Here is a 72089-nt window from a genome sequence, read left to right on the forward strand (position 1 = left end):
CACTCTGTTTGTTAAGTCTGCAAAGGGATATTTAGACCTATTTGAGGCCTTCGTTGGAAACGGGATTTCTTCATATAAAGCTAGACAGATGAATTCTCAGTAACTTCTTTGTGTTGTGTGTATTCAACTCACAGAGTTGAACCTTTCTTTAGACAGAGGAGATTTGAAACACTCTTTTTGTGCATTTTACAAATGGAGATTTCATGCGATTTGAGGCCAATTGTAGTAAAGGAGATATCTTCGTTTAAAAACTAGACAGAATCATTCTCAGAAACTACTCTGTTGTGTGTGCATTCAACCCCCAGAGTTTCACCTTTCTTTTCATAGAGCAGTTTGGAAACACTCTGTTTGTTAAGTTTGGAAGAGGATATTTGGATCACTTTGAGGCCTTCTTTGGAAACGGGATTTCTCAGTGTACTGCTAGACAGATAAATTCCCAGTAACTTCTTTGTGTTGTGTGTATTCAACTCACAGAGTTGAAACATCTTTTAGACACAGCAGTTTGGAAACACTCTTTTTGTGGAATTTGCAAGTGGAGATTTAAAGCGATTTGAGGCCAATCTTAGAAATCGAAATATCTTTGTATTCAAACTAGACAGAATCATTCTTAGAAACTACTTTGTGATGTGTGCATTCAACTCACAGAGTTTAACCTTTCTTTTCATAGAGCAGTTTGGAAACACTCTGTTTGTTAAGTCTGCAAAGGGATATTAGGCCTACATGAGGCCTTCGTAGGAAACGGGATTTCTTCATATAAAGCTAGACAGATGAATTCTCAGTAACTTCTTTGTGTTGTGTGTATTCAACTCACGGAGTTGAACCTTTCTTTAGACAGAGCAGATTTGAAACACTCTTTTTGTGCATTTTACAAGTGGAGATTTCAAGCGATTTGAGGCCATTTGTATTAAAGGAGATATCTTCGTTTAAGAACTAGACAGAATCATTCTCAGAAACTACTCTGTGGTGTGTGCATTCAACTCACAGAGTTTCACCTTTCTTTTCATAGAGCAGTTTGGAAACACTCTGTTTGTTCAGTTTGGATGAGTATATTTGGATCACTTTGAGGCCTTCGTTGGAAACGGGATTTCTCAGTATACTGCTAGACAGATAAATTCCCAGTAACTTCTTTGTGTTGTGTGTATTCAACTCACAGAGTTGAAACATCTTTTAGACACAGCAGTTTGGAAACACTCTTTTTGTGGAATTTGCAAGGGGAGATTTCAAGTGTTTTGAGGCCAATCTTAGAAACTGAAATATCTTTGTATAAAAACTAGACAGAATCATTCTCAGAAACTACTTTGTGATGTGTGCGTTCAACTCACAGAGTTTAACCTTTCTTTTCATAGAGCAGTTTGGAAACACTCTGTTAGTTAAGTCTGCAAAGGGATATTTAGACCTGTTTGAGGCCTTCGTTGGAAACGGGATTTCTTCATATAAATCTAGACAGATGAATTCTCAGTAACTTCTTTGTGTTGTGTGTATTCAACTCACAGAGTTGAACCTTTCTTTAGACAGAGCAGATATGAAGCACTCTTTTTGTGGATTTTACAAGTGGAGATTTCAAGCGATTAGAGGCCAATTGTAGTAAAGGAAATATCTTCGTTTAAAAACTAGACGGAATCATTCTCAGAAACTACTTTGTGATGTGTGTGTTCAACTCACAGAGTTTAACCTTTCTTTTCATAGAGCAGTTTGGAAACACTCTGTTTGTTACGTCTGCAAGGGGATATATAGACATGTTTGAGGCCTTCGTTGGAAACGGGATTTCTTCATATAAAGCTAGACAGATGAATTCTCAGTAACTTCTTTGTGTTGTGTGCATTCAACTCACAGAGCTGAAACATCTTTTAGACACAGCAGTTTGGAAACACTCTTTTTGTCGAATTTGCAAGTGGAGATTTCAAGTGATTTGAGGCCAATCTTTGAAACTGAAATATCTTTGTATAAAAACTAGACAGAAGCATTCTCAGAAACTACTTTGTGATGTGTGCGTTCAACTCACAGAGTTTAAACTTTCTTTTCATAGAGCAGTTTGGAAAAACTCTGTTTGTTAAGTCTGCAAAGGGATATTTAGACCTATTTGAGGCCTTCGTTGGAAAGGGGATTTCTTCATATAAATCTAGACAGATGAATTCTCAGTAACTTCTCTGTGTTGTGTGTATTCAACTCACAGAGTTGAACATTTCTTTAGACAGAGCAGATTTGAAACACTCTTTTTGTGGATTTTACAAGTGGAGATTTCAAGCGATTAGAGGCCAATTGTAGTAAAGGATATATCTTCGTATAAAAACTAGACAGAATCATTCTCAGAAACTACTCTGTGTTGTGTGCATTCAACTCACAGAGTTTCACCTTTCTTTTCCTAGAGCAGTTTGGAAACACTCTGTTTGTTCAGTTTGGAAGAGGATAATTGGATCACTTTGAGGCCTTCGTTGGAAACGGGATTTCTCTGTATACTGCTAGACAGATAAATTCCCAGTAACTTCTTTGTGTTGTGTGTATTCAACTCACAGAGTTGAACATTTCTTTAGACAGAGCAGATTTGAAACACTCTTTTTGTGGATTTTACAAGTGGAGATTTCAAGCGATTAGAGGCCAATTGTAGTAAAGGAAACATCTTCGTTTAAAAACTAGACGGAATCATTCTCAGAAACTACTTTGTGTTGTGTGTGTTCAACTCACAGAGTTTCACCTTTCTTTTCATAGAGCAGTTTGGAAACACTCTGTTTGTTATGTTTGGAAGAGGATATTTGGATCACTTTGAGGCCTTCTTTGGAAACGGGATTTCTCTGTATACTGCTAGACAGATAAATTCCCAGTAACTTCTTTGTGTTGTGTGTATTCAACTGAAAGAGTTGAAACATCTTTTAGACACAGCAGTTTGGAAACACTCTTTTTGTGGAATTTGCAAGTGGAGATTTCAAGCGATTTGAGGCCAATCTTAGAAATCGAAATATATTTGAATAAAAACTAGACAGAATCATTCTCAGAAACTACTTTGTGATGTGTGCGTTCAACTCACAGAGTTTAACCTTTCTTTTCATAGAGCAGTTTGGAAACACTCTGTTTGTTAAGTCTACAAAGGGATATTAAGACCTATTTGAGGCCTTCGTTGGAAACGGGATTTCTTCATATAAAGCTAGACAGATGAATTCTCAGTAACTTCTTTGTGTTGTGTGTATTCAACTCACAGAGTTGAACCTTTCTTTAGACAGAGCAGATTTGAAACACTCTTTTTGTGCATTTTACAAGTGGAGATTTCAAGCGATTTGAGGCCAATTGTAGTAAAGGAGATATCTTCGTTTAAAAACTAGACAGAATCATTCTCAGAAACTACTCTGTGGTGTGTGCATTCAACTCACAGAGTTTCACCTTTCTTTTCCTAGAACAGTTTGGAAACACTCTGTTTGTTCAGTTTGGAAGAGGATAATTGGATCACTTTGAGGCCTTCGTTGGAAACGGGATTTCTCTGTATACTGCTAGACAGATAAATTCCCAGTAACTTCTTTGTGTTGTGTGTATTCAACTCACAGAGTTGAAACATCTTTTAGACACAGCAGTTTGGAAACACTCTTTTTGTGGATTTTACAAGTGGAGATTTCAGGGTATTTGTGGCCAATTGTAGTAAAGGAGATATCTTCGTTTAAAAACTAGACAGAATCATTCTCAGAAACTACTCTGTGTTGTGTGCATGCAACTCACAGAGTTTCACCTTTCTTTTCATAGTGCAGTTTGGAAACACTCTGTTTGTTATGTTTGGAAGAGGATTTTTGGATCACTTTGAGGCCTTCTTTGGAAACGGGATTTCTCAGTGTACTGCTAGACAGATAAATTCCCAGTAACTTCTTTGTGTTGTGTGTATTCAACTGAAAGAGTTGAAACATATTTTAGACACAACAGTTTGGAAACACTCTTTTTGTGTAATTTGCAAGTGGAGATTTAAAGTGATTTGAGGCCAATCTTAGAAATCGAAATATCTTTGTATAAAAACTAGACAGAATCATTCTCAGAAACTACTTTGTGATGTGTCCGTTCAACTCACAGAGTTTAACCATTCTTTTCAAAGAGCAGTTTGGAAACACTCTGTTTGTTAAGTCTGCAAAGGGATATTTAGACCTATTTGAGGCCTTCGTTGGAAACGGGATTTCTTCATATAAAGCTAGACAGATGAATTCTCAGTAACTTCTTTGTGTTGTGTCTATTCAACTCACAGAGTTGAACCTTTCTTTAGACAGAGCAGATTTGAAACACTCTTTTTGTGCATTTTACAAATGGAGATTTCATGCGATTTGAGGCCAATTGTAGTAAAGGAGATATCTTCGTTTAAAAACTAGACAGAATCATTCTCAGAAACTACTCTGTTGTGTGTGCATTCAACCCCCAGAGTTTCACCTTTCTTTTCATAGAGCAGTTTGGAAACAGTCTGTTTGTTAAGTTTGGAAGAGTATATTTGGATCACTTTCAGGCCTTCGTTAGAAACGGGATTTCTTCATATAAAGCTAGAAAGATGAATTCTTAGTAACTTCTTTGTGTTGTGTGTATTCAACTCACAGATTTGAACCTTCCTTTAGACAGAGCAGTTTGGAAACACTCTTTTTGTGGAATTTGCAAGTGGAGATTTCAATCGATTTGAGGCCAATCTTAGAAATCGAAATATATTTGTATAAAAACTAGACAGAATCATTCTCAGATACTACTTTGTGATGTGTGCGTTCAACTCACAGAGTTTAACCTTTCTTTTCATATAGCAGTTTGGAAACACTCTTTTTGTTAACTCTGCAAAGGGATATTTAGACCTGTTTGAGGCCTTCGTTGGAAACGGGATTTCTTCATATAAAGCTACACAGATGAATTCTCAGTAACTTCTTTGTGTTGTGTGTATCTTCAACTCACAGAGTTGAACCTTCCTTTAGAAAGAGCAGATTTGAAACACTCTTTTTGTGTATTTTACAAGTGGAGATTTCAAGCGATTTGAGGCCAATTGTAGTAAAGGAGATATCTTCGTTTAAAAACTAGACAGAATCATTCTCAGAAACTACTTTGTGATGTGTGCTTTCAACTCACAGAGTTTCACCTTTCTTTTCATAGTGCAGTTTGGAAACACTCTGTTTGTTATGTTTGGAAGAGGATATTTGGATCACTTTGAGGCCTTCTTTGGAAACGGGATTTCTCAGTGTACTGCTAGACAGATAAATTCCCAGTAACTTCTTTGTGTTGTGTGTATTCAACTCACAGAGTTGAAACATCTTTTAGACACAGCAGTTTGGAAACACTCTTTTTGTGGAATTTGCAAGTGGAGATTTAAAGCGATTTGAGGCCAATCTTAGAAATCGAAATATCTTTGTATTCAAACTAGACAGAATCATTCTTAGAAACTACTTTGTGATGTGTGCATTCAACTCACAGTGTTTAACCTTTCTTTTCATAGAGCAGTTTGGAAACACTCTGTTTGTTAAGTCTGCAAAGGGATATTAGGCCTACTTGAGGCCTTCGTAGGAAACGGGATTTCTTCATATAAAGCTAGACAGATGAATTCTCAGTAACTTCTTTGTGTTGTGTGCATTCAACTCACAGAGCTGAAACATCTTTTAGACACAGCAGTTTGGAAACACTCTTTTTGTCGAATTTGCAAGTGGAGATTTCAAGTGATTTGAGGCCAATCTTTGAAACTGAAATATCTTTGTATAAAAACTAGACAGAATCATTCTCAGAAACTACTTTGTGATGTGTGCGTTCAACTCACAGAGTTTAACATTTCTTTTCATAGAGCAGTTTGGAAAAACTCTGTTTGTTAAGTCTGCAAAGGGATATTTAGACCTATTTGAGGCCTTCGTTGGAAAGGGGATTTCTTCATATAAATCTAGACAGATGAATTCTCAGTAACTTCTCTGTGTTGTGTGTATTCAACTCACAGAGTTGAACATTTCTTTAGACAGAGCAGATTTGAAACACTCTTTTTGTGGATTTTACAAGTGGAGATTTCAAGCGATTAGAGGCCAATTGTAGTAAAGGAGATATCTTCGTATAAAAACTAGACAGAATCATTCTCAGAAACTACTCTGTGTTGTGTGCATGCAACTCACAGAGTTTCACCTTTCTTTTCATAGTGCAGTTTGGAAACACTCTGTTTGTTATGTTTGGAAGAGGATTTTTGGATCACTTTGAGGCCTTCTTTGGAAACGGGATTTCTCAGTGTACTGCTAGACAGATAAATTCCCAGTAACTTCTTTGTGTTGTGTGTATTCAACTGAAAGAGTTGAAACATATTTTAGACACAACAGTTTGGAAACACTCTTTTTGTGGAATTTGCAAGTGGAGATTTAAAGTGATGTGAGGCCAATCTTAGAAATCGAAATATCTTTGTATAAAAACTAGACAGAATCATTCTCAGAAACTACTTTGTGATGTGTCCGTTCAACTCACAGAGTTTAACCATTCTTTTCATAGAGCAGTTTGGAAACACTCTGTTTGTTAAGTCTGCAAAGGGATATTTAGACCTATTTGAGGCCTTCGTTGGAAACGGGATTTCTTCATATAAAGCTAGACAGATGAATTCTCAGTAACTTCTTTGTGTTGTGTGTATTCAACTCACAGAGTTGAACCTTTCTTTAGACAGAGGAGATTTGAAACACTCTTTTTGTGCATTTTACAAATGGAGATTTCATGCGATTTGAGGCCAATTGTAGTAAAGGAGATATCTTCGTTTAAAAACTAGACAGAATCATTCTCAGAAACTACTCTGTTGTGTGTGCATTCAACCCCCAGAGTTTCACCTTTCTTTTCATAGAGCAGTTTGGAAACACTCTGTTTGTTAAGTTTGGAAGAGTATATTTGGATCACTTTGAGGCCTTCGTTAGAAACGGGATTTCTTCATATAAAGCTAGACAGATGAATTCTTAGTAACTTCTTTGTGTTGTGTGTATTCAACTCACAGATTTGAACCTTCCTTTAGACAGAGCAGTTTGGAAACACTCTTTTTGTGGAATTTGCAAGTGGAGATTTCAAGCGATTTGAGGCCAATTGTAGTAAAGGAGATATCTTCGTTTAAAAACTAGACAGAATCATTCTCAGAAACTACTTTGTGATGTGTGCTTTCAACTCACAGAGTTTCACCTTTCTTTTCATAGTGCAGTTTGGAAACACTCTGTTTGTTATGTTTGGAAGAGGATATTTGGATCACTTTGAGGCCTTCTTTGGAAACGGGATTTCTCAGTGTACTGCTAGACAGATAAATTCCCAGTAACTTCTTTGTGTTGTGTGTATTCAACTCACAGAGTTGAAACATCTTTTAGACACGGCAGTTTGGAAACACTCTTTTTGTGGAATTTGCAAGTGGAGATTTAAAGCGATTTGAGGCCAATCTTAGAAATCGAAATATCTTTGTATTCAAACTAGACAGAATCATTCTTAGAAACTACTTTGTGATGTGTGCATTCAACTCACAGAGTTTAACCTTTCTTTTCATAGAGCAGTTTGGAAACACTCTGTTTGTTAAGTCTGCAAAGGGATATTAGGCCTACATGAGGCCTTCGTAGGAAACGGGATTTCTTCATATAAAGCTAGACAGATGAATTCTCAGTAACTTCTTTGTGTTGTGTGTATTCAACTCACGGAGTTGAACCTTTCTTTAGACAGAGCAGATTTGAAACACTCTTTTTGTGCATTTTACAAGTGGAGATTTCAAGCGATTTGAGGCCATTTGTATTAAAGGAGATATCTTCGTTTAAGAACTAGACAGAATCATTCTCAGAAACTACTCTGTTGTGTGTGCATTCAACTCACAGAGTTTCACCTTTCTTTTCATAGAGCAGTTTGGAAACACTCTGTTTGTTCAGTTTGGATGAGTATATTTGGATCACTTTGAGGCCTTCGTTGGAAACGGGATTTCTCAGTATACTGCTAGACAGATAAATTCCCAGTAACTTCTTTGCGTTGTGTGTATTCAACTCACAGAGTTGAAACATCTTTTAGACACAGCAGTTTGGAAACACTCTTTTTGTGTATTTTACAAGTGGAGATTACAAGCGATTTGAGGCCAATTGTAGTAAAGGAGATATCTTCGTTTAAAAACTAGACAGAATCATTCTCAGAAACTACTCTGTGGTGTGTGCATTCAACTCACAGAGTTTCACCTTGCTTTTCATAGAGCAGTTTGGAAACACTCTGTTTGTTCAGTTTGGATGAGGATATTTGGATCACTTTGAGGCCTTCGTTGGAAACGGGATCTCTCAGTATACTGCTAGACAGATAAATTCCCAGTAACTTCTTTGTGTTGTGTGCATTCAACTCACGGAGCTGAAACATCTTTTAGACACAGCAGTTTGGAAACACTCTTTTTGTCGAATTTGCAAGTGGAGATTTCAAGTGATTTGAGGCCAATCTTTGAAACTGAAATATCTTTGTATAAAAACTAGACAGAATCATTCTCAGAAACTACTTTGTGATGTGTGCGTTCAACTCACAGAGTTTAACCTTTCTTTTCATAGAGCAGTTTGGAAAAACTCTGTTTGTTAAGTCTGCAAAGGGATATTTAGACCTATTTGAGGCCTTCGTTGGAAACGGGATTTCTTCATATAAAGCTAGCCAGATGAATTCTCAGTAACTTCTTTGTGTTGTGTGTATTCAACTCACAGAGTTGAACATTTCTTTAGACAGAGCAGATTTGAAACACTCTTTTTGTGGATTTTACAAGTGGAGATTTCAAGCGATTAGAGGCCAATTGTAGTAAAGGAAACATCTTCGTTTAAAAACTAGACGGAATCATTCTCAGAAACTACTTTGTGTTGTGTGTGTTCAACTCACAGAGTTTCACCTTTCTTTTCATAGAGCAGTTTGGAAACACTCTGTTTGTTATGTTTGGAAGAGGATATTTGGATCACTTTGAGGCCTTCTTTGGAAACGGGATTTCTCTGTATACTGCTAGACAGATAAATTCCCAGTAACTTCTTTGTGTTGTGTGTATTCAACTGAAAGAGTTGAAACATCTTTTAGACACAGCAGTTTGGAAACACTCTTTTTGTGGAATTTGCAAGTGGAGATTTCAAGCGATTTGAGGCCAATCTTAGAAATCGAAATATATTTGAATAAAAACTAGACAGAATCATTCTCAGAAACTACTTTGTGATGTGTGCGTTCAACTCACAGAGTTTAACCTTTCTTTTCATAGAGCAGTTTGGAAACACTCTGTTTGTTAAGTCTGCAAAGGGATATTAAGACCTATTTGAGGCCTTCGTTGGAAACGGGATTTCTTCATATAAAGCTAGACAGATGAATTCTCAGTAACTTCTTTGTGTTGTGTGTATTCAACTCACAGAGTTGAACCTTTCTTTAGACAGAGCAGATTTGAAACACTCTTTTTGTGCATTTTACAAGTGGAGATTTCAAGCGATTTGAGGCCAATTGTAGTAAAGGAGATATCTTCGTTTAAAAACTAGACAGAATCATTCTCAGAAACTACTCTGTGGTGTGTGCATTCAACTCACAGAGTTTCACCTTTCTTTTCCTAGAACAGTTTGGAAACACTCTGTTTGTTCAGTTTGGAAGAGGATAATTGGATCACTTTGAGGCCTTCGTTGGAAACGGGATTTCTCTGTATACTGCTAGACAGATAAATTCCCAGTAACTTCTTTGTGTTGTGTGTATTCAACTCACAGAGTTGAAACATCTTTTAGACACAGCAGTTTGGAAACACTCTTTTTGTGGATTTTACAAGTGGAGATTTCAGGGTATTTGTGGCCAATTGTAGTAAAGGAGATATCTTCGTTTAAAAACTAGACAGAATCATTCTCAGAAACTACTCTGTGTTGTGTGCATGCAACTCACAGAGTTTCACCTTTCTTTTCATAGTGCAGTTTGGAAACACTCTGTTTGTTATGTTTGGAAGAGGATTTTTGGATCACTTTGAGGCCTTCTTTGGAAACGGGATTTCTCAGTGTACTGCTAGACAGATAAATTCCCAGTAACTTGTTTGTGTTGTGTGTATTCAACTGAAAGAGTTGAAACATCTTTTAGACACAGCAGTTTGGAAACACTCTTTTTGTGGGATTTGCATGTGGAGAATTCAAGCGATTTGAGGCCAATCTTAGAAATCGTAATATCTTTGTATAAAAACTAGACAGAATCATTCTCAGAAACTACTTTGTGATGTGTGCGTTCAACTCACAGAGTTTCACCTTTCTTTTCATAGAGCAGTTTGGAAACACTCTGTTTGTTAAGTCTGCAAGTGGATATATAGACATGTTTGAGGCCTTAATTGGAAATGGGATTTCTTCATATAAAGCTAGACAGATGAATTCTCAGTAACTTCTTTGTCTTGTGTGTATTCAAATCACAGAGTTGAAACTTTCTTTAGAGAGAGCAGATTTACAACACTCTTTTTGTGTATTTTACAAGTGGAGATTTCAGGGTATTTGTGGCCAATTGTAGTAAAGGAGATATCTTCGTTTAAAAACTAGACAGAATCATTCTCAGAAACTACTTTGTGTTGTGTGCATTCAACTCACAGAGTTTCACCTTTGTTTTCATAGGGCAGTTTGGAAACACTCTATTTGTTATGTTTGGAAGAGGATATTTGTATCACTTTGAGGCCTTCTTTGGAAACGGGATTTGTCAGTGTACTGCTAGACAGATAAATTACCAGTAACTTCTTTGTGTTGTGTTATTCAACTCACAGAGTTGAAACATCTTTTAGACACAGCAGTTGGGAAACACTCTTTTTGTGGAATTTGCAAGTGGAGATTTCAAGCGATTTGAGGCCAATCTTAGAAATTGAAATATCTTTGTATAAAAACTAGACAGAATCATTCTCAGAAACTACTGTGTGATGTGTGCATTCAACTCACAGAGTTTAACCTTTCTTTTCATAGAGCAGTTTGGAAACACTCTGTTTGTTAAGTCTGCAAAGGGATATTTAGACCTATTTGAGGCCTTCGTTGGATACGGGATTTCTTCATATAAATCTAGACAGATTAATTATCAGTAACTTCTTTGTGTTGTGTGTATTCAACTCACAGAGTTGAACCTTTCTTTAGACAGAGCTGATTTGAAACACTGTTTTTGTGGATTTTACAAGTGGAGATTTCAAACGATTAGAGGCCAACTGTAGTAAAGGAGATATCTTCGTTTAAAAACTAGACAGAATCATTCTCAGAAACTACTTTGTGATGTGTGTGTTCAACTCACAGAGTTTCACCTTTCTTTTCATAGAGCAGTTTGGAAACACTCTGTTTGTTAAGTCTGCAAGTGGATATATAGACATGTTTGAGGCCTTCGTTGGAAATGGGATTTCTTCATATAAAGCTAGACAGATGAATTCTCAGTAACTTCTTTGTCTTGTGTGTATTCAAATCAGAGAGTTGAAACTTTCTTTAGAGAGAGCAGATTTACAACACTCTTTTTGTGTATTTTACAAGTGGAGATTTCAGGCTATTTGTCGCCAATTGTAGTAAAGGAGATATCTTCGTTTAAAAACTAGACAGAATCATTCTCAGAAACTACTTTGTTTTGTGTGCATTCAACTCACAGAGTTTCACCTTTGTTTTCATAGGGCAGTTTGGAAACACTCTATTTGTTATGTTTGGAAGAGGATATTTGTATCACTTTGAGGCCTTCTTTGGAAACGGGATTTGTCAGTGTACTGCTAGACAGATAAATTACCAGTAACTTCTTTGTGTTGTGTTATTCAACTCACAGAGTTGAAACATCTTTTAGACACAGCAGTTGGGAAACACTCTTTTTGTGGAATTTGCAAGTGGAGATTTCAAGCGATTTGAGGCCAATCTTAGAAATTGAAATATCTTTCTATAAAAACTAGACAGAATCATTCTCAGAAACTACTGTGTGATGTGTGCATTCAACTCACAGAGTTTAACCTTTCTTTTCATAGAGCAGTTTGGAAACACTCTGTTTGTTAAGTCTGCAAAGGGATATTTAGACCTATTTGAGGCCTTCGTTGGATACGGGATTTCTTCATATAAATCTAGACAGATTAATTATCAGTAACTTCTTTGTGTTGTGTGTATTCAACTCACAGAGTTGAACCTTTCTTTAGACAGAGCTGATTTGAAACACTGTTTTTGTGGATTTTACAAGTGGAGATTTCAAACGATTAGAGGCCATCTGTAGTAAAGGAAATATCTTCGTTTAAAAACTAGACAGAATCATTCTCAGAAACTACTTTGTGATGTGTGTGTTCAACTCACAGAGTTTCACCTTTCTTTTCATAGAGCAGTTTGGAAACACTCTGTTTGTTAAGTCTGCAAGTGGATATATAGACATGTTTGAGGTCTTCGTTGGAAATGGGATTTCTTCATACAAAGCTAGACAGATGAATTCTCAGTAACTTCTTTGTCTTGTGTGTATTCAAATCACAGAGTTGAAACTTTCTTTAGAGAGAGCAGATTTACAACACTCTTTTTGTGTATTTTACAAGTGGAGATTTCAGGCTATTTGTCGCCAATTGTAGTAAAGGAGATATCTTCGTTTAAAAACTAGACAGAATCATTCTCAGAAACTACTTTGTTTTGTGTGCATTCAACTCACAGAGTTTCACCTTTGTTTTCATAGGGCAGTTTGGAAACACTCTATTTGTTATGTTTGGAAGAGGATATTTGTATCACTTTGAGGCCTTCTTTGGAAACGGGATTTGTCAGTGTACTGCTAGACAGATAAATTACCAGTAACTTCTTTGTGTTGTGTTATTCAACTCACAGAGTTGAAACATCTTTTAGACACAGCAGTTTGGAAACACTCTTTTTGTGGAATTTGCAAGTGGAGATTTCAAGCGATTTGAGGACAATCTTAGAAACTGAAATATCTTTCTATGAAAACTAGACAGAATCATTCTCAGAAACTACTGTGTGATGTGTGCATTCAACTCACAGAGTTTAACCTTTCTTTTCATAGAGCAGTTTGGAAACACTCTGTTTGTTATGTCTGCAAAGGGATATTTAGACCTATTTGAGGCCTTCGTTGGATACGGGATTTCTTCATATAAATCTAGACAGATTAATTATCAGTAACTTCTTTGTGTTGTGTGTATTCAACTCACAGAGTTGAACCTTTCTTTAGACAGAGCTGATTTGAAACACTGTTTTTGTGGATTTTACAAGTGGAGATTTCAAACGATTAGAGGCCAACTGTAGTAAAGGAAATATCTTCGTTTAAAAACTAGACAGAATCATTCTCAGAAACTACTTTGTGATGTGTGTGTTCAACTCACAGAGTTTAACCTTTCTTTTCATAGAGCAGTTTGGAAATATTCTGTTTGTTAAGTCTGCAAGGGGATACATAGACCTCTTTGAGGCCTTCGTTGGAAACAGGATTTCTTCATATAAAGATAGACAGATGAATTCTTAGTAACTTCTTTGTGTTGTGTGTATTCAACTCACAGAATTTAACCTTCCTTTAGACAAAGTAGTTTGGAAACACTCTTTTTGTGGAATTTGCAAGTGGAGATTTCAAGCGATTTGGGGCCAATCTTTGAAATCGAAATATCTTTGTATAAAAACTAGACAGAATCATTCTCAGAAACTACTTTGTGATGTGTGCGTTCAACTCACAGAGTTTAACCTTTCTTTTCATAGAGCAGTTTGGAAACACTCTGTTTGTTAAGTCTGCAAAGGGATATTTAGACCTATTTGAGGCCTTCGTTGGAAACGGGATTTCTTCATATAAAGCTAGACAGATGAATTCTCAGTAACTTCTTTGTGTTGTGTGTATTCAACTCACAGAGTTGAACCTTTCTTTAGACAGAGCAGATTTGAAACACTCTTTTTGTGCATTTTACATGTGGAGATTTCAAGCGATTTGAGGCCAATTGTAGTAAAGGAGATATCTTCGTTTAAAAACTAGACAGAATCATTCTCAGAAACTACTCTGTGGTGTGTGCATTCAACTCACAGAGTTTAACCTTTCTTTTCATAGAGCAGTTTGGAAACACTCTGTTTGTTCAGTTTGGAAGAGGATATTTGGGTCACTTTGAGGCCTTCGTTGGAAACGGGATTTCTCAGTATACAGCTAGATAGATAAATTCCCAGTAACTTCTTTTTGTTGTGTGTATTCAACTCACAGAGTTGAAACATCTTTTAGACACAGCAGTTTGGAAACACTCTTTTTGTGGGATTTGCATGTGGAGAATTCAAGCGATTTGAGGCCAATCTTAGAAATCGTAATATCTTTGTATAAAAACTAGACAGAATCATTCTCAGAAACTACTATGTGATGTGTGCGTTCAACTCACAGAGTTTAACCTTTCTTTTCATAGAGCAGTTTGGAAACACTCTGTTTGTTAAGTCTGCAATGGGATATGTAGACATATTTGAGGCCTCCTTTGGAAACGGGATTTCTTCATATAAAGCTAGACAGATGAATTCTCAGTAACTTCTTTGTGTTGTGTGTATTCAACTCACAGAGTTGAACCTTTCTTTAGACAGAACAGATTTGAAGCACTCTTTTTGTGTATTTTGCAATTGGAGATTTCAAGCTATTTGAGGCCAATTGTAGTAAATAGATATCTTCGTTTAAAAACTAGACAGAATCATTCTCAGAAACTACTCTGTGGTGTGTGCATTCAACTCACAGAGGTTCACCTTTCTTTTCATAGAGCAGTTTCGAAACACTCTGTTTGTTCAGTTTGGAAGAGGATATTTGGATCACTTTGAGGCCTTCATTGGAAACGGGATTTCTCAGTATACTGCTAGACAGATAAATTCCCAGTAACTTCTTTGTGTTGTGTGTATTCAACTCACAGAGCTGAAACATCTTTTAGACACAGCAGTTTGGAAACACTCTTTTTGTGGAATTTGCAAGTGGAGATTTCAAGTGATTTGAGGCCAATCTTAGAAACTGAAATATCTTTGTATAAAAACTAGACAGAATCATTCACAGAAACTACTTTGTGATGTGTGCGTTCAACTCACAGAGTTTAACCTTTCTGTTCATAGAGCAGTTTGGAAACACTCTGTTTGTTAAGTCTGCAAAGGGATATTTAGACCTATTTGAGGCCTTCGTTGGAAACGGGATTTCTTCATATAAAGCTAGATAGATGAATTCTCAGTAACTTCTTTGTGTTGTGTGTATTCAACTCACAGAGTTGAACCTTTCTTTACACAGAGCAGATTTGAAACACTCTTTTTGTGGATTTTACAAGTGGAGATTTCAAGCGAAATTAGGCCAATTGTAGTAAAGGAAATATCTTCGTTTAAAAACTAGACGGAATCATTCTCAGAAACTACTTTGTGATGTGTGTGTTCAACTCACAGAGTTTAACCTTTCCTTTCATAGAGCAGTTTGGAAACACTCTCTTTGTTAAGTCTGCAAGGGGACATATAGACGTGTTTGAGGACTTCTTTGGAAATGGGGTTTCTTCATATAAAACTAGACAGATGAATTCTCAGTAATTTCTTTGTGTTGAGTGTATTCAAATCACAGAGTGGAAACTTTCTTTAGAGAGAGCAGATTTACAACACTCTTTTTGTGTATTTTACAAGTGGAGATTTCAGGCTATTTGTCGCCAATTGTAGTAAAGGAGATATCTTCGTTTAAAAACTAGACAGAATCATTCTCAGAAACTACTTTGTGTTGTGTGCATTCAACTCACAGAGTTTCACCTTTGTTTTCATAGGGCAGTTTGGAAACACTCTATTTGTTATGTTTGGAAGAGGATATTTGTATCACTTTGAGGCCTTCTTTGGAAACGGGATTTGTCAGTGTACTGCTAGACAGATAAATTACCAGTAACTTCTTTGTGTTGTGTTATTCAACTCACAGAGTTGAAACATCTTTTAGACACAGCAGTTGGGAAACACTCTTTTTGTGGAATTTGCAAGTGGAGATTTCAAGCGATTTGAGGCCAATCTTAGAAATTGAAATATCTTTGTATAAAAACTAGACAGAATCATTCTCAGAAACTACTGTGTGATGTGTGCATTCAACTCACAGAGTTTAACCTTTCTTTTCATAGAGCAGTTTGGAAACACTCTGTTTGTTAAGTCTGCAAAGGGATATTTAGACCTATTTGAGGCCTTCGTTGGATACGGGATTTCTTCATATAAATCTAGACAGATTAATTATCAGTAACTTCTTTGTGTTGTGTGTATTCAACTCACAGAGTTGAACCTTTCTTTAGACAGAGCTGATTTGAAACACTGTTTTTGTGGATTTTACAAGTGGAGATTTCAAACGATTAGAGGCCAACTATAGTAAAGGAAATATCTTCGTTTAAAAACTAGACAGAATCATTCTCAGAAACTACTTTGTGATGTGTGTGTTCAACTCACAGAGTTTCACCTTTCTTTTCATAGAGCAGTTTGGAAACACTCTGTTTGTTAAGTCTGCAAGTGGATATATAGACATGTTTGAGGCCTTCGTTGGAAATGGGATTTCTTCATATAAAGCTAGACAGATGAATTCTCAGTAACTTCTTTGTCTTGTGTGTATTCAAATCAGAGAGTTGAAACTTTCTTTAGAGAGAGCAGATTTACAACACTCTTTTTGTGTATTTTACAAGTGGAGATTTCAGGCTATTTGTCGCCAATTGTAGTAAAGGAGATATCTTCGTTTAAAAACTAGACAGAATCATTCTCAGAAACTACTTTGTTTTGTGTGCATTCAACTCACAGAGTTTCACCTTTGTTTTCATAGGGCAGTTTGGAAACACTCTATTTGTTATGTTTGGAAGAGGATATTTGTATCACTTTGAGGCCTTCTTTGGAAACGGGATTTGTCAGTGTACTGCTAGACAGATAAATTACCAGTAACTTCTTTGTGTTGTGTTATTCAACTCACAGAGTTGAAACATCTTTTAGACACAGCAGTTGGGAAACACTCTTTTTGTGGAATTTGCAAGTGGAGATTTCAAGCGATTTGAGGCCAATCTTAGAAATTGAAATATCTTTCTATAAAAACTAGACAGAATCATTCTCAGAAACTACTGTGTGATGTGTGCATTCAACTCACAGAGTTTAACCTTTCTTTTCATAGAGCAGTTTGGAAACACTCTGTTTGTTAAGTCTGCAAAGGGATATTTAGACCTATTTGAGGCCTTCGTTGGATACGGGATTTCTTCATATAAATCTAGACAGATTAATTATCAGTAACTTCTTTGTGTTGTGTGTATTCAACTCACAGAGTTGAACCTTTCTTTAGACAGAGCTGATTTGAAACACTGTTTTTGTGGATTTTACAAGTGGAGATTTCAAACGATTAGAGGCCAACTGTAGTAAAGGAAATATCTTCGTTTAAAAACTAGACAGAATCATTCTCAGAAACTACTTTGTGATGTGTGTGTTCAACTCACAGAGTTTCACCTTTCTTTTCATAGAGCAGTTTGGAAACACTCAGTTTGTTAAGTCTGCAAGTGGATATATAGACATGTTTGAGGCCTTCGTTGGAAATGGGATTTCTTCATACAAAGCTAGACAGATGAATTCTCAGTAACTTCTTTGTCTTGTGTGTATTCAAATCACAGAGTTGAAACTTTCTTTAGAGAGAGCAGATTTACAACACTCTTTTTGTGTATTTTACAAGTGGAGATTTCAGGCTATTTGTCGCCAATTGTAGTAAAGGAGATATCTTCGTTTAAAAACTAGACAGAATCATTCTCAGAAACTACTTTGTTTTGTGTGCATTCAACTCACAGAGTTTCACCTTTGTTTTCATAGGGCAGTTTGGAAACACTCTATTTGTTATGTTTGGAAGAGGATATTTGTATCACTTTGAGGCCTTCTTTGGAAACGGGATTTGTCAGTGTACTGCTAGACAGATAAATTACCAGTAACTTCTTTGTGTTGTGTTATTCAACTCACAGAGTTGAAACATCTTTTAGACACAGCAGTTTGGAAACACTCTTTTTGTGGAATTTGCAAGTGGAGATTTCAAGCGATTTGAGGCCAATCTTAGAAATTGAAATATCTTTCTATAAAAACTAGACAGAATCATTCTCAGAAACTACTGTGTGATGTGTGCATTCAACTCACAGATTTTAACCTTTCTTTTCATAGAGCAGTTTTGAAACACTCTGTTTGTTAAGTCTGCAAAGGGATATTTAGACCTATTTGAGGCCTTCGTTGGATACGGGATTTCTTCATATAAATCTAGACAGATTAATTATCAGTAACTTCTTTGTGTTGTGTGTATTCAACTCACAGAGTTGAACCTTTCTTTAGACAGAGCTGATTTGAAACACTGTTTTTGTGGATTTTACAAGTGGAGATTTCAAACGATTAGAGGCCAACTGTAGTAAAGGAAATATCTTCGTTTAAAAACTAGACAGAATCATTCTCAGAAACTACTTTGTGATGTGTGTGTTCAACTCACAGAGTTTAACCTTTCTTTTCATAGAGCAGTTTGGAAATATTCTGTTTGTTAAGTCTGCAAGGGGATACATAGACCTCTTTGAGGCCTTCGTTGGAAACAGGATTTCTTCATATAAAGATAGACAGATGAATTCTTAGTAACTTCTTTGTGTTGTGTGTATTCAACTCACAGAATTTAACCTTCCTTTAGACAAAGTAGTTTGGAAACACTCTTTTTGTGGAATTTGCAAGTGGAGATTTCAAGCGATTTGGGGCCAATCTTTGAAATCGAAATATCTTTGTATAAAAACTAGACAGAATCATTCTCAGAAACTACTTTGTGATGTGTGCGTTCAACTCACAGAGTTTAACCTTTCTTTTCATAGAGCAGTTTGGAAACACTCTGTTTGTTAAGTCTGCAAAGGGATATTTAGACCTATTTGAGGCCTTCGTTGGAAACGGGATTTCTTCATATAAAGCTAGACAGATGAATTCTCAGTAACTTCTTTGTGTTGTGTGTATTCAATTCACAGAGTTGAACCTTTCTTTAGACAGAGCAGATTTGAAACACTCTTTTTGTGCATTTTACAAGTGGAGATTTCAAGCGATTTGGGGCCAATTGTAGTAAAGGAGATATCTTCGTTTAAAAACTAGACAGAATCATTCTCAGAAACTACTCTGTGGTGTGTGCATTCAACTCACAGAGTTTAACCTTTCTTTTCATAGAGCAGTTTGGAAACACTCTGTTTGTTCAGTTTGGAAGAGGATATTTGGGTCACTTTGAGGCCTTCGTTGGAAACGGGATTTCTCAGTATACAGCTAGATAGATAAATTCCCAGTAACTTCTTTTTGTTGTGTGTATTCAACTCACAGAGTTGAAACATCTTTTAGACACAGCAGTTTGGAAACACTCTTTTTGTGGGATTTGCATGTGGAGAATTCAAGCGATTTGAGGCCAATCTTAGAAATCGAAATATCTTTGTATAAAAACTAGACAGAATCATTCTCAGAAACTACTATGTGATGTGTGCGTTCAACTCACAGAGTTTAACCTTTCTTTTCATAGAGCAGTTTGGAAACACTCTGTTTGTTAAGTCTGCAATGGGATATGTAGACATATTTGAGGCCTCCTTTGGAAACGGGATTTCTTCATATAAAGCTAGACAGATGAATTCTCAGTAACTTCTTTGTGTTGTGTGTATTCAACTCACAAAGTTGAACCTTTCTTTAGACAGAACAGATTTGAAGCACTCTTTTTGTGTATTTTGCAAGTGGAGATTTCAAGCGATTTGAGGCCAATTGTAGTAAATAGATATCTTCGTTTAAAAACTAGACAGAATCATTCTCAGAAACTACTCTGTGGTGTGTGCATTCAACTCACAGAGGTTCACCTTTCTTTTCATAGAGCAGTTTCGAAACACTCTGTTTGTTCAGTTTGGAAGAGGATATTTGGATCACTTTGAGGCCTTCATTGGAAACGGGATTTCTCAGTATACTGCTAGACAGATAAATTCCCAGTAACTTCTTTGTGTTGTGTGTATTCAACTCACAGAGCTGAAACATCTTTTAGACACAGCAGTTTGGAAACACTCTTTTTGTGGAATTTGCAAGTGGAGATTTCAAGTGATTTGAGGCCAATCTTAGAAACTGAAATATCTTTGTATAAAAACTAGACAGAATCATTCACAGAAACTACTTTGTGAGGTGTGCGTTCAACTCACAGAGTTTAACCTTTCTGTTCATAGAGCAGTTTGGAAACACTCTGTTTGTTAAGTCTGCAAAGGGATATTTAGACCTATTTGAGGCCTTCGTTGGAAACGGGATTTCTTCATATAAAGCTAGATAGATGAATTCTCAGTAACTTCTTTGTGTTGTGTGTATTCAACTCACAGAGTTGAACCTTTCTTTACACAGAGCAGATTTGAAACACTCTTTTTGTGGATTTTACAAGTGGAGATTTCAAGCGAAATTAGGCCAATTGTAGTAAAGGAAATATCTTCGTTTAAAAACTAGACGGAATCATTCTCAGAAACTACTTTGTGATGTGTGTGTTCAACTCACAGAGTTTAACCTTTCTTTTCATAGAGCAGTTTGGAAACACTCTCTTTGTTAAGTCTGCAAGGGGACATATAGACGTGTTTGAGGACTTCTTTGGAAATGGGGTTTCTTCATATAAAACTAGACAGATGAATTCTCAGTAACTTCTTTGTGTTGAGTGTATTCAAATCACAGAGTTGAACCTTTCTTTAGACAGAGCAGATTTGAAACACTCCATTTGTGTATTTTACAAGTGGAGATTTGAAGCGATTTGAGGCCAATTGTAGTAAAGGAGATATCTTGGTTTAAAAACTAGACAGAATCATTCTCAGAAACTACTCTGTGTTGTGTGCATTCAACTCACAGAGTTTCACCTTTCTTTTCATAGAGCAGTTTGGAAACACTCTGTTTGTTAAGTTTGGAAGACGATATTTGGATCACTTTGTGGCCTTCGTTGGAAACGGGATTTCTTCATATAAAGCTAGACAGATGAATTCTTAGTAACTTCTTTGTGTTGTGTGTGTTCAACTCACAGAGTTGAACCTTCCTTTAGACAGAGCAGTTTGGAAACACTATTCTTGTGGAATTTGTAAGTGGAGATTTCAAGCGATTTGAGGCCAATTGTAGTAAAGGAGATATCTTCGTATAAAAACTAGACAGAATCATTCTCAGAAACTACTCTGTGTTGTGTGCATTCAACTCACAGAGTTTCACCTTTCTTTTCCTAGAGCAGTTTGGAAACACTCTGTTTGTTCAGTTTGGAAGAGGATAATTGGATCACTTTGAGGCCTTCGTTCGAAACGGGATTTCTCTGTATACAGCTAGACAGATAAGTTCCTAGTAACTTCTTTGTGTTGTGTGTATTCAACTCACAGAGTTGAAACATCTTTTAGACACAGCAGTTTGGAAACACTCTTTTTGTGGATTTTACAAGTGGAGATTTCAGGCTATTTGTGGCCAATTGTAGTAAAGGAGATATCTTCGTTTAAAAACTAGACAGAATCATTCTCAGAAACTACTCTGTGTTGTGTGCATGCAACTCACAGAGTTTCACCTTTCTTTTCATAGTGCAGTTTGTAAACACTCTGTTTGTTATGTTTGGAAGAGGATTTTTGGATCACTTTGAGGCCTTCTTTGGAAACGGGATTTCTCAGTGTACTGCTAGACAGATAAATTCCCAGTAACTTCTTTGTGTTGTGTGTATTCAACTGAAAGAGTTGAAACATATTTTAGACACAACAGTTTGGAAACACTCTTTTTGTGGAATTTGCAAGTGGAGATTTAAAGTGATTTGAGGCCAATCTTAGAAATCGAAATATCTTTGTATAAAAACTAGACAGAATCATTCTCAGAAACTACTTTGTGATGTGTCCGTTCAACTCACAGAGTTTAACCATTCTTTTCATAGAGCAGTTTGGAAACATTCTGTTTGTTAAGTCTGCAAAGGGATATTTAGACCTATTTGAGGCCTTCGTTGGAAACGGGATTTCTTCATATAAAGCTAGAGAGATGAATTCTCAGTAACTTCTTTGTGTTGTGTGTATTCAACTCACAGAGTTGAACCTTTCTTTAGACAGAGCAGATTTGAAACACTCTTTTTGTGCATTTTACAAATGGAGATTTCATGCGATTTGAGGCCAATTGTTGTAAAGGAGATATCTTCGTTTAAAAACTAGACAGAATCATTCTCAGAAACTACTCTGTTGTGTGTGCATTCAACCCCCAGAGTTTCACCTTTCTTTCCATAGAGCAGTTTGGAAACACTCTGTTTGTTCAGTTTGGATGAGTATATTTGGATCACTTTGAGGCCTTCGTTGGAAACGGGATTTCTTCATATAAAGCTAGACAGATGAATTCTTAGTAACTTCTTTGTGTTGTGTGTATTCAACTCACAGATTTGAACCTTCCTTTAGACAGAGCAGTTTGGAAACACTCTTTTTGTGGATTTTACAAGTGGAGATTTCAAGCGATTAGAGGCCAATTGTAGTAAAGGAAACATCTTCGTTTAAAAACTAGACGGAATCAATCTCAGAAACTACTCTGTGGTGTGTGCATTCAACTCACAGAGTTTCACCTTTCTTTTGATAGAGCAGTTTGGAAACACTCTGTTTGTTATGTTTGGAAGAGGATATTTGGATCACTTTGAGGCCTTCTTTGGAAACGGGATTTCTCTGTATACTGCTAGACAGATAAATTCCCAGTAACTTCTTTGTGTTGTGTGTATTCAACTCACAGAGTTGAAACATCTTTTAGACACAGCAGTTTGGAAACACTCTTTTTGTGGATTTTACAAGTGGAGATTTCAGGCTATTTGTGGCCAATTGTAGTAAAGGAGATATCTTCGTTTAAAAACTAGACAGAATCATTCTCAGAAACTACTCTGTGTTGTGTGCATGCAACTCACAGAGTTTCACCTTTCTTTTCATAGTGCAGTTTGGAAACACTCTGTTTGTTATGTTTGGAAGAGGATTTTTGGATCACTTTGAGGCCTTCTTTGGAAACGGAAATTCTCAGTATACTGCTAGACAGATAAATTCCCAGTAACTTCTTTGTGTTGTGTGAATTCAACTGAAAGAGTTGAAACATATTTTAGACACAGCAGTTTGGAAACACTCTTTTTGTGGAATTTGCAAGTGGAGATTTCAAGCGATTTGAGGCCAATCTTAGAAATCGAAATATATTTGTATAAAAACTAGACAGAATCATTCTCAGAAACTACTTTGTGATGTGTGCGTTCAACTCACAGAGTTTAACCTTTCTTTTCATAGAGCAGTTTGGAAACACTCTTTTTGTTAAGTCTGCAAAGGGTTATTTAGACCTATTTGAGGCCTTCGTTGGAAACGGGATTTCTTCATATAAAGCTAGACAGATGAATTCTCACTAACTTCTTTGTGTTGTGTTTATTCAACTCACAGAGTTGAACCTTTCTTTAGACAGAGCAGATTTGAAACACTCTTTTTGTGCATTTTACAAGTGGAGATTTCAAGCGATTTGAGGCCAATTGAAGTAAAGGAGATATCTTCGTATAAAAACTAGACAGAATCATTCTCAGAAACTACTCTGTGGTGTGTGCATTCAACTCACAGAGTTTCACCTTTCTTTTCATAGAGCAGTTTGGAAACACTGTGTTTGTGAAGTTTGGAAGAGGATATTTGGACCACTTTGAGGCCTTCGTTGGAAACGGGATTTCTCAGTATACTGCTAGAGAGATAAATTCCCAGTAACTTCTTTGTGTTGTGTGTATTCAACTCACAGAGTTGAAACATCTTTTAGACACAGCAGTTTGGAAACACTCTTTTTGTGGAATTTGCAAGTGGAGATTTCAAGCGATTTGAGGCCAATCTTAGAAATCGAAATATATTTGTATAAAAACTAGACAGAATCATTCTCAGAAACTGCTTTGTGATGTGTGCGTTCAATTCACAGAGTTTAACCTTTCTTTTCATAGAGCAGTTTGGAAACACTCTGTTTGTTAAGTCTGCAAAGGGATATTTAGACCTATTTGAGGCCTTCGTTGGAAACGGGATTTCTTCATATAAAGCTAGACAGATGAATTCTCAGTAACTTCTTTGTGTTGTGTGTATTCAACTCACAGAGTTGAACCTTTCTTTAGACAGAGCAGATTTGAAACACTCTTTTTGTGCATTTTACAAGTGGAGATTTCAAGCGATTTGGGACCAATTGTAGTAAAGGAGATATCTTCGTTTAAAAACTAGACAGAATCATTCTCAGAAACTACTCTGTGGTGTGTGCATTCAACTCACAGAGTTTAACCTTTCTTTTCATAGAGCAGTTTGGAAACACTCTGTTTGTTCAGTTTGGAAGAGGATATTTGGATCACTTTGAGGCCTTCGTTGGAAACGGGATTTCTCAGTATACAGCTAGACAGATAAATTCCCAGTAACTTCTTTGTGTTGTGTGTATTCAACTCACAGAGTTGAAACATCTTTTAGACACAGCAGTTTGGAAACACTCTTTTTGTGGGATTTGCATGTGGAGAATTCAAGCGATTTGAGGCCAATCTTAGAAATCGTAATATCTTTTTATAAAAACTAGACAGAATCATTCTCAGAAACTACTTTGTGATGTGTGCGTTCAACTCACAGAGTTTAACCTTTCTTTTCATAGAGCAGTTTGGAAACACTCTGTTTGTTAAGTCTGCAATGGGATATGTAGACATATTTGAGGCCTTCTTTGGAAACGGGATTTCTTCATATAAAGCTAGACAGATGAATTCTCAGTAACTTCTTTGTGTTGTGTGTATTCAACTCACAGAGTTGAACCTTTCTTTAGACAGAACAGATTTGAAACACTCTTTTTGTGTATTTTACAAGTGGAGATTACAAGCGATTTGGGGCCAATTGTAGTAAAGGAGATATCTTAGTTTAAAAACTAGACAGAATCATTCTCAGAAACTACTCTGTGGTGTGTGCATACAACTCACAGTGTTTCACCTTTCTTTTCATAGAGCAGTTTGGAAACACTCTGTTTGTTCAGTTTGGAAGAGGATATTTGGATCACTTTGAGGCCTTCGTTTGAAAGGGGATTTCTCAGTATACTGCTAGACAGATAAATTCCCAGTAACTTATTGTGTTGTGTGTATTCAACTCACAGAGCTGAAACATCTTTTAAACACAGCAGTTTGGAAACACTCTTTTTGTCGAATTTGCAAGTGGAGATTTCAAGTGATTTGAGGCCAATCTTTGAAACTGAAATATCTTTGTATAAAAACGAGACAGAATCATTCTCAGAAACTACTTTGTGATGTGTGCGTTCAACTCACAGAGTTTAACCTTTCTTTTCATAGAGCAGTTTGGAAACACTCTGTTTGTTATGTCTGCAAAGGGATATTTAGACCTATTTGAGGCCTTCGTTGGAAACGGGATTTCTTCATATAAATCTAGACAGATGAATTCTCAGTAACTTCTTTGTGTTGTGTGTATTCAACTCACAGATTTGAACCTTTCTTTAGACAGAGCAGATTTGAAACACTCTTTTTGTGGATTTTACAAGTGGAGATTTCAAGCGATTAGAGGCCAATTGTAGTAAAGGAAATATCTTGGTTTAAAAACTAGACGGAATCATTCTCAGAAACTACTTTGTGATGTGTGTGTTCAACTCACAGAGTTTCACCTTTCTTTTCATAGAGCAGTTTGGAAACACTCTGTTTGTTAAGTCTGCAAGGGGATATATAGACATGTTTGAGGCCTTCGTTGGAAACGGGATTTCTTCATATAAAGCTAGACAGATGAATTCTCAGTAACTTCTTTGTGTTGTGTGTATTCAAATAACAGAGTTGAACCTTTCTTTAGAGAGAGCAGATTTGCAACACTCTTTTTGTGTATTTTTCAAGTGGAGATTTCAGGCTATATGTGGCCAATTGTAGTAAAGGAGATATCTTAGTTTAAAAACTAGACAGAATCATTCTCAGAAACTACTCTGTGTTGTGTGCATTCAACTCACAGAGTTTCTTCTTTGTTTTCATAGGGCAGTTTGGAAACACTCTGTTTGATATATTTTGAAGAGGATATTTGGATCACTTTGTGGCCTTCTTTGGAAACGGGATTTCTCAGTGTACTGCTAGACAGATAAATTCCCAGTAACTTCTTTGTGTTGTGTGTATTCAACTCACAGAGTTGAAACATCTTTTAGACACAGCAGTTTGGAAACACTCTTTTTGTGGAATTTGCAAGTGGAGATTTCAAGCGATTTGAGGCCAATCTTAGAAATCGAAATATCTTTTATAAAAACTAGACAGAATCATTCTCAGAAACTACTTTGTGATGTGTGCGTTCAACTCACAGAGTTTAACCTTTCTTTTCATAGAGCAGTTGGGAAACACTCTGTTTGTTAAGTCTGCAAAGGGTTATTTAGACCTATTTGAGGCCTTCTTTGGAAACGGGATTTCTTCATATAAAGCTAGAGAGATGAATTCTCAGTAACTTCTTTCTGTTGTGTGTATTCAACTCACAGAGTTGAACCTTTCTTTAGACAGAACAGATTTGAAGCACTCTTTTTGTGTATTTTACAAGTGGAGATTTCAAGCGATTTGAGGCCAATTGTAGTAAATAGATATCTTCATTTAAAAACTAGACAGAATCATTCTCAGAAACTACTCTGTGGTGTGTGCATTCAACTCACAGAGGTTCACCTTTCTTTTCATAGAGCAGTTTTGAAACACTCTGTTTGTTCAGTTTGGAAGAGGATATTTGGATCACTTTGAGACCTTCGTTGGAAACGGGATTTCTCAGTATACTGCTAGACAGATAAATTCCCAGTAACTTCTTTGTGTTGTGTGTATTCAACTCACAGAGCTGAAACATCTTTTAGACACAGCAGTTTGGAAACACTCTTTTTGTGGAATTTGCAAGTGGAGATTTGAAGTGATTTGAGGCCAATCTTTGAAACTGAAATATCTTTGTATAAAAACTAGACAGAATCATTCTCAGAAACTACTTTGTGATGTGTGCGTTCAACTCACAGAGTTTAACCTTTCTTTTCATAGAGCAGTTTGGAAACACTCTGTTTGTTAAGTCTGCAAGTGGATATATAGACATGTATGAGGCCTTAATTGGAAATGGGATTTCTTCATATAAAGCTAGACAGATGAATTCTCAGTAACTTCTTTGTCTTGTGTGTATTCAAATCACAGAGTTGAAACTTTCTTTAGAGAGAGCAGATTTACAACACTCTTTTTGTGTATTTTACAAGTGGAGATTTCAGGCTATTTGTCGCCAATTGTAGTAAAGGAGATATCTTCGTTTAAAAACTAGACAGAATCATTCTCAGAAACTACTTTGTGTTGTGTGCATTCAACTCACAGAGTTTCACCTTTGTTTTCATAGGGCAGTTTGGAAACACTCTATTTGTTATGTTTGGAAGAGGATATTTGTATCACTTTGAGGCCTTCTTTGGAAACGGGATTTGTCAGTGTACTGCTAGACAGATAAATTACCAGTAACTTCTTTGTGTTGTGTTATTCAACTCACAGAGTTGAAACATCTTTTAGACACAGCAGTTGGGAAACACTCTTTTTGTGGAATTTGCAAGTGGAGATTTCAAGCGATTTGAGGCCAATCTTAGAAATTGAAATATCTTTGTATAAAAACTAGACAGAATCATTCTCAGAAACTACTGTGTGATGTGTGCATTCAACTCACAGAGTTTAACCTTTCTTTTCATAGAGCAGTTTGGAAACACTCTGTTTGTTAAGTCTGCAAAGGGATATTTAGACCTATTTGAGGCCTTCGTTGGATACGGGATTTCTTCATATAAATCTAGACAGATTAATTATCAGTAACTTCTTTGTGTTGTGTGTATTCAACTCACAGAGTTGAACCTTTCTTTAGACAGAGCTGATTTGAAACACTGTTTTTGTGGATTTTACAAGTGGAGATTTCAAACGATTAGAGGCCAACTGTAGTAAAGGAGATATCTTCGTTTAAAAACTAGACAGAATCATTCTCAGAAACTACTTTGTGATGTGTGTGTTCAACTCACAGAGTTTCACCTTTCTTTTCATAGAGCAGTTTGGAAACACTCTGTTTGTTAAGTCTGCAAGTGGATATATAGACATGTTTGAGGCCTTCGTTGGAAATGGGATTTCTTCATATAAAGCTAGACAGATGAATTCTCAGTAACTTCTTTGTCTTGTGTGTATTCAAATCAGAGAGTTGAAACTTTCTTTAGAGAGAGCAGATTTACAACACTCTTTTTGTGTATTTTACAAGTGGAGATTTCAGGCTATTTGTCGCCAATTGTAGTAAAGGAGATATCTTCGTTTAAAAACTAGACAGAATCATTCTCAGAAACTACTTTGTTTTGTGTGCATTCAACTCACAGAGTTTCACCTTTGTTTTCATAGGGCAGTTTGGAAACACTCTATTTGTTATGTTTGGAAGAGGATATTTGTATCACTTTGAGGCCTTCTTTGGAGACGGGATTGGTCAGTGTACTGCTAGACAGATAAATTACCAGTAACTTCTTTGTGTTGTGTTATTCAACTCACAGAGTTGAAACATCTTTTAGACACAGCAGTTGGGAAACACTCTTTTTGTGGAATTTGCAAGTGGAGATTTCAAGCGATTTGAGGCCAATCTTAGAAATTGAAATATCTTTGTATAAAAACTAGACAGAATCATTCTCAGAAACTACTGTGTGATGTGTGCATTCAACTCACAGAGTTTAACCTTTCTTTTCATAGAGCAGTTTGGAAACACTCTGTTTGTTAAGTCTGCAAAGGGATATTTAGACCTATTTGAGGCCTTCGTTGGATACGGGATTTCTTCATATAAATCTAGACAGATTAATTATCAGTAACTTCTTTGTGTTGTGTGTATTCAACTCACAGAGTTGAACCTTTCTTTAGACAGAGCTGATTTGAAACACTGTTTTTGTGGATTTTACAAGTGGAGATTTCAAACGATTAGAGGCCATCTGTAGTAAAGGAAATATCTTCGTTTAAAAACTAGACAGAATCATTCTCAGAAACTACTTTGTGATGTGTGTGTTCAACTCACAGAGTTTCACCTTTCTTTTCATAGAGCAGTTTGGAAACACTCTGTTTGTTAAGTCTGCAAGTGGATATATAGACATGTTTGAGGTCTTCGTTGGAAATGGGATTTCTTCATACAAAGCTAGACAGATGAATTCTCAGTAACTTCTTTGTCTTGTGTGTATTCAAATCACAGAGTTGAAACTTTCTTTAGAGAGAGCAGATTTACAACACTCTTTTTGTGTATTTTACAAGTGGAGATTTCAGGCTATTTGTCGCCAATTGTAGTAAAGGAGATATCTTCGTTTAAAAACTAGACAGAATCATTCTCAGAAACTACTTTGTTTTGTGTGCATTCAACTCACAGAGTTTCACCTTTGTTTTCATAGGGCAGTTTGGAAACACTCTATTTGTTATGTTTGGAAGAGGATATTTGTATCACTTTGAGGCCTTCTTTGGAAACGGGATTTGTCAGTGTACTGCTAGACAGATAAATTACCAGTAACTTCTTTGTGTTGTGTTATTCAACTCACAGAGTTGAAACATCTTTTAGACACAGCAGTTTGGAAACACTCTTTTTGTGGAATTTGCAAGTGGAGATTTCAAGCGATTTGAGGCCAATCTTAGAAATTGAAATATCTTTCTATAAAAACTAGACAGAATCATTCTCAGAAACTACTGTGTGATGTGTGCATTCAACTCACAGAGTTTAACCTTTCTTTTCATAGAGCAGTTTGGAAACACTCTGTTTGTTAAGTCTGCAAAGGGATATTTAGACCTATTTGAGGCCTTCGTTGGATACGGGATTTCTTCATATAAATCTAGACAGATTAATTATCAGTAACTTCTTTGTGTTGTGTGTATTCAACTCACAGAGTTGAACCTTTCTTTAGACAGAGCTGATTTGAAACACTGTTTTTGTGGATTTTACAAGTGGAGATTTCAAACGATTAGAGGCCAACTGTAGTAAAGGAAATATCTTCGTTTAAAAACTAGACAGAATCATTCTCAGAAACTACTTTGTGATGTGTGTGTTCAACTCACAGAGTTTAACCTTTCTTTTCATAGAGCAGTTTGGAAATATTCTGTTTGTTAAGTCTGCAAGGGGATACATAGACCTCTTTGAGGCCTTCGTTGGAAACAGGATTTCTTCATATAAAGATAGACAGATGAATTCTTAGTAACTTCTTTGTGTTGTGTGTATTCAACTCACAGAATTTAACCTTCCTTTAGACAAAGTAGTTTGGAAACACTCTTTTTGTGGAATTTGCAAGTGGAGATTTCAAGCGATTTGGGGCCAATCTTTGAAATCGAAATATCTTTGTATAAAAACTAGACAGAATCATTCTCAGAAACTACTTTGTGATGTGTGCGTTCAACTCACAGAGTTTAACCTTTCTTTTCATAGAGCAGTTTGGAAACACTCTGTTTGTTAAGTCTGCAAAGGGATATTTAGACCTATTTGAGGCCTTCGTTGGAAACGGGATTTCTTCATATAAAGCTAGACAGATGAATTCTCAGTAACTTCTTTGTGTTGTGTGTATTCAACTCACAGAGTTGAACCTTTCTTTAGACAGAGCAGATTTGAAACACTCTTTTTGTGCATTTTACAAGTGGAGATTTCAAGCGATTTGAGGCCAATTGTAGTAAAGGAGATATCTTCGTTTAAAAACTAGACAGAATCATTCTCAGAAACTACTCTGTGGTGTGTGCATTCAACTCACAGAGTTTAACCTTTCTTTTCATAGAGCAGTTTGGAAACACTCTGTTTGTTCAGTTTGGAAGAGGATATTTGGGTCACTTTGAGGCCTTCGTTGGAAACGGGATTTCTCAGTATACAGCTAGATAGATAAATTCCCAGTAACTTCTTTTTGTTGTGTGTATTCAACTCACATAGTTGAAACATCTTTTAGACACAGCAGTTTGGAAACACTCTTTTTGTGGGATTTGCATGTGGAGAATTCAAGCGATTTGAGGCCAATCTTAGAAATCGTAATATCTTTGTATAAAAACTAGACAGAATCATTCTCAGAAACTACTATGTGATGTGTGCGTTCAACTCACAGAGTTTAACCTTTCTTTTCATAGAGCAGTTTGGAAACACTCTGTTTGTTAAGTCTGCAATGGGATATGTAGACATATTTGAGGCCTCCTTTGGAAACGGGATTTCTTCATATAAAGCTAGACAGATGAATTCTCAGTAACTTCTTTGTGTTGTGTGTATTCAACTCACAGAGTTGAACCTTTCTTTAGACAGAACAGATTTGAAGCACTCTTTTTGTGTATTTTGCAAGTGGAGATTTCAAGCGATTTGAGGCCAATTGTAGTAAATAGATATCTTCGTTTAAAAACTAGACAGAATCATTCTCAGAAACTACTCTGTGGTGTGTGCATTCAACTCACAGAGGTTCACCTTTCTTTTCATAGAGCAGTTTCGAAACACTCTGTTTGTTCAGTTTGGAAGAGGATATTTGGATCACTTTGAGGCCTTCATTGGAAACGGGATTTCTCAGTATACTGCTAGACAGATAAATTCCCAGTAACTTCTTTGTGTTGTGTGTATTCAACTCACAGAGCTGAAACATCTTTTAGACACAGCAGTTTGGAAACACTCTTTTTGTGGAATTTGCAAGTGGAGATTTCAAGTGATTTGAGGCCAATCTTAGAAACTGAAATATCTTTGTATAAAAACTAGACAGAATCATTCACAGAAACTACTTTGTGATGTGTGCGTTCAACTCACAGAGTTTAACCTTTCTGTTCATAGAGCAGTTTGGAAACACTCTGTTTGTTAAGTCTGCAAAGGGATATTTAGACCTATTTGAGGCCTTCGTTGGAAACGGGATTTCTTCATATAAAGCTAGATAGATGAATTCTCAGTAACTTCTTTGTGTTGTGTGTATTCAACTCACAGAGTTGAACCTTTCTTTACACAGAGCAGATTTGAAACACTCTTTTTGTGGATTTTACAAGTGGAGATTTCAAGCGAAATTAGGCCAATTGTAGTAAAGGAAATATCTTCGTTTAAAAACTAGACGGAATCATTCTCAGAAACTACTTTGTGATGTGTGTGTTCAACTCACAGAGTTTAACCTTTCTTTTCATAGAGCAGTTTGGAAACACTCTCTTTGTTAAGTCTGCAAGGGGACATATAGACGTGTTTGAGGACTTCTTTGGAAATGGGGTTTCTTCATATAAAACTAGACAGATGAATTCTCAGTAATTTCTTTGTGTTGAGTGTATTCAAATCACAGAGTGGAAACTTTCTTTAGAGAGAGCAGATTTACAACACTCTTTTTGTGTATTTTACAAGTGGAGATTTCAGGCTATTTGTCGCCAATTGTAGTAAAGGAGATATCTTCGTTTAAAAACTAGACAGAATCATTCTCAGAAACTACTTTGTGTTGTGTGCATTCAACTCACAGAGTTTCACCTTTGTTTTCATAGGGCAGTTTGGAAACACTCTATTTGTTATGTTTGGAAGAGGATATTTGTATCACTTTGAGGCCTTCTTTGGAAACGGGATTTGTCAGTGTACTGCTAGACAGATAAATTACCAGTAACTTCTTTGTGTTGTGTTATTCAACTCACAGAGTTGAAACATCTTTTAGACACAGCAGTTAGGAAACACTCTTTTTGTGGAATTTGCAAGTGGAGATTTCAAGCGATTTGAGGCCAATCTTAGAAATTGAAATATCTTTCTATAAAAACTAGACAGAATCATTCTCAGAAACTACTGTGTGATGTGTGCATTCAACTCACAGAGTTTAACCTTTCTTTTCATAGAGCAGTTTGGAAACACTCTGTTTGTTAAGTCTGCAAAGGGATATTTAGACCTATTTGAGGCCTTCGTTGGATACGGGATTTCTTCATATAAATCTAGACAGATTAATTATCAGTAACTTCTTTGTGTTGTGTGTATTCAACTCACAGAGTTGAACCTTTCTTTAGACAGAGCTGATTTGAAACACTGTTTTTGTGGATTTTACAAGTGGAGATTTCAAACGATTAGAGGCCAACTGTAGTAAAGGAAATATCTTCGTTTAAAAACTAGACAGAATCATTCTCAGAAACTACTTTGTGATGTGTGTGTTCAACTCACAGAGTTTCACCTTTCTTTTCATAGAGCAGTTTGGAAACACTCAGTTTGTTAAGTCTGCAAGTGGATATATAGACATGTTTGAGGCCTTCGTTGGAAATGGGATTTCTTCATACAAAGCTAGACAGATGAATTCTCAGTAACTTCTTTGTCTTGTGTGTATTCAAATCACAGAGTTGAAACTTTCTTTAGAGAGAGCAGATTTACAACACTCTTTTTGTGTATTTTACAAGTGGAGATTTCAGGCTATTTGTCGCCAATTGTAGTAAAGGAGATATCTTCGTTTAAAAACTAGACAGAATCATTCTCAGAAACTACTTTGTTTTGTGTGCATTCAACTCACAGAGTTTCACCTTTGTTTTCATAGGGCAGTTTGGAAACACTCTATTTGTTATGTTTGGAAGAGGATATTTGTATCACTTTGAGGCCTTCTTTGGAAACGGGATTTGTCAGTGTACTGCTAGACAGATAAATTACCAGTAACATCTTTGTGTTGTGTTATTCAACTCACAGAGTTGAAACATCTTTTAGACACAGCAGTTTGGAAACACTCTTTTTGTGGAATTTGCAAGTGGAGATTTCAAGCGATTTGAGGCCAATCTTAGAAATTGAAATATCTTTCTATAAAAACTAGACAGAATCATTCTCAGAAACTACTGTGTGATGTGTGCATTCAACTCACAGAGTTTAACCTTTCTTTTCATAGAGCAGTTTGGAAACACTCTGTTTGTTAAGTCTGCAAAGGGATATTTAGACCTATTTGAGGCCTTCGTTGGATACGGGATTTCTTCATATAAATCTAGACAGATTAATTATCAGTAACTTCTTTGTGTTGTGTGTATTCAACTCACAGAGTTGAACCTTTCTTTAGACAGAGCTGATTTGAAACACTGTTTTTGTGGATTTTACAAGTGGAGATTTCAAACGATTAGAGGCCAACTGTAGTAAAGGAAATATCTTCGTTTAAAAACTAGACAGAATCATTCTCAGAAACTACTTTGTGATGTGTGTGTTCAACTCACAGAGTTTAACCTTTCTTTTCATAGAGCAGTTTGGAAATATTCTGTTTGTTAAGTCTGCAAGGGGATACATAGACCTCTTTGAGGCCTTCGTTGGAAACAGGATTTCTTCATATAAAGATAGACAGATGAATTCTTAGTAACTTCTTTGTGTTGTGTGTATTCAACTCACAGAATTTAACCTTCCTTTAGACAAAGTAGTTTGGAAACACTCTTTTTGTGGAATTTGCAATTGGAGATTTCAAGAGATTTGGGGCCAATCTTTGAAATCGAAATATCTTTGTATAAAAACTAGACAGAATCATTCTCAGAAACTACTTTGTGATGTGTGCGTTCAACTCACAGAGTTTAACCTTTCTTTTCATAGAGCAGTTTGGAAACACTCTGTTTGTTAAGTCTGCAAAGGGATATTTAGACCTATTTGAGGCCTTCGTTGGAAACGGGATTTCTTCATATAAAGCTAGACAGATGAATTCTCAGTAACTTCTTTGTGTTGTGTGTATTCAATTCACAGAGTTGAACCTTTCTTTAGACAGAGCAGATTTGAAACACTCTTTTTGTGCATTTTACAAGTGGAGATTTCAAGCGATTTGGGGCCAATTGTAGTAAAGGAGATATCTTCGTTTAAAAACTAGACAGAATCATTCTCAGAAACTACTCTGTGGTGTGTGCATTCAACTCACAGAGTTTAACCTTTCTTTTCATAGAGCAGTTTGGAAACACTCTGTTTGTTCAGTTTGGAAGAGGATATTTGGGTCACTTTGAGGCCTTCGTTGGAAACGGGATTTCTCAGTATACAGCTAGATAGATAAATTCCCAGTAACTTCTTTTTGTTGTGTGTATTCAACTCACAGAGTTGAAACATCTTTTAGACACAGCAGTTTGGAAACACTCTTTTTGTGGGATTTGCATGTGGAGAATTCAAGCGATTTGAGGCCAATCTTAGAAATCGAAATATCTTTGTATAAAAACTAGACAGAATCATTCTCAGAAACTACTATGTGATGTGTGCGTTCAACTCACAGAGTTTAACCTTTCTTTTCATAGAGCAGTTTGGAAACACTCTGTTTGTTAAGTCTGCAATGGGATATGTAGACATATTTGAGTCCTCCTTTGGAAACGGGATTTCTTCATATAAAGCTAGACAGATGAATTCTCAGTAACTTCTTTGTGTTGTGTGTATTCAACTCACAGAGTTGAACCTTTCTTTAGACAGAACAGATTTGAAGCACTCTTTTTGTGTATTTTGCAAGTGGAGATTTCAAGCGATTTGAGGCCAATTGTAGTAAATAGATATCTTCGTTTAAAAACTAGACAGAATCATTCTCAGAAACTACTCTGTGGTGTGTGCATTCAACTCACAGAGGTTCACCTTTCTTTTCATAGAGCAGTTTCGAAACACTCTGTTTGTTCAGTTTGGAAGAGGATATTTGGATCACTTTGAGGCCTTCATTGGAAACGGGATTTCTCAGTATACTGCTAGACAGATAAATTCCCAGTAACTTCTTTGTGTTGTGTGTATTCAACTCACAGAGCTGAAACATCTTTTAGACACAGCAGTTTGGAAACACTCTTTTTGTGGAATTTGCAAGTGGAGATTTCAAGTGATTTGAGGCCAATCTTAGAAACTGAAATATCTTTGTATAAAAACTAGACAGAATCATTCACAGAAACTACTTTGTGATGTGTGCGTTCAACTCACAGAGTTTAACCTTTCTGTTCATAGAGCAGTTTGGAAACACTCTGTTTGTTAAGTCTGCAAAGGGATATTTAGACCTATTTGAGGCCTTCGTTGGAAACGGGATTTCTTCATATAAAGCTAGATAGATGAATTCTCAGTAACTTCTTTGTGTTGTGTGTATTCAACTCACAGAGTTGAACCTTTCTTTACACAGAGCAGATTTGAAACACTCTTTTTGTGGGTTTTACAAGTGGAGATTTCAAGCGAAATTAGGCCAATTGTAGTAAAGGAAATATCTTCGTTTAAAAACTAGACGGAATCATTCTCAGAAACTACTTTGTGATGTGTGTGTTCAACTCACAGAGTTTAACCTTTCTTTTCATAGAGCAGTTTGGAAACACTCTCTTTGTTAAGTCTGCAAGGGGAAATATAGACGTGTTTGAGGACTTCTTTGGAAATGGGGTTTCTTCATATAAAACTAGACAGATGAATTCTCAGTAACTTCTTTGTGTTGAGTGTATTCAAATCACAGAGTTGAACCTTTCTTTAGACAGAGCAGATTTGAAACACTCCATTTGTGTATTTTACAAGTGGAGATTTGAAGCGATTTGAGGCCAATTGTAGTAAAGGAGATATCTTGGTTTAAAAACTAGACAGAATCATTCTCAGAAACTACTCTGTGTTGTGTGCATTCAACTCACAGAGTTTCACCTTTCTTTTCATAGAGCAGTTTGGAAACACTCTGTTTGTTAAGTTTGGAAGACGATATTTGGATCACTTTGTGGCCTTCGTTGGAAACGGGATTTCTTCATATAAAGCTAGACAGATGAATTCTTAGTAACTTCTTTGTGTTGTGTGTGTTCAACTCACAGAGTTGAACCTTCCTTTAGACAGAGCAGTTTGGAAACACTATTCTTGTGGAATTTGTAAGTGGAGATTTCAAGCGATTTGAGGCCAATTGTAGTAAAGGAGATATCTTCGTATAAAAACTAGACAGAATCATTCTCAGAAACTACTCTGTGTTGTGTGCATTCAACTCACAGAGTTTCACCTTTCTTTTCCTAGAGCAGTTTGGAAACACTCTGTTTGTTCAGTTTGGAAGAGGATAATTGGATCACTTTGAGGCCTTCGTTCGAAACGGGATTTCTCTGTATACAGCTAGACAGATAAATTCCTAGTAACTTCTTTGTGTTGTGTGTATTCAACTCACAGAGTTGAAACATCTTTTAGACACAGCAGTTTGGAAACACTCTTTTTGTGGATTTTACAAGTGGAGATTTCAGGCTATTTGTGGCCAATTGTAGTAAAGGAGATATCTTCGTTTAAAAACTAGACAGAATCATTCTCAGAAACTACTCTGTGTTGTGTGCATGCAACTCACAGAGTTTCACCTTTCTTTTCATAGTGCAGTTTGTAAACACTCTGTTTGTTATGTTTGGAAGAGGATTTTTGGATCACTTTGAGGCCTTCTTTGGAAACGGGATTTCTCAGTGTACTGCTAGACAGATAAATTCCCAGTAACTTCTTTGTGTTGTGTGTATTCAACTGAAAGAGTTGAAACATATTTTAGACACAACAGTTTGGAAACACTCTTTTTGTGGAATTTGCAAGTGGAGATTTAAAGTGATTTGAGGCCAATCTTAGAAATCGAAATATCTTTGTATAAAAACTAGACAGAATCATTCCCAGAAACTACTTTGTGATGTGTCCGTTCAACTCACAGAGTTTAACCATTCTTTTCATAGAGCAGTTTGGAAACATTCTGTTTGTTAAGTCTGCAAAGGGATATTTAGACCTATTTGAGGCCTTCGTTGGAAACGGGATTTCTTCATATAAAGCTAGAGAGATGAATTCTCAGTAACTTCTTTGTGTTGTGTGTATTCAACTCACAGAGTTGAACCTTTCTTTAGACAGAGCAGATTTGAAACACTCTTTTTGTGCATTTTACAAATGGAGATTTCATGCGATTTGAGGCCAATTGTTGTAAAGGAGATATCTTCGTTTAAAAACTAGACGGAATCATTCTCAGAAACTACTTTGTGTTGTGTGTGTTCAACTCAGAGAGTTTCACCTTTCTTTTCATAGAGCAGTTTGGAAACACTCTGTTTGTTATGTTTGGAAGAGGATATTTGGATCACTTTGAGGCCTTCTTTGGAAACGGGATTTCTCTGTATACTGCAAGACAGATAAATTCCCAGTAACTTCTTTGTGTTGTGTGTATTCAACTCACAGAGTTGAAACATCTTTTAGACACAGCAGTTTGGAAACACTCTTTTTGTGGATTTTACAAGTGGAGATTTCAGGCTATTTGTGGCCAATTGTAGTAAAGGAGATATCTTCGTTTAAAAACTAGACAGAATCATTCTCAGAAACTACTCTGTGTTGTGTGCATGCAACTCACAGAGTTTCACCTTTCTTTTCATAGTGCAGTTTGGAAACACTCTGTTTGTTATGTTTGGAAGAGGATTTTTGGATCACTTTGAGGCCTTCTTTGGAAACGGAATTTCTCAGTATACTGCTAGATAGATAAATTCCCTGTAACTTCTTTGTGTTGTGTGTATTCAACTGAAAGAGTTGAAACATATTTTAGACACAGCAGTTTGGAGACACTCTTTTTGTGGAATTTGCAAGTGGAGATTTCAAGCGATTTGAGGCCAATCTTAGAAATCGAAATATATTTGTATAAAAACTAGACAGAATCATTCTCAGAAACTACTTTGTGATGTGTGCGTTCAACTCACAGAGTTTAACCTTTCTTTTCATAGAGCAGTTTGGAAACACTCTGTTTGTTAAGTCTGCAAAGGGATATTTAGACCTATTTGAGGCCTTCGTTGGAAACGGGATTTCTTCATATAAAGCTAGACAGATGAATTCTCAGTAACTTCTTTGTGTTGTGTGTATTCAACTCACAGAGTTGAACCTTTCTTTAGACAGAGCAGATTTGAAACACTCTTTTTGTGTATTTTACAAGTGGAGATTACAAGCGATTTGAGGCCAATTGTAGTAAAGGAGATATCTTCGTTTAAAAACAGAATCATTCTCAGAAACTACTCTGTGGTGTGTGCATTCAACTCACAGAGTTTCACCTTTCTTTTCATAGAGCAGTTTGGAAACACTCTGTTTGTTCAGTTTGGATGAGGATATTTGGATCACTTTGAGGCCTTCGTTGGAAAGGGGATCTCTCAGTATACTGCTAGACAGATAAATTCCCAGTAACTTCTTTGTGTTGTGTGCATTCAACTCACAGAGCTGAAACATCTTTTAGACACAGCAGTTTGGAAATACTCTTTTTGTCGAATTTGCAAGTGGAGATTTCAAGTGATTTGAGGCCAATCTTTGAAACTGAAATATCTTTGTATAAAAACTAGACAGAATCATTCTCAGAAACTACTTTGTGATGTGTGCGTTCAACTCACAGAGTTTAACCTTTCTTTTCATAGAGCAGTTTGGAAAAACTCTGTTTGTTAAGTCTGCAGAGGGATATTTAGACCTATTTGAGGCCTTCGTTGGAAACGGGATTTCTTCATATAAAGCTAGACAGATGAATTCTCAGTAACTTCTTTGTGTTGTGTGTATTCAACTCACAGAGTTGAACCTTTCTTTAGACAGAGCAGATTTGAAACACTCTTTTTGTGAATTTTGCAAGTGGAGATTTCAAGCGATTTGAGGCCAATTGTAGTAAAGGAGATATCTTCGTTTAAAAACTAGACAGAATCATTCTCAGAAACTACTCTGTGGTGTGTGCATTCAACTCACAGAGTTTCACCTTTCTTTTCATAGAGCAGTTTGGAAACACTCTGTTTGTTAAGTTTGGAAGAGGATATTTGGGTCACTTTGAGGCCTTCGTTGGAAACGGGAGTTCTCAGTATACAGCTAGACAGATAAATTCCCAGTAACTTCTTTGTGTTGTGTGTATTCGACTCACAGAGTTGAAACATCTTTTAGACACAGCAGTTTGGAAACACTCTTTTTGTGGAATTTGCAAGTGGAGATTTCCAGCGATTTGAGGCCAATCTTAGAAATCGTAATATCTTTGTATAAAAACTAGACAGAATCATTCTCAGAAACTACTTTGTGATGTGTGCGTTCAACTCACAGAGTTTAACCTTTCTTTTCATAGAGTAGTTTGGAAAAACTCTGTTTGTTAAGTCTGCAAAGGGATATTTAGACCTATTTGAGGCCTTCGTTGGAAAGGGGATTTCTTCATATAAATCTAGACAGATGAATTCTCAGTAACTTCTTTGTGTTGTGTGTATTCAACTCACAGAGTTGAACATTTCTTTAGACAGAGCAGATTTGAAACACTCTTTTTGTGGATTTTACAAGTGGAGATTTCAAGCGATTAGAGGCCAATTGTAGTAAAGGAAACATCTTCGTTTAAAAACTAGACGGAATCATTCTCAGAAACTACTCTGTGGTGTGTGCATTCAACTCACAGAGTTTCACCTTTCTTTTGATAGAGCAGTTTGGAATCACTCTGTTTGTTATGTTTGGAAGAGGATATTTGGATCACTTTGAGGCCTTCTTTGGAAACGGGATTTCTCTGTATACTGCTAGACAGATAAATTCCCAGTAACTTCTTTGTGTTGTGTGTATTCAACTCACAGAGTTGAAACATCTTTTAGACACAGCAGTTTGGAAACACTCTTTTTGTGGAATTTGCAAGTGGAGATTTCTAGCGATTTGAGGCCAATCTTAGAAATCGTAATATCTTTGTATAAAAAGTAGACAGAATCATTCTCAGAAACTACTTTGTGATGTGTGCGTTCAACTCACAGAGTTTAACCTTTCTTTTCATAGAGCAGTTTGGAAACACTCTGTTTGTTAAGTCTGCAATGGGATATGTAGACCTATTTGAGGCCTTCGTTGGAAACGGGATTTCTTCATACAAAGCTAGACAGATGAATTCTCAGTAACTTCTTTTTGTTGTGTGTATTCAACTCACAGAGTTGAACCTTTCTTTAGACAGAACAGATTTGAAACACTCTTTTTGTGTATTTTACAAGTGGAGATTACAAGCGATTTGAGGCCAATTGTAGTAAAGGAGATATCTTCCTTTAAAAACAGAATCATTCTCAGAAACTACTCTGTGGTGTGTGCATTCAACTCACAGAGTTTCACCTTTCTTTTCATAGAGCAGTTTGGAAACACTCTGTTTGTTCAGTTTGGATGAGGATATTTGGATCACTTTGAGGCCTTCGTTGGAAATGGGATCTCTCAGTATACTGCTAGACAGATAAATTCCCAGTAACTTCTTTGTGTTGTGTGCATTCAACTCACAGAGCTGAAACATCTTTTAGACACAGCAGTTTGGAAATACTCTTTTTGTCGAATTTGCAAGTGGAGATTTCAAGTGATTTGAGGCCAATCTTTGAAACTGAAATATCTTTGTATAAAAACTAGACAGAATCATTCTCAGAAACTACTTTGTGATGTGTGCGTTCAACTCACAGAGTTTAACCTTTCTTTTCATAGAGCAGTTTGGAAAAACTCTGTTTGTTAAGTCTGCAGAGGGATATTTAGACCTATTTGAGGCCTTCGTTGGAAACGGGATTTCTTCATATAAAGCTAGACAGATGAATTCTCAGTAACTTCTTTGTGTTGTGTGTATTCAACTCACAGAGTTGAACCTTTCTTTAGACAGAGCAGATTTGAAACACTCTTTTTGTGAATTTTGCAAGTGGAGATTTCAAGCGATTTGAGGCCAATTGTAGTAAAGGAGATATCTTCGTTTAAAAACTAGACAGAATCATTCTCAGAAACTACTCTGTGGTGTGTGCATTCAACTCACAGAGTTTCACCTTTCTTTTCATAGAGCAGTTTGGAAACACTCTGTTTGTTAAGTTTGGAAGAGGATATTTGGGTCACTTTGAGGCCTTCGTTGGAAACGGGAGTTCTCAGTATACAGCTAGACAGATAAATTCCCAGTAACTTCTTTGTGTTGTGTGTATTCGACTCACAGAGTTGAAACATCTTTTAGACACAGCAGTTTGGAAACACTCTTTTTGTGGAATTTGCAAGTGGAGATTTACAGCGATTTGAGGCCAATCTTAGAAATCGTAATATCTTTGTATAAAAACTAGACAGAATCATTCTCAGAAACTACTTTGTGATGTGTGCGTTCAACTCACAGAGTTTAACCTTTCTTTTCATAGAGTAGTTTGGAAAAACTCTGTTTGTTAAGTCTGCAAAGGGATATTTAGACCTATTTGTGGCCTTCGTTGGAAAGGGGATTTCTTCATATAAATCTAGACAGATGAATTCTCAGTAAGTTCTTTGTGTTGTGTGTATTCAACTCACAGAGTTGAACATTTCTTTAGACAGAGCAGATTTGAAACACTCTTTTTGTGGATTTTACAAGTGGAGATTTCAAGCGATTAGAGGCCAATTGTAGTAAAGGAAACATCTTCGTTTAAAAACTAGACGGAATCATTCTCAGAAACTACTCTGTGGTGTGTGCATTCAACTCACAGAGTTTCACCTTTCTTTTGATAGAGCAGTTTGGAAACACTCTGTTTGTTATGTTTGGAAGAGGATATTTGGATCACTTTGGGGCCTTCTTTGGAAACGGGATTTCTCTGTATACTGCTAGACAGATAAATTCCCAGTAACTTCTTTGTGTTGTGTGTATTCAACTCACAGAGTTGAAACATCTTTTAGACACAGCAGTTTGGAAACACTCTTTTTGTGGATTTTACAAGTGGAGATTTCAGGCTATTTGTGGCCAATTGTAGTAAAGGAGATATCTTCGTTTAAAAACTAGACAGAATCATTCTCAGAAACTACTCTGTGTTGTGTGCATGCAACTCACAGAGATTCACCTTTCTTTTCATAGTGCAGTTTGGAAACAGTCTGTTTGTTATGTTTGGAAGAGGATTTTTGGATCACTTTGAGGCCTTCTTTGGAAACGGAATTTCTCAGTATACTGCTAGACAGATAAATTCCCAGTAACTTCTTTGTGTTGTGTGTATTCAACTGAAAGAGTTGAAACATATTTTAGACACAGCAGTTTGGAGACACTCTTTTTGTGGAATTTGCAAGTGGAGATTTCAAGCGATTTGAGGCCAATCTTAGAAATCGAAATATATTTGTATAAAAACTAGACAGAATCATTCTCAGAAACTACTTTGTGATGTGTGCGTTCAACTCACAGAGTTTAACCTTTCTTTTCATAGAGCAGTTTGGAAACACTCTGTTTGTTAAGTCTGCAAAGGGATATTTAGACCTATTTGAGGCCTTCGTTGGAAACGGGATTTCTTCATATAAAGCTAGACAGAGGAATTCTCAGTAACTTCTTTGTGTTGTGTGTATTCAACTCACAGAGTTGAACCTTTCTTTAGACAGAGCAGATTTGAAACACTCTTTTTGTGCATTTTACAAGTGGAGATTTCAAGCGATTTGAGGCCAATTGTAGTAAAGGAGATATCTTCGTTTAAAAACTAGACAGAATCATTATCAGAAACTACTCTGTGGTGTGTGCATTCAACTCACAGAGTTTCACCTTTCTTTTCATAGAGCAGTTTGGAAACACTCTGTTTGTTAAGTTTGGAAGAGGATATTTGGGTCACTTTGAGGCCTTCGTTGGAAACGGGATTTCTCAGTATACAGCTAGACAGAGAAATTCCCAGTAACTTCTTTGTGTTGTGTGTATTCGACTCACAGAGTTGAAACATCTTTTAGACACAGCAGTTTGGAAACACTCTTTTTGTGGAATTTGCAAGTGGAGATTTCTAGCGATTTGAGGCCAATCTTAGAAATCGTAATATCTTTGTATAAAAACTAGACAGAATCATTCTCAGAAACTACTTTGTGATGTGTGCGTTCAACTCACAGAGTTTAACCTTTCTTTTCATAGAGCAGTTTGGAAACACTCTGTTTGTTAAGTCTGCAATGGGATATGTAGACCTATTTGAGGCCTTCGTTGGAAACGGGATTTCTTCATACAAAGCTAGACAGATGAATTCTCAGTAACTTCTTTGTGTTGTGTGTATTCAACTCACAGAGTTGAACCTTTCTTTAGACAGAACAGATTTGAAACACTCTTTTTGTGTATTTTACAAGTGGAGATTACAAGCGATTTGAGGCCAATTGTAGTAAAGGAGATATCTTCGTTTAAAAACAGAATCATTCTCAGAAACTACTCTGTGGTGTGTGCATTCAACTCACAGAGTTTCACCTTTCTTTTCATAGAGCAGTTTGGAAACACTCTGTTTGTTATGTTTGGAAGAGGATATTTGGATCACTTTGAGGCCTTCTTTGGAAACGGGATTTCTCTGTATACTGCTAGACAGATAAATTCCCAGTAACTTCTTTGTGTTGTGTGTATTCAACTCACAGAGTTGAAACATCTTTTAGACACAGCAGTTTGGAAACACTCTTTTTGTGGATTTTACAAGTGGAGATTTCAGGCTATTTGTGGCCAATTGTAGTAAAGGAGATATCTTCGTTTAAAAACTAGACAGAATCATTCTCAGAAACTACTCTGTGTTGTGTGCATGCAACTCACAGAGTTTCACCTTTCTTTTCATAGTGCAGTTTGGAAACACTCTGTTTGTTATGTTTGGAAGAGGATTTTTGGATCACTTTGAGGCCTTCTTTGGAAACGGAATTTCTCAGTATACTGCTAGATAGATAAATTCCCAGTAACTTCTTTGTGTTGTGTGTATTCAACTGAAAGAGTTGAAACATATTTTAGACACAGCAGTTTGGAGACACTCTTTTTGTGGAATTTGCAAGTGGAGATTTCAAGCGATTTGAGGCCAATCTTAGAAATCGAAATATATTTGTATAAAAACTAGACAGAATCATTCTCAGAAACTACTTTGTGATGTGTGCGTTCAACTCACAGAGTTTAACCTTTCTTTTCATAGAGCAGTTTGGAAACACTCTGTTTGTTAAGTCTGCAAAGGGATATTTAGACCTATTTGAGGCCTTCGTTGGAAACGGGATTTCTTCATATAAAGCTAGACAGATGAATTCTCAGTAACTTCTTTGTGTTGTGTGTATTCAACTCACAGAGTTGAACCTTTCTTTAGACAGAGCAGATTTGAAACACTCTTTTTGTGCATTTTACAAGTGGAGATTTCAAGCGATTTGAGGCCAATTGTAGTAAAGGAGATATCTTCGTTTAAAAACTAGACAGAATCATTCTCAGAAACTACACTGTGGTGTGTGCATTCCACTCACAGAGTTTCACCTTTCTTTTCATAGAGCAGTTTGGAAACACTCTGTTTGTTCAGTTTGGATGAGGATATTTGGATCACTTTGAGGCCTTCGTTGGAAAGGGGATCTCTCAGTATACTGCTAGACAGATAAACTCCCAGTAACTACTTTGTCTTGTGTGCATTCAACTCACAGAGCTGAAACATCTTTTAGACACAGCAGTTTGGAAACACTCTTTTTGTCGAATTTGCAAGTGGAGATTTCAAGTGATTTGAGGCCAATCTTTGAAACTGAAATATCTTTGTATAAAAACTAGACAGAATCATTCTCAGAAACTACTTTGTGATGTGTGCGTTCAACTCACAGAGTTTAACCTTTCTTTTCATAGAGCAGTTTGGAAAAACTCTGTTTGTTAAGTCTGCAAAGGGATATTTAGACCTATTTGAGGCCTTCGTTGGAAAGGTGATTTCTTCATATAAATCTAGACAGATGAATTCTCAGTAACTTCTTTGTGTTGTGTGTATTCATCTCACAGAGTTGAACATTTCTTTAGACAGAGCAGATTTGAAACACTCTTTTTGTGGATTTTACAAGTGGAGATTTCAAGCGATTAGAGGCCAATTGTAGTAAAGGAGATATCTTCGTATAAAAACTAGACAGAATCATTCGCAGAAACTACTCTGTGTTGTGTGCATTCAACTCACAGAGTTTCACCTTTCTTTTCCTAGAGCAGTTTGGAAACACTCTGTTTGTTCAGTTTGGAAGAGGATAATTGGATCACTTTGAGGCCTTCGTTGGAAACGGGATTTCTCTGTATACTGCTAGACAGATAAATTCCCAGTAACTTCTTTGTGTTGTGTGTATTCAACTCACAGAGTTGAAACATCTTTTAGACACAGCAGTTTGGAAACACTCTTTTTGTGGATTTTACAAGTGGAGATTTCAGGCTATTTGTGGCCAATTGTAGTAAAGGAGATATCTTCGTTTAAAAACTAGACAGAATCATTCTCAGAAACTACTCTGTGTTGTGTGCATGCAACTCACAGAGTTTCACCTTTCTTTTCATAGTGCAGTTTGGAAACACTCTGTTTGTTATGTTTGGAAGAGGATTTTTGGATCACTTTGAGGCCTTCTTTGGAAACGGGATTTCTCAGTGTACTGCTAGACAGATAAATTCCCAGTAACTTGTTTGTGTTGTGTGTATTCAACTGAAAGAGTTGAAACATATTTTAGACACAACAGTTTGGAAACACTCTTTTTCTGGAATTTGCAAGTGGAGATTTAAAGTGATTTGAGGCCAATCTTAGAAATCAAAATATCTTTGTATAAAAACTAGACAGAATCATTCTCAGAAACTACTTTGTGATGTGTCCGTTCAACTCACAGAGTTTAACCATTCTTTTCATAGAGCAGTTTGGAAACGCTCTGTTTGTTAAGTCTGCAAAGGGATATTTAGACCTATTTGAGGCCTTCGTTGGAAACGGGATTTCTTCATATAAAGCTAGAGAGATGAATTCTCAGTAACTTCTTTGTGTTGTGTGTATTCAACTCACAGAGTTGAATCTTTCTTTAGACAGAGCAGATTTGAAACACTCTTTTTGTGCATTTTACAAATGGAGATTTCATGCGATTTGAGGCCAATTGTAGTAAAGGAGATATCTTCGTTTAAAAACTAGACAGAATCATTCTCAGAAACTACTCTGTTGTGTGTGCATTCAACCCCCAGAGTTTCACCTTTCTTTTCATAGAGCAGTTTGGAAACACTCTGTTTGTTAAGTTTGGAAGAGTATATTTGGATCACTTTGAGGCCTTCGTTGGAAACGGGATTTCTTCTTATAAAGCTAGACAGATGAATTCTTAGTAACTTCTTTGTGTTGTGTGTATTCAACTCACAGATTTGAACCTTCCTTTAGACAGAGCAGTTTGGAAACACTCTTTTTGTGGAATTTGCAAGTGGAGATTTCAAGCGATTTGAGGCCAATCTTAGAAATCGAAATATATTTGTATAAAAACTAGACAGAATCATTCTCAGAAACTACTTTGTGATGTGCGCGTTCAACTCACAGAGTTTAACCTTTCTTTTCATAGAGCAGTTTGGAAATACTCTGTTTGTTAAGTCTGCAAAGGGATATTTAGACCTATTTGAGGCCTTCGTTGGAAACGGGATTTCTTCATATAAAGCTAGACAGATGAATTCTCAGTAACTTCTTTGTGTTGTGTGTATTCAACTCACAGAGTTGAACCTTTCTTTAGACAGAGCAGATTTGAAACACTCTTTTTGTGTATTTTACAAGTGGAGATTTCAAGCGATTTGAGGCCAATTGTAGTAAAGGAGATATCTTCGTTTAAAAACTAGACAGAATCATTCTCAGAAACTACTTTGTGATGTGTGCGTTCAACTCACAGAGTTTAACCTTTCTTTTCATAGAGCAGTTTGGAAAAACTCTGTTTGTTAAGTCTGCAAAGGGATATTTAGACCTATTTGAGGCCTTCGTTGGAAAGGGGATTTCTTCATATAAATCTAGACAGATGAATTCTCAGTAACTTCTTTGTGTTGTGTGTATTCAACTCACAGAGTTGAACATTTCTTTAGACAGAGCAGATTTGAAACACTCTTTTTGTGGATTTTACAAGTGGAGATTTCAAGCGATTAGAGGCCAATTGTAGTAAAGGAGATATCTTCGTATAAAAACTAGACAGAATCATTCGCAGAAACTACTCTGTGTTGTGTGCATTCAACTCACAGAGTTTCACCTTTCTTTTCCTAGAGCAGTTTGGAAACACTCTGTTTGTTCAGTTTGGAAGAGGATAATTGGATCACTTTGAGGCCTTCGTTGGAAACGGGATTTCTCTGTATACTGCTAGACAGATAAATTCCCAGTAACTTCTTTGTGTTGTGTGTATTCAACTCACAGAGTTGAAACATCTTTTAGACACAGCAGTTTGGAAACACTCTTTTTGTGGATTTTACAAGTGGAGATTTCAGGCTATTTGTGGCCAATTGTAGTAAAGGAGATATCTTCGTTTAAAAACTAGACAGAATCATTCTCAGAAACTACTCTGTGTTGTGTGCATGCAACTCACAGAGTTTCACCTTTCTTTTCATAGTGCAGTTTGGAAACACTCTGTTTGTTATGTTTGGAAGAGGATTTTTGGATCACTTTGAGGCCTTCTTTGGAAACGGGATTTCTCAGTGTACTGCTAGACAGATAAATTCCCAGTAACTTGTTAGTGTTGTGTGTATTCAACTGAAAGAGTTGAAACATATTTTAGACACAACAGTTTGGAAACACTCTTTTTCTGGAATTTGCAAGTGGAGATTTAAAGTGATTTGAGGCCAATCTTAGAAATCGAAATATCTTTGTATAAAAACTAGACAGAATCATTCTCAGAAACTACTTTGTGATGTGTCCGTTCAACTCACAGAGTTTAACCATTCTTTTCATAGAGCAGTTTGGAAACGCTCTGTTTGTTAAGTCTGCAAAGGGATATTTAGACCTATTTGAGGCCTTCGTTGGAAACGGGATTTCTTCATATAAAGCTAGAGAGATGAATTCTCAGTAACTTCTTTGTGTTGTGTGTATTCAACTCACAGAGTTGAATCTTTCTTTAGACAGAGCAGATTTGAAACACTCTTTTTGTGCATTTTACAAATGGAGATTTCATGCGATTTGAGGCCAATTGTAGTAAAGGAGATATCTTCGTTTAAAAACTAGACAGAATCATTCTCAGAAACTACTCTGTTGTGTGTGCATTCAACCCCCAGAGTTTCACCTTTCTTTTCATAGAGCAGTTTGGAAACACTCTGTTTGTTAAGTTTGGAAGAGTATATTTGGATCACTTTGAGGCCTTCGTTGGAAACGGGATTTCTTCTTATAAAGCTAGACAGATGAATTCTTAGTAACTTCTTTGTGTTGTGTGTATTCAACTCACAGATTTGAACCTTCCTTTAGACAGAGCAGTTTGGAAACACTCTTTTTGTGGAATTTGCAAGTGGAGATTTCAAGCGATTTGAGGCCAATCTTAGAAATCGAAATATATTTGTATAAAAACTAGACAGAATCATTCTCAGAAACTACTTTGTGATGTGCGCGTTCAACTCACAGAGTTTAACCTTTCTTTTCATAGAGCAGTTTGGAAATACTCTGTTTGTTAAGTCTGCAAAGGGATATTTAGACCTATTTGAGGCCTTCGTTGGAAACGGGATTTCTTCATATAAAGCTAGACAGATGAATTCTCAGTAACTTCTTTGTGTTGTGTGTATTCAACTCACAGAGTTGAACCTTTCTTTAGACAGAGCAGATTTGAAACACTCTTTTTGTGTATTTTACAAGTGGAGATTTCAAGCGATTTGAGGCCAATTGTAGTAAAGGAGATATCTTCGTTTAAAAACTAGACAGAATCATTCTCAGAAACTACTCAGTGGTGTGTGCATTCAACTCACAGAGTTTCACCTTTCTTTTCATAGAGCAGTTTGGAAACACTCTGTTTGTTAAGTTTGGAAGAGGATATTTGGGTCACTTTGAGGCCTTCGTTGGAAACGGGAGTTCTCAGTATACAGCTAGACAGATAAATTCCCAGTAACTTCTTTGTGTTGTGTGTATTTGACTCACAGAGTTGAAACATCTTTTAGACACAGCAGTTTGGAAACACTCTTTTTGTGGAATTTGCAAGTGGAGATTTCCAGCGATTTGAGGCCAATCTTAGAAATCGTAATATCTTTGTATAAAAACTAGACAGAATCATTCTCAGAAACTACTTTGTGATGTGTGCGTTCAACTCACAGAGTTTAACCTTTCTTTTCATAGAGCAGTTTGGAAACACTCTGTTTGTTAAGTCTGCAATGGCATATTTAGACCTATTTGAGGCCTTCGTTGGAAACGGGATTTCTTCATATAAAGCTAGACAGATGAATTCTCAGTAACTTCTTTGTGTTGTGTGTATTCAACTCACAGAGTTGAACCTTTCTTTAGACAGAGCAGATTTGAAACACTCTTTTTGTGTATTTTACAAGTGGAGATTACAAGCGATTTGAGGCCAATTGTAGTAAAGGAGATATCTTCGTTTAAAAACTAGACAGAATCATTCTCAGACACTACTCTGTGGTGTGTGCATTCAACTCACAGAGTTTCACCTTTCTTTTCATAGAGCAGTTTGGAAACACTCTGTTTGTTCAGTTTGGATGAGGATATTTGGATCACTTTGAGGCCTTCGTTGGAAAGGGGATCTCTCAGTATACTGCTAGACAGATAAATTCCCAGTAACTTCTTTGTGTTGTGTGCATTCAACTCACAGAGCTGAAACATCTTTTAGACACAGCAGTTTGGAAACACTCTTTTTGTCGAATTTGCAAGTGGAGATTTCAAGTGATTTGAGGCCAATCTTTGAAACTGAAATATCATTGTATAAAAACTAGACAGAAACATTCTCAGAAAGTACTTTGTGATGTGTGCGTTCAACTCACAGACTTTAAACTTTCTTTTCATAGAGCAGTTTGGAAACACTCTGTTTGTTAAGTCTGCAAAGGGATATTTAGACCTATTTGAGGCCTTCGTTGGAAAGGGGATTTCTTCATATAAATCTAGACAGATGAATTCTCAGTAACTTCTTTGTGTTGTGTGTATTCAACTCACAGAGTTGAACATTTCTTTAGACAGAGCAGATTTGAAACACTCTTTTTGTGGATTTTACAAGTGGAGATTTCAAGCGATTAGTGGCCAATTGTAGTAAAGGAAACATCTTCGTTTAAAAACTAGACGGAATCATTCTCAGAAACTACTTTGTGATGTGTGTGTTCAACTCACAGAGTTTCACCTTTCTTTTCATAGAGCAGTTTGGAAACACTCTGTTTGTTATGTTTGGAAGAGGATATTTGGATCACTTTGAGGCCTTCTTTGGAAACGGGATTCCTCAGTGTTCTGCTAGACAGATAAATTCCCAGTAACTTCTTTGTGTTGTGTGTATTCAACTCACAGAGTTGAAGCATCGTTTAGACACAGCAGTTTGGAAACACTCTTTTTGTGGTATTTGCAAGTGGAGATTTCAAGCGATTTGAGGCCAATCTTAGAAATTGAAATATCTTTGTATAAAAACTAGACAGAATCATTCTCAGAAACTACTTTGTGATGTGTGCATTCAACTCACAGAGTTTAACCTTTCTTTTCATAGAGCAGTTTGGAAACACTCTGTTTGTTAAGTCTGCAAAGGGATATTTAGACCTATTTGAGGCCTTCGTTGGAAACGGGATTTCTTCATATAAAGCTAGACAGATGAATTCTCAGTAACTTCTTTGTGTTGTGTGTATTCAACTCACAGAGTTGAACCTTTCTTTAGACAGAGCAGATTTGAAACACTCTTTTTGTGCATTTTACAAATGGAGATTTCATGCGATTTGAGGCCAATTGTAGTAAAGGAGATATCTTCGTTTAAAAACTAGACAGAATCATTCTCAGAAACTACTCTGTTGTGTGTGCATTCAACCCCCAGAGTTTCACCTTTCTTTTCATAGAGCAGTTTGGAAACACTCTGTTTGTTAAGTTTGGAAGAGTATATTTGGATCACTTTGAGGCCATCATTTGAAACGGGATTTCTTCATATAAAGCTAGACAGATGAATTCTTAGTAACTTCTTTGTGTTGTGTGTATTCAACTCACAGATTTAAACCTTCCTTTAGACAGAGCAGTTTGGAAACACTCTTTTTGTGGAATTTGCAAGTGGAGATTTCAAGCGATTTGAGGACAATCTTTGAAACTGAAATATCTTTGTATAAAAACTAGACAGAATCATTCTCAGAAACTACTTTGTGATGTGTGTGTTCAACTCACAGAGTTTAACCTTTCTTTTCATAGAGCAGTTTGGAAATATTCTGTTTGTTAAGTCTGCAAGGGGATATATAGACCTCTTTGAGGCCTTCGTTGGAAACGGGATTTCTTCATATAAAGCTAGACAGATGAATTCTCAGTAACTTCTTTGTGTTGTGTGTATTCAAATCACAGAGTTGAACCTTTCTTTAGGCAGAACAGATTTGAAACACTCTTTTTGTGTATTTTACAAGTGGAGATTACAAGCGATTTGAGGCCAATTGTAGTAAAGGAGATATCTTCGTTTAAAAACTAGACAGAATCATTCTCAGAAACTACTCTGTGGTGTGTGCATACAACTCACAGAGTTTCACCTTTCTTTTCATAGAGCAGTTTGGAAACACTCTGTTTGTTCAGTTTGGAAGAGGATATTTGGATCACTTTGAGGCCTTCTTTGGAAACGGGATTTCTCAGTATACAGCTAGACAGATAAATTCCCAGTAACTTCTTTGTGTTGTGTGTATTCAACTCACAGAGTTGAAACATCTTTTAGACACAGCAGTTTGGAAACATTCTTTTTGTGGAATTTGCAAGTGGAGATTTCAAGTTATTTGAGGACAATCTTTGAAACTGAAATATCTTTGTATAAAAACTAGACAGAATCATTCTCAGAAACTACTTTGTGATGTGTGCGTTCAACTCACAGAGTTTAACCTTTCTTTTCATAGAACAGTTTGGAAACACCCTGTTTGTTAAGTCTGCAAAGGGATATTTAGACTTATTTGAGGCCTTCGTTGGAAACGGGTTTTCTTCATATAAATCTAGACACATGAATTCTCAGTAACTTCTTTGTGTTGTGTGTATTCAACTCACAGAGTTGAACCTTTCTTTAGACAGAGCAGATTTGAAACACTCTTTTTGTGGATTTTACAAGTGGATATTTCAAGCGATTAGAGGCCAATTGTAGTAAAGGAAATATCTTCGTTTAAAAACTAGACGGAATCATTCTCAGAAACTACTTTGTGATGTGTGTGTTCAACTCACAGAGCTTCACCATTGTTTTCATAGAGCAGTTTGGAAACACTCTGTTTGTTAAGTCTGCAAGGGGATATATAGACATGTTTGAGGCCTTCGTTGGAAACGGGATTTCTTCATATAAATCTAGACAGATGAATTCTCAGTAACTTCTTTGTGTTGTGTGTATTCAAATAACAGAGTTGAACCTTTCTTTAGAGAGAGCAGATTTGCAACACTCTTTTTGTGTATTTTTCAAGTGGAGATTTCAGGCTATATGTGGCCAATTGTAGTAAAGGAGATATCTTAGTTTAAAAACTAGACAGAATCATTCTCAGAAACTACTCTGTGTTGTGTGCATTCAACTCACAGAGTTTCTTCTTTGTTTTCATAGGGCAGTTTGGAAAAACTCTGTTTGTTATATTTTGAAGAGGATATTTGGATCACTTTGTGGCCTTCTTTGGAAACGGGATTTCTCAGTGTACTGCTAGACAGATAAATTCCCAGTAACTTCTTTGTGTTGTGTGTATTCAACTCACAGAGTTGAAACATCTTTTAGACACAGCAGTTTGGAAACACTCTTTTTGTGGAATTTGCAAGTGGAGATTTCAAGCGATTTGAGGCCAATCTTAGAAATCGAAATATCTTTTATAAAAACTAGACAGAATCATTCTCAGAAACTACTTTGTGATGTGTGCGTTCAACTCACAGAGTTTAACCTTTCTTTTCATAGAGCAGTTGGGAAACACTCTGTTTGTTAAGTCTGCAAAGGGTTATTTAGACCTATTTGAGGCCTTCGTTGGAAACGGGATTTCTTCATATAAAGCTAGAGAGATGAATTCTCAGTAACTTCTTTGTGTTGTGTGTATTCAACTCACAGAGTTGAACCTTTCTTTAGACAGAACAGATTTGAAGCACTCTTTTTGTGTATTTTACAAGTGGAGATTTCAAGCGATTTGAGGCCAATTGTAGTAAATAGATATCTTCGTTTAAAAACTAGACAGAATCATTCTCAGAAACTACTCTGTGGTGTGTGCATTCAACTCCCAGAGGTTCACCTTTCTTTTCATAGAGCAGTTTCGAAACACTCTGTTTCTTCAGTTTGGAAGAGGATATTTGGATCACTTTGAGGCCTTCGTTGGAAACGGGATTTCTCAGTATACTGCTAGACACATAAATTCCCAGTAACTTCTTTGTGTTGTGTGTATTCAACTCACAGAGCTGAAACAGCTTTTAGACACAGCAGTTTGGAAACACTCTTTTTGTGGAATTTGCAAGTGGAGATTTGAAGTGATTTGAGGCCAATCTTTGAAACTGAAATATCTTTGTATAAAAACTAGACAGAATCATTCTCCGAAACTACTTTGTGATGTGTGCGTTCAACTCACAGAATTTAACCTTTCTTTTCATAGAGCAGTTTGGAAACACTCTGTTTGTTAAGTCTGCAAAGCGATATTTAGACCTATTTGAGGCCTTCGTTGGAAACGGGTTTTCTTCATATAAATCTAGACAGATGAATTCTCAGTAACTTCTTTGTGTTGTGTGTATTCAACTCACAGAGTTGAACCTTTCTTTAGACAGAGCAGATTTGAAACACTCTTTTTGTGGTTTTTACAAGTGGAGATTTCAAGCGATTAGAGGCCAATTGTAGTAAAGGAAATATCTTCGTTTAAAACCTAGACGGAATCATTCTCAGAAACTACTTTGTGATGTGTGTGTTCAACTCACAGAGTTTCACCTTTCTTTTCATAGAGCAGTTTGGAAACACTCTGTTTGTTAAGTCTGCAAGTGGATATATAGACATGTTTGAGGCCTTCGTTGGAAATGGGATTTCTTCATATAAAGCTAGACAGATGAATTCTCAGTAACTTCTTTGTCTTGTGTGTATTCAAATCACAGAGTTGAAACTTTCTTTAGAGAGAGCAGATTTACAACACTCTTTTTGTGTATTTTACAAGTGGAGATTTCAGGCTATTTGTGGCCAATTGTAGTAAAGGAGATATCTTCGTTTAAAAACTAGACAGAATCATTCTCAGAAACTACTTTGTGTTGTGTGCATTCAACTCACATAGTTTCACCTTTGTTTTCATAGGGCAGTTTGGAAACACTCTATTTGTTATGTTTGGAAGAGGATATTTGGATCACTTTGAGGCCTTCTTTGGAAACGGGATTTCTCAGTGTACTGCTAGACAGATAAATTACCAGTAACTTCTTTGTGTTGTGTTATTCAACTCACAGAGTTGAAACAACTTTTAGACACAGCAGTTTGGAAACACTCTTTTTGTGGAATTTGCAAGTGGAGATTTCAAGCGATTTGAGGCCAATCTTAGAAATTGAAATATCTTTGTATAAAAACTAGACAGAATCATTCTCAGAAACTACTGTGTGATGTGTGCATTCAACTCGCAGAGTTTAACCTTTCTTTTCATAGAGCAGTTTGGAAACACTCTGTTTGTTAAGTCTGCAAAGGGATATTTAGACCTATTTGAGGCCTTCGTTGGAAACGGGATTTCTTCATATAAATCTAGACAGATGAATTATCAGTAACTTCTTTCTGTTGTGTGTATTCAACTCACAGAGTTGAACCTTTCTTTAGACAGAGCTGATTTGAAACACTGTTTTTGTGGATTTTACAAGTGGAGATTTCAAACGATTAGAGGCCAACTGTAGTAAAGGAAATATCTTCGTTTAAAAACTAGACAGAATCATTCTCAGAAACGACTTTGTGATGTGTGTGTTCAACTCACAGAGTTTCACCTTTCTTTTCATAGAGCAGTTTGGAAACACTCTGTTTGTTCAGTCTGCAAGGGGTTATTTAGACCTCTTTGAAGCCTTCGTTGGAAACGGGATTTCTTCATATAAAGCTAGACAGATGAATTCTTAGTAACTTCTTTGTGTTGTGTGTATTCAACTCACAGAGTTGAACCTTCCTTTAGACAGAGCAGTTTGGAAAGACTCTTTTTGTGTATTTTACAAGTGGAGATTTCAAGCGATTTGAGGCCAATTGTAGTAAAGGAGATATCTTCGTTTAAAAACTAGACAGAATCATTCTCAGAAACTACTCTGTGTTGTGAGCATTCAACTCACAGAGTTTCACCTTTCTTTTCATAGAGCAGTTTGGAACCATTCTGTTTGTTAAGTTTGGAAGAGGATATTTGGATCACTTTGAGGCCTTCGTTGGAAACGGGATTTCTCAGTATACTGCTAGACAGATATATTCCCAGTAACTTTTTGTGTTGTGTGTATTCAACTCACAGAGTTGAAACATCTTTTAGACACAGCAGTTTGGAAACACTCTTTCTGTGGAATTTGCAAGTGGAGATTTGAAGCGATTTGAGGCTAATGTTAGAAACTGAAATATCTTTGTATAAAAACTAGACAGAATGATTCCCAGAAACTACTTTTTATGTGTGCCTTCAACTCACACAGTTTAAACTTTCTTTTCATAGAGCCGTTTGGAAACACTCTGTTTGTTAGGTCTGCAAAGGGATATTTAGACTTATTTGAGGCCTTCGTTGGAAACGGGATTTCTTCATATAAATCTAGACAGATGAATTCTCAGTAACTTCTTTGTGTTGTGTGTATTCAACTCACAGATTTGAACCTTTCTTTAGACAGAGCAGATTTGAAACACTCTTTTTGTGGATTTTAAAAGTGGAGATTTCCAGCGATTAGAGGCCAATTGTAGTAAAGGAAATATCTTCGTTTAAAAACTAGACAGAATCATTCTCAGAAACTACTTTGTGATGTGTGTGTTCAACTCACAGAGTTTCACCTTTCTTTTCATAGAGCAGTTTGGAAACAATCTGTTTGTTAAGTCTGCAAGGGGATATTTAGAACTCTTTGAAGCCTTCGTTGGAAACGGGATTTCTTCATATAAAGCTAGACAGATGAATTCTTAGTAACTTCTTTGTGTTGTGTGTATTCAACTCACAGAGTTGAACCTTCCTTTAGACAGAGCAGTTTGGAAATACTCTTTTTGTGTATTTTACAAGTGGAGATTTCAAGCGATTTGAGGCCAATTGTAGTAAAGGAGATATCTTCGTTTAAAAAATAGACAGAATCATTCTCAGAAACTACTCTGTGGTGTGTGCATTCAACTCACAGAGTTTCACCTTTCTTTTCATAGAGCAGTTTGGAAACACTCTGTTTGTTAAGTTTCGAAGTGGATGTTTGCATCACTTTGAGGCCTTCGTTGGAAACGGGATTTCCTCATATAAATAGCTAGACAGATGAATTCTTAGTAACTTCTTTGTGTTGTGTGTATTCAACTCACAGAGTTGAACCTTCCTTTAGACACAGCAGTTTGGAAACACTCTTTTTGTGGAATTTGCAAGTGGAGATTTCAAGCGATTTGGGGCCAATCTTAGAAATGGAAATACATTTGTATAAAAACTAGACAGAATCATTCTCAGAAACTACTTTGTGATGTGTGCGTTCAGTTCACAGAGCTTAACCTTTCTTTTCATAGAGCAGTTTGGAAACACTCTGTTTGTTAAGTCTGCAAAGGGATATTTAGACCTGTTTCAGGCCTTCGTTGGAAACGGTATTTCTTCATATAAAGGTAGACAGATGAATTCTCAGGAACTTCTTTGTGTTGTGTGTATTCAACTCACAGAGTTGAACCTTTATTTAGACAGAGCAGATTTGAAACACTCTTTTTGTGTATTTTACAAGTGGAGATTTCAAGCGATTTGGGGCCAATTGTAGTAAAGGATATATCTTCGTTTAAAAACTAGACAGAATCATTCTCAGAAACTACTCTGTGTTGAGTGCATTCAGCTCACAGAGTTTCACCTTTCTTTTCATAGAGCAGTTTGGAAACATTCTGTTTGTTACTTTTGGAAGAGGATATTTGGATCACTTTGAGGCCTTTGTTGGAAACGGGATTTCTCAGTATACTGCTAGACAGATAAATTCCCAGTAACTTCTTTGTGTTGTGTGTATTCAACTCACAGAGTTGAAACATCTTTTAGACACAGCAGTTTGGAAACACTCTTTTTGTGGAATTTGCAAGTGGAGATTTCAAGCGATTTGAGGCCAATCTTACAAACTGAAATATCTTTGTATAAAAACTAGACAGAATCATTCTCAGAAACTACTTTTGGATGTGTGCGTTCAACTCACAGAGTTTAACCTTTCTTTTCATAGAGCAGTTTGGAAACACTCTGTTTGTTAAGTCTGCAAAGGGATATTTAGACCTATTTGAGGCCTTCGTTGGAAACGGGATTTCTTCATATAAAGCTAGACAGATGAAGTCTCAGTAACTTCTTTGTGTTGTGTGTATTCAACTCACAGAGTTGAACCTTTCTTTAGACAGAGCTGATTTGAAACACTCTTTTTGTGGATTTTACAAGTGGAGATTTCAAGCAATTAGAGGCCAATTGTAGTAAAGGAAATATCTTCGTTTAAAAACTAGACAGAATCATTCTCAGAAACTACTTTGTGATGTGTGTGTTCAACTCACAGAGTTTAACCTTTCTTTTCATAGAGCAGTTTGGAAACACTCTTTTTGTTAAGTCTGCAAAGGGATATTTAGACCTGTTTGAGGCCTTCGTTGGAAACGGGATTTCTTCCTGTAAAGCTAGACAAATGAATTCTCAGTAACTTCTTTGTGTTGTGTGTATTCTCAACTCACAGATTTGAACCTTTCTTTAGAGAGAGCAGATTTGAAACACTCTTTTTGTGCATTTTACAAGTGGAGATTTCAAGCGATTTGAGGACAATTGTAGTAAAGGAGATATCTTCGTTTAAAAACTAGACAGAATCATTCTCAGAAACTACACTGTGGTGTGTGCATTCAACTCACAGAGTTTCACCTTTCTTTTCATAGAGCAGTTTGGAAACACTCTGTTTGTTACGTTTGGAAGAGGATATTTGGATCACTTTGAGGCCTTCGTTGGAAACGGGATTTCCTCATATAAATAGATAGACAGATGAATTCTTAGTAACTTCTTTGTGTTGTGCGTATTCAACTCACAGAGTTGAACCTTCATTTAGACAGAGCAGTTTGGAAACACTCTTTTTGTGGAATTTGCAAGTGGAGATTTCAAGCGAATTGGGGACAATCTTAGAAATCGAAATACCTTTGTATCAAAACTAGACAGAATCATTCTCAGAAACTACTTTGTGATGTGTGCGTTCAACTCACAGACTTTAAACTTTCTTTTCATAGAGCAGTTTGGAAACACTCTGTTTGTTAAGTCTGCAAAGGGATATTTAGACCTGTTTCAGGCCTTTGTTGGAAACGGGATTTCTTCATATAAAGGTAGAAAGATGAATTCTCAGGAACTTCTTTGTGTTGTGTGTATTCAACTCACAGAGTTGAACCTTTATTTAGACAGAGCAGATTTGAAACACTCTTTTTGTGTATTTTACAAGTGGAGATTTCAAGCGATTTGAGGCCAATTGTAGTAAAGGAGATATCTTCATTTAAAAACTAGACAGAATCATTCTCAGAAACTACTCTGTGTTGAGTGCATTCAGCTCACAGAGTTTCACCTTTCTTTTCATAGAGCAGTTTGGAAACATTCTGTTTGTTACGTTTGGAAGAGGATATTTGGATCACTTTGAAGCCTTTGTTGGAAACGGGATTTCTCAGTATACTGCTAGACAGATAAATTCCCAGTAACTTCTTTGTGTTGTGTGTATTCAACTCACAGAGTTGAAACATCTTTTAGACACAGCAGTTTGGAAACACTCTTTTTGTGGAATTTGCAAGTGGAGATTTCAAGCGATTTGAGGCCAATCTTACAAACTGAAATATCTTTGTATAAAAACTAGACAGAATCATTCTCAGAAACTACTTTTGGATGTGTGCGTTCAACTCACAGAGTTTAACCTTTCTTTTCATAGAGCAGTTTGGAAACACTCTGTTTGTTAAGTCTGCAAAGGGATATTTAGACCTATTTGAGGCCTTCGTTGGAAACGGGATTTCTTCATATAAAGCTAGACAGATGAATTCTCAGTAACTTCTTTGTGTTGTGTGTATTCAACTCACAGAGTTGAACCTTTCTTTAGACAGAGCTGATTTGAAACACTCTTTTTGTGGATTTTACAAGTGGAGATTTCAAGCAATTAGAGGCCAATTGTAGTAAAGGAAATATCTTCGTTTAAAAACTAGACGGAATCATTCTCAGAAACTACTTTGTGATGTGTGTGTTCAACTCACAGATTTTAACCTTTCTTTTCATAGAGCAGTTTGGAAACACTCTTTTTGTTAAGTCTGCAAAGGGATATTTAGACCTGTTTGTGGCCTTCGTTGGAAACGGGATTTCTTCATGTAAAGCTAGACAAATGAATTCTCAGTAACTTCTTTGTGTTGTGTTTATTCTCAACTCACAGATTTGAACCTTTCTTTAGAGAGAGCAGATTTGAAACACTCTTTTTGTGCATTTTACAAGTGGAGATTTCAAGCGATTTGAGGACAATTGTAGTAAAGGAGATATCTTCGTTTAAAAACTAGACAGAATCATTCTCAGAAACTACACTGTGGTGTCTGCATTCAACTGACAGAGTTTCACATTTCTTTTCATAGAGCAGTTTGGAAACACTCTGTTTTTTAAGTTTGGAAGAGGATAATTGGATCACTTTCAGGCCTTCGTTGGAAACGGGATTTCTTCATATAAAGCTAGACAGATGAATTCTTAGTAACTTCTTTGTGTTGTGTGTATTCAACTCACAGAGTTGAACCTTCCTTTAGACAGAGCAGTTTGGAAACACTCTTTTTGTGGAATTTGCAAGTGGAGATTTCAAGCGATTTGGGGCCAATCTTAGAAATGGAAATACCTTTGTATAAAAACTAGACAGAATCATTCTCAGAAACTACTTTGTGATGTGTGCGTTCAGTTCACAGAGCTTAACCTTTCTTTTCATAGAGCAGTTTGGAAACACTCTGTTTGTTAAGTCTGCAAAGGGATATTTAGACCTGTTTCAGGCCTTCGTTGGAAACGGTATTTCTTCATATAAAGGTAGACAGATGAATTCTCAGGAACTTCTTTGTGTTGTGTGTATTCAACTCACAGAGTTGAACCTTTATTTAGACAGAGCAGATTTGAAACACTCTTTTTGTGTATTTTTCAAGTGGAGATTTCAAGCGATTTGAGGCCAATTGTAGTAAAGGAGATATCTTCATTTAAAAACTAGACAGAATCATTCTCAGAAACTACTCTGTGTTGTGTGCATTCAACTCACAGAGTTTCACCTTTCTTTTCATAGAGCAGTTTGGAAACACTCTGTTTGTTACGTTTGGAAGAGGATATTTGGATCACTTTGAGGCCTTTGTTGGAAACGGGATTTCTCAGTATACTGCTAGACAGATAAATTCCCAGTAACTTCTTTGTGTTGTGTGTATTCAACTCACAGAGTTGAAACATCTTTTAGACACAGCAGTTTGGAAACACTCTTTTTGTGGAATTTGCAAGTGGAGATTTCAAGCGATTTGAGGCCAATCTTACAAACTGAAATATCTTTGTATAAAAACTAGACAGAATCATTCTCAGAAACTACTTTTGGATGTGTGCGTTCAACTCACAGAGTTTAACCTTTCTTTTCATAGAGCAGTTTGGAAACACTCTGTTTGTTAAGTCTGCAAAGGGATATTTAGACCTATTTGAGGCCTTCGTTGGAAACGGGATTTCTTCATAAAAAGCTAGACAGATGAAGTCTCAGTAACTTCTTTGTGTTGTGTGTATTCAACTCACAGAGTTGAACCTTTCTTTAGACAGAGCTGATTTGAAACACTCTTTTTCTGGATTTTACAAGCGGAGATTTCAAGCAATAAGAGGCCAATTGTAGTAAAGGAGATATCTTCATTTAAAAACTAGACAGAATCATTCTCAGAAACTACTCTGTGTTGAGTGCATTCAACTCACAGAGTTTCACCTTTCTTTTCATAGAGCAGTTTGGAAACACTCTGTTTGTTACGTTTGGAAGAGGATATTTGGATCACTTTGAGGCCTTGGTTGGAAATGGGATTTCTCAGTATACTGCTAGACAGATAAATTCCCAGTAACTTCTTTGTGTTGTGTGTATTCAACTCACAGAGTTGAAACATCTTTTAGACACAGCAGTTTGGAAACACTCTTTTTGTGGAATTTGCAAGTGGAGATTTCAAGCGATTTGAGGCCAATCTTACAAACTGAAATATCTTTGTATAAAAACTTAACAGAATCATTCTCAGAAACTACTTTTGGAGGTGTGCGTTCAACTCGCAGAGTTTAACCTTTCTTTTCATAGAGCAGTTTGGAAACACTCTGTTTGTTAAGTCTGCAAAGGGATATTTAGACCTATTTGAGGCCTTCGTTGGAAACGGGATTTCTTCATATAAAGCTAGACAGATGAATTCTCAGTAACTTCTTTGTGTTGTGTGTATTCAACTCACAGAGTTGAACCTTTCTTTAGACAGAGCTGATTTGAAACACTCTTTTTGTGGATTTTACAAGTGGAGATTTCAAGCAATTAGAGGCCAATTGTAGTAAAGGAAATATCTTCGTTTAAAAACTAGACAGAATCATTCTCAGAAACTACTTTGTGATGTATGTGTTCAACTCACAGAGTTTAACCTGTCTTTTCATAGAGCAGTTCGGAAACACTCTTTTTGTTAAGTCTGCAAAGGGATATTTAGACCTGTTTGAGGCCTTCGTTGGAAACGGGATTTCTTCATGTAAAGCTAGACAAATGAATTCTCAGTAACTTCTTTGTGTTGTGTGTATTCTCAACTCACAGATTTGAACCTTTCTTTAGAGAGAGCAGATTTGAAACACTCTTTTTTTGCATTTTGCAAGTGGAGATTTCAAGCGATTTGAGGACAATTGTAGTAAAGGAGATATCTTCGTTTAAAAACTAGACAGAATCATTCTCAGAAACTACACTGTGGTGTCTGCATTCAACTGACAGAGTTTCACATTTCTTTTCATAGAGCAGTTTGGAAACACTCTGTTTGTTAAGTTTGGAAGAGGATAATTGGATCACTTTCAGGCCTTCGTTGGAAACGGGATTTCTTCATGTAAAGCTAGACAGATGAATTCTTAGTAACTTCTTTGTGTTGTGTGTATTCAACTCACAGAGTTGAACCTTCCTTTAGACAGAGCAGTTTGGAAACACTCTTTTTGTGGAATTTGCAAGTGGAGATTTCAAGCGATTTGGGGCCAATCTTAGAAATGGAAATATCTTTGTATAAAAACTAGACAGAAGCATTCTCAGAAACTACTTTGTGATGTGTGCGTTCAGTTCACAGAGCTTAACCTTTCTTTTCATAGAGCAGTTTGGAAACACTCTGTTTGTTAAGTCTGTAAAGGGATATTTAGACCTGTTTCAGGCCTTCGTTGGAAACGGTATTTCTTCATATAAAGGTAGACAGATGAATTCTCAGGAACTTCTTTGTGTTGTGTGTATTCAACTCACAGAGTTGAACCTTTATTTAGACAGAGCAGATTTGAAACACTCTTTTTGTGTATTTTACAAGTGGAGATTTCAAGCGATTTGAGGCCAATTGTAGTAAAGGAGATATCTTCATTTAAAAACTAGACAGAATCATTCTCAGAAACTACTCTGTGTTGAGTGCATTCAACTCACAGAGTTTCACCTTTCTTTTCATAGAGCAGTTTGGAAACACTCTGTTTATAACGTTTGGAAGAGGATATTTGGATCACTTTGAGGCCTTTGTTGGAAACGGGATTTCTCAGTATACTGCTAGACAGATAAATTCCCAGTAACTTCTTTGTGTTGTGTGTATTCAACTCACAGAGTTGAAACATCTTTTAGACACAGCAGTTTGGAAACACTCTTTTTGTGGAATTTGCAAGTGGAGATTTCAAGCGATTTGAGGCCAATCTTACAAACTGAAATATCTTTGTATAAAAACTAGACAGAATCATTCTCAGAAACTACTTTTGGATGTGTGCGTTCAACTCACAGAGTTTAACCTTTCTTTTCATAGAGCAGTTTGGAAACACTCTGTTTGTTAAGTCTGCAAAGGGATATTTAGACCTATTTGAGGCCTTCGTTGGAAACGGGATTTCTTCATATAAAGCTAGACAGATGAATTCTCAGTAACTTCTTTGTGTTGTGTGTATTCAACTCACAGAGTTGAACCTTTCTTTAGACAGAGCTGATTTGAAACACTCTTTTTGTGGATTTTACAAGTGGAGATTTCAAGCAATTAGAGGCCAATTGTAGTAAAGGAAATATCTTCGTTTAAAAACTAGACAGAATCATTCTCAGAAACTACTTTGTGATGTGTGTGTTCAACTCACAGAGTTTAACCTTTCTTTTCATAGAGCAGTTTGGAAACACTCTTTTTGTTAAGTCTGCAAAGGGATATTTAGACCTGTTTGAGGCCTTCGTTGGAAACGGGATTTCTTCATGTAAAGCTAGACAAATGAATTCTCAGTAACTTCTTTGTGTTGTGTGTATTCTCAACTCACAGATTTGAACCTTTCTTTAGAGAGAGCAGATTTGAAACACTCTTTTTGTGCATCTTACAAGTGGAGATTTCAAGCGATTTGAGGACAATTGTAGTAAAGGAGATATCTTCGTTTAAAAACTAGACAGAATCATTCTCAGAAACTACACTGTGGTGTGTGCATTCAACTCACAGAGTTTCACCTTTCTTTTCATAGAGCAGTTTGGAAACACTCTGTTTGTGACGTTTGGAAGAGGATATTTGGATCACTTTGAGGCCTTCGTTGGAAACTGGATTTCCTCATATAAATAGCTAGACAGATGAATTCTTAGTAACTTCTTTGTGTTGTGCGTATTCAACTCACAGAGTTGAACCTTCCTTTAGACAGAGCTGTTTGGAAACACTCTTTTTGTGGAATTTGCAAGTGGAGATTTCAAGCGATTTGGGGCCAATCTTAGAAATCGAAATATCTTTGTATCAAAACTAGACAGAATCATTCTCAGAAACTACTTTGTGATGTGTGCGTTCAACTCACAGACTTTAAACTTTCTTTTCATAGAGCAGTTTGGAAACACTCTGTTTGTTAAGTCTGCAAAGGGATATTTAGACCTGTTTCAGGCCTTCGTTGGAAACGGGATTTCTTCATATAAAGGTAGACAGATGAATTCTCAGGAACTTCTTTGTGTTGTGTGTATTCAACTCACAGAGTTGAACCTTTATTTAGACAGAGCAGATTTGAAACACTCTTTTTGTGTATTTTACAAGTGGAGATTTCAAGCGATTTGAGGCCAATTGTAGTAAAGGAGATATCTTCATTTAAAAACTAGACAGAATCATTCTCAGAAACTACTCTGTGTTGAGTGCATTCAGCTCACAGAGTTTCACCTTTCTTTTCATAGAGCAGTTTGGAAACACTCTGTTTGTTACGTTTGGAAGAGGATATTTGGATCACTTTGAGGCCTTTGTTGGAAACGGGATTTCTCAGTATACTGCTAGACAGATAAATTCCCAGTAACTTCTTTGTGTTGTGTGTATTCAACTCACAGAGTTGAAACATCTTTTAGACACAGCAGTTTGGAAACACTCTTTTTGTGGAATTTGCAAGTGGAGATTTCAAGCGATTTGAGGCCAATCTTACAAACTGAAATATCTTTGTATAAAAACTAGACAGAATCATTCTCAGAAACTACTTTTGGAGGTGTGCGTTCAACTCGCAGAGTTTAACCTTTCTTTTCATAGAGCAGTTTGGAAACACTCTGTTTGTTAAGTCTGCAAAGGGATATTTAGACCTATTTGAGGCCTTCGTTGGAAACGGGATTTCTTCATATAAAGCTAGACAGATGAATTCTCAGTAACTTCTTTGTGTTGTGTGTATTCAACTCACAGAGTTGAACCTTTCTTTAGACAGAGCTGATTTGAAACACTCTTTTTGTGGATTTTACAAGTGGAGATTTCAAGAAATTAGAGGCCAATTGTAGTAAAGGAAATATCTTCGTTTAAAAACTAGACAGAATCATTCTCAGAAACTACTTTGTGATGTATGTGTTCAACTCACAGAGTTTAACCTGTCTTTTCATAGAGCAGTTCGGAAACACTCTTTTTGTTAAGTCTGCAAAGGGATATTTAGACCTGTTTGAGGCCTTCGTTGGAAACGGGATTTCTTCATGTAAAGCTAGACAAATGAATTCTCAGTAACTTCTTTGTGTTGTGTGTATTCTCAACTCACAGATTTGAACCTTTCTTTAGAGAGAGCAGATTTGAAACACTCTTTTTTTGCATTTTGCAAGTGGAGATTTCAAGCGATTTGAGGACAATTGTAGTAAAGGAGATATCTTCGTTTAAAAACTAGACAGAATCATTCTCAGAAACTACACTGTGGTGTCTGCATTCAACTGACAGAGTTTCACATTTCTTTTCATAGAGCAGTTTGGAAACACTCTGTTTGTTAAGTTTGGAAGAGGATAATTGGATCACTTTCAGGCCTTCGTTGGAAACGGGATTTCTTCATGTAAAGCTAGACAGATGAATTCTTAGTAACTTCTTTGTGTTGTGTGTATTCAACTCACAGAGTTGAACCTTCCTTTAGACAGAGCAGTTTGGAAACACTCTTTTTGTGGAATTTGCAAGTGGAGATTTCAAGCGATTTGGGGCCAATCTTAGAAATGGAAATATCTTTGTATAAAAACTAGACAGAAGCATTCTCAGAAACTACTTTGTGATGTGTGCGTTCAGTTCACAGAGCTTAACCTTTCTTTTCATAGAGCAGTTTGGAAACACTCTGTTTGTTAAGTCTGTAAAGGGATATTTAGACCTGTTTCAGGCCTTCGTTGGAAACGGTATTTCTTCATATAAAGGTAGACAGATGAATTCTCAGGAACTTCTTTGTGTTGTGTGTATTCAACTCACAGAGTTGAACCTTTATTTAGACAGAGCAGATTTGAAACACTCTTTTTGTGTATTTTACAAGTGGAGATTTCAAGCGATTTGAGGCCAATTGTAGTAAAGGAGATATCTTCATTTAAAAACTAGACAGAATCATTCTCAGAAACTACTCTGTGTTGAGTGCATTCAACTCACAGAGTTTCACCTTTCTTTTCATAGAGCAGTTTGGAAACACTCTGTTTATTACGTTTGGAAGAGGATATTTGGATCACTTTGAGGCCTTTGTTGGAAACGGGATTTCTCAGTATACTGCTAGACAGATAAATTCCCAGTAACTTCTTTGTGTTGTGTGTATTCAACTCACAGAGTTGAAACATCTTTTAGACACAGCAGTTTGGAAACACTCTTTTTGTGGAATTTGCAAGTGGAGATTTCAAGCGATTTGGGGCCAATCTTAGAAATGGAAATATCTTTGTATAAAAACTAGACAGAAGCATTCTCAGAAACTACTTTGTGATGTGTGCGTTCAGTTCACAGAGCTTAACCTTTCTTTTCATAGAGCAGTTTGGAAACACTCTGTTTGTTAAGTCTGTAAAGGGATATTTAGACCTGTTTCAGGCCTTCGTTGGAAACGGTATTTCTTCATATAAAGGTAGACAGATGAATTCTCAGGAACTTCTTTGTGTTGTGTGTATTCAACTCACAGAGTTGAACCTTTATTTAGACAGAGCAGATTTGAAACACTCTTTTTGTGTATTTTACAAGTTGAGATTTCAAGCGATTTGAGGCCAATTGTAGTAAAGGAGATATCTTCATTTAAAAACTAGACAGAATCATTCTCAGAAACTACTCTGTGTTGAGTGCATTCAACTCACAGAGTTTCACCTTTCTTTTCATAGAGCAGTTTGGAAACACTCTGTTTATTACGTTTGGAAGAGGATATTTGGATCACTTTGAGGCCTTTGTTGGAAACGGGATTTCTCAGTATACTGCTAGACAGATAAATTCCCAGTAACTTCTTTGTGTTGTGTGTATTCAACTCACAGAGTTGAAACATCTTTTAGACACAGCAGTTTGGAAACAGTCTTTTTGTGGAATTTGCAAGTGGAGATTTCAAGCGATTTGAGGCCAATCTTACAAACTGAAATATCTTTGTATAAAAACTAGACAGAATCATTCTCAGAAACTACTTTTGGATGTGTGCGTTCAACTCACAGAGTTTAACCTTTCTTTTCATAGAGCAGTTTGGAAACACTCTGTTTGTTAAGTCTGCAAAGGGATATTTAGACCTATTTGAGGCCTTCGTTGGAAACGGGATTTCTTCATATAAAGCTAGACAGATGAATTCTCAGTAACTTCTTTGTGTTGTGTGTATTCAACTCACAGAGTTGAACCTTTCTTTAGACAGAGCTGATTTGAAACACTCTTTTTGTGGATTTTACAAGTGGAGATTTCAAGCAATTAGAGGCCAATTGTAGTAAAGGAAATATCTTCGTTTAAAAACTAGACAGAATCATTCTCAGAAACTACTTTGTGATGTGTGTGTTCAACTCACAGAGTTTAACCTTTCTTTTCATAGAGCAGTTTGGAAACACTCTTTTTGTTAAGTCTGCAAAGGGATATTTAGACCTGTTTGAGGCCTTCGTTGGAAACGGGATTTCTTCATGTAAAGCTAGACAAATGAATTCTCAGTAACTTCTTTGTGTTGTGTGTATTCTCAACTCACAGATTTGAACCTTTCTTTAGAGAGAGCAGATTTGAAACACTCTTTTTGTGCATCTTACAAGTGGAGATTTCAAGCGATTTGAGGACAATTGTAGTAAAGGAGATATCTTCGTTTAAAAACTAGACAGAATCATTCTCAGAAACTACACTGTGGTGTGTGCATTCAACTCACAGAGTTTCACCTTTCTTTTCATAGAGCAGTTTGGAAACACTCTGTTTGTGACGTTTGGAAGAGGATATTTGGATCACTTTGAGGCCTTCGTTGGAAACTGGATTTCCTCATATAAATAGCTAGACAGATGAATTCTTAGTAACTTCTTTGTGTTGTGCGTATTCAACTCACAGAGTTGAACCTTCCTTTAGACAGAGCAGTTTGGAAACACTCTTTTTGTGGAATTTGCAAGTGGAGATTTCAAGCGATTTGGGGCCAATCTTAGAAATCGAAATATCTTTGTATCAAAACTAGACAGAATCATTCTCAGAAACTACTTTGTGATGTGTGCGTTCAACTCACAGACTTTAAACTTTCTTTTCATAGAGCAGTTTAGAAACACTCTGTTTGTTAAGTCTGCAAAGGGATATTTAGACCTGTTTCAGGCCTTCGTTGGAAACGGGATTTCTTCATATAAAGGTAGACAGATGAATTCTCAGGAACTTCTTTGTGTTGTGTGTATTCAACTCACAGAGTTGAACCTTCATTTAGACAGAGCAGATTTGAAACACTCTTTTTGTGTATTTTACAAGTGGAGATTTCAAGCGATTTGAGGCCAATTGTAGTAAAGGAGATATCTTCATTTAAAAACTAGACAGAATCATTCTCAGAAACTACTCTGTGTTGAGTGCATTCAGCTCACAGAGTTTCACCTTTCTTTTCATAGAGCAGTTTGGAAACACTCTGTTTGTTACGTTTGGAAGAGGATATTTGGATCACTTTGAGGCCTTTGTTGGAAACGGGATTTCTCAGTATACTGCTAGACAGATAAATTCCCAGTAACTTCTTTGTGTTGTGTGTATTCAACTCACAGAGTTGAAACATCTTTTAGACACAGCAGTTTGGAAACACTCTTTTTGTGGAATTTGCAAGTGGAGATTTCAAGCGATTTGAGGCCAATCTTACAAACTGAAATATCTTTGTATAAAAACTAGACAGAATCATTCTCAGAAACTACTTTTGGAGGTGTGCGTTCAACTCGCAGAGTTTAACCTTTCTTTTCATAGAGCAGTTTGGAAACACTCTGTTTGTTAAGTCTGCAAAGGGATATTTAGACCTATTTGAGGCCTTCGTTGGAAACGGGATTTCTTCATATAAAGCTAGACAGATGAATTCTCAGTAACTTCTTTGTGTTGTGTGTATTCAACTCACAGAGTTGAACCTTTCTTTAGACAGAGCTGATTTGAAACACTCTTTTTGTGGATTTTACAAGTGGAGATTTCAAGCAATTAGAGGCCAATTGTAGTAAAGGAAATATCTTCGTTTAAAAACTAGACAGAATCATTCTCAGAAACTACTTTGTGATGTATGTGTTCAACTCACAGAGTTTAACCTGTCTTTTCATAGAGCAGTTCGGAAACACTCTTTTTGTTAAGTCTGCAAAGGGATATTTAGACCTGTTTGAGGCCTTCGTTGGAAACGGGATTTCTTCATGTAAAGCTAGACAAATGAATTCTCAGTAACTTCTTTGTGTTGTGTGTATTCTCAACTCACAGATTTGAACCTTTCTTTAGAGAGAGCAGATTTGAAACACTCTTTTTTTGCATTTTGCAAGTGGAGATTTGAAGCGATTTGAGGACAATTGTAGTAAAGGAGATATCTTCGTTTAAAAACTAGACAGAATCATTCTCAGAAACTACACTGTGGTGTCTGCATTCAACTGACAGAGTTTCACATTTCTTTTCATAGAGCAGTTTGGAAACACTCTGTTTGTTAAGTTTGGAAGAGGATAATTGGATCACTTTCAGGCCTTCGTTGGAAACGGGATTTCTTCATGTAAAGCTAGACAGATGAATTCTTAGTAACTTCTTTGTGTTGTGTGTATTCAACTCACAGAGTTGAACCTTCCTTTAGACAGAGCAGTTTGGAAACACTCTTTTTGTGGAATTTGCAAGTGGAGATTTCAAGCGATTTGGGGCCAATCTTAGAAATGGAAATATCTTTGTATAAAAACTAGACAGAAGCATTCTCAGAAACTACTTTGTGATGTGTGCGTTCAGTTCACAGAGCTTAACCTTTCTTTTCATAGAGCAGTTTGGAAACACTCTGTTTGTTAAGTCTGTAAAGGGATATTTAGACCTGTTTCAGGCCTTCGTTGGAAACGGTATTTCTTCATATAAAGGTAGACAGATGAATTCTCAGGAACTTCTTTGTGTTGTGTGTATTCAACTCACAGAGTTGAACCTTTATTTAGACAGAGCAGATTTGAAACACTCTTTTTGTGTATTTTACAAGTGGAGATTTCAAGCGATTTGAGGCCAATTGTAGTAAAGGAGATATCTTCATTTAAAAACTAGACAGAATCATTCTCAGAAACTACTCTGTGTTGAGTGCATTCAACTCACAGAGTTTCACCTTTCTTTTCATAGAGCAGTTTGGAAACACTCTGTTTATTACGTTTGGAAGAGGATATTTGGATCACTTTGAGGCCTTTGTTGGAAACGGGATTTCTCAGTATACTGCTAGACAGATAAATTCCCAGTAACTTCTTTGTGTTGTGTGTATTCAACTCACAGAGTTGAAACATCTTTTAGACACAGCAGTTTGGAAACACTCTTTTTGTGGAATTTGCAAGTGGAGATTTCAAGCGATTTGAGGCCAATCTTACAAACTGAAATATCTTTGTATAAAAACTAGACAGAATCATTCTCAGAAACTACTTTTGGATGTGTGCGTTCAACTCACAGAGTTTAACCTTTCTTTTCATAGAGCAGTTTGGAAACACTCTGTTTGTTAAGTCTGCAAAGGGATATTTAGACCTATTTGAGGCCTTCGTTGGAAACGGGATTTCTTCATATAAAGCTAGACAGATGAATTCTCAGTAACTTCTTTGTGTTGTGTGTATTCAACTCACAGAGTTGAACCTTTCTTTAGACAGAGCTGATTTGAAACACTCTTTTTGTGGATTTTACAAGTGGAGATTTCAAGCAATTAGAGGCCAATTGTAGTAAAGGAAATATCTTCGTTTAAAAACTAGACAGAATCATTCTCAGAAACTACTTTGTGATGTGTGTGTTCAACTCACAGAGTTTAACCTTTCTTTTCATAGAGCAGTTTGGAAACACTCTTTTTGTTAAGTCTGCAAAGGGATATTTAGACCTGTTTGAGGCCTTCGTTGGAAACGGGATTTCTTCATGTAAAGCTAGACAAATGAATTCTCAGTAACTTCTTTGTGTTGTGTGTATTCTCAACTCACAGATTTGAACCTTTCTTTAGAGAGAGCAGATTTGAAACACTCTTTTTGTGCATCTTACAAGTGGAGATTTCAAGCGATTTGAGGACAATTGTAGTAAAGGAGATATCTTCGTTTAAAAACTAGACAGAATCATTCTCAGAAACTACACTGTGGTGTGTGCATTCAACTCACAGAGTTTCACCTTTCTTTTCATAGAGCAGTTTGGAAACACTCTGTTTGTGACGTTTGGAAGAGGATATTTGGATCACTTTGAGGCCTTCGTTGGAAACTGGATTTCCTCATATAAATAGCTAGACAGATGAATTCTTAGTAACTTCTTTGTGTTGTGCGTATTCAACTCACAGAGTTGAACCTTCCTTTAGACAGAGCTGTTTGGAAACACTCTTTTTGTGGAATTTGCAAGTGGAGATTTCAAGCGATTTGGGGCCAATCTTAGAAATCGAAATATCTTTGTATCAAAACTAGACAGAATCATTCTCAGAAACTACTTTGTGATGTGTGCGTTCAACTCACAGACTTTAAACTTTCTTTTCATAGAGCAGTTTGGAAACACTCTGTTTGTTAAGTCTGCA

This window comes from Pan paniscus, chromosome 18 (genome assembly GCF_029289425.2).
Source record: "Pan paniscus chromosome 18, NHGRI_mPanPan1-v2.0_pri, whole genome shotgun sequence".
In the NCBI taxonomy this organism is placed as follows: domain Eukaryota; kingdom Metazoa; phylum Chordata; class Mammalia; order Primates; family Hominidae; genus Pan; species Pan paniscus.